The sequence below is a fragment of the Peromyscus maniculatus genome, chromosome X, assembly GCF_049852395.1.
Source record: "Peromyscus maniculatus bairdii isolate BWxNUB_F1_BW_parent chromosome X, HU_Pman_BW_mat_3.1, whole genome shotgun sequence".
In the NCBI taxonomy this organism is placed as follows: domain Eukaryota; kingdom Metazoa; phylum Chordata; class Mammalia; order Rodentia; family Cricetidae; genus Peromyscus; species Peromyscus maniculatus.
In genome coordinates this window covers 25,624,043-25,696,131 of record NC_134875.1, presented here as the reverse complement: position 1 = coordinate 25,696,131, position 72,089 = coordinate 25,624,043, and the positions used below count along the sequence as shown (strand labels likewise).

At 40.0% G+C, this 72,089-nt stretch overlaps 1 protein-coding gene across 5 annotated transcripts; it reads right to left on the bottom strand.

Annotated features, from left to right (window-relative positions):
* Positions 1-31,463: 31,463 nt before the first annotated feature.
* On the bottom strand, positions 31,464-46,960 carry Igsf1 (immunoglobulin superfamily member 1). Of its 5 annotated transcripts, none has more exons than XM_042269087.2 (21): positions 46,915-46,957; positions 46,724-46,785; positions 44,236-44,369; positions 44,090-44,116; positions 43,441-43,722; positions 42,859-43,146; positions 40,726-41,010; positions 40,198-40,491; positions 39,440-39,721; positions 39,013-39,133; positions 37,035-37,105; positions 36,908-36,940; positions 36,222-36,512; positions 35,713-35,991; positions 34,845-35,132; positions 33,803-34,090; positions 33,336-33,623; positions 32,911-33,198; positions 32,503-32,781; positions 32,015-32,138; positions 31,464-31,868 (listed from the first exon to the last, which is right to left on the bottom strand). In XM_042269087.2, exons 3-21 carry the CDS (start codon positions 44,273-44,275, stop codon positions 31,733-31,735), a joined length of 3,984 nt encoding a protein of 1,327 aa, XP_042125021.1. In that variant the 5' UTR covers positions 44,276-44,369; positions 46,724-46,785; positions 46,915-46,957; the 3' UTR covers positions 31,464-31,732. The 5 variants fall into 5 exon arrangements, with proteins under 5 accessions (XP_042125021.1, XP_042125022.1, XP_042125023.1 ...); XM_042269088.2 differs by having other exon boundaries at positions 39,440-39,694; XM_042269089.2 differs by lacking the exon at positions 32,015-32,138 and having other exon boundaries at positions 46,915-46,960.
* Between the last annotated feature and the right edge of the window lie 25,129 nt (positions 46,961-72,089).

Genomic DNA, 72,089 nt, shown 5'->3' with positions numbered 1-72,089 from the left:
TGGAAGATATTATGATGCTCTGCATAATGGCCTGATTCTGATTGATTGTAACTCAGAAGTCACTCAGCTTCCCCTTATAGGTTATCAGACAAGCTACACATCTGTGTAGTGACCATGTGGGCTGTTGTACATGATTGAGGATAAAGCAGATTTAGGAAGGAGTTTGCCAAAAGATAGATGATGATAATAAAGGCTTAGCATGCTGCAGATACTGTGGTGAAAGACCTCTGGATGAAGGAGGTGCATTAATTGTCATTTCAAAGATGAACAAGTTGAAATTCCTTAACTAAATTGAACAAAATCATGTAAAAAATCTAAGAGGAATTCAACTTAATCATAACCTTGTTCTAAAAGCTGTGTTTTTCCTTAACCACTGCACAGTCCTTCTTTTGAATGGAAATAGGTGGATGGATGATGTACCACACTCTAAGCCATGGAGAAACACAAGTTTTACCAATGCCATATCCTATTTAGTGGTGAGATTGGACAAGACGTTCTCCAAGGGTATTGCTATCCCAATCTCACTAGAAGCAAGAATTACTGAGGAGTGGTAGGAGAAAAAAGTTAATGAAATGGTTGTTTGACGTCGTGTTGTAGAAGTTCAAGTGTTGATCCAAGGAAGAATCTAGAATTTCAGTGATTAAAGACAAATTTTTCAGTAACTAAGGAAGTTTTTAGAAAGTATAATTGAAAATATTTTCAGAATTTATACAGAGGGCTTTGGAGATAAACAAACAGTAAAGCTTAACAGAAATGCATTTAATAAAAGTAATCATTCAGTACCATGAGACATTACATAAGGTTTATTGTGAATTGTTTTCCCCATGACTGTCACAGAGAAAACACCCAGTATTGTGATTACCAAGGTAATTTCTATTAAGGGTAATAGGTGTTTGGAGAAAATGATGTTTTGTTGTGCTCCATTCTACAAGGGCCAGAAGGTTCTGTTTTGGCGTATATAGCATTTACAAAGGAGGTACTGATCTAATAATCCCCAAATAACAATCCTGGTAACATCACAAAATGATTCCTATTGTTGGATAGAACAAGTGAGATTTCAGGTATAATGGAGATAAATTCCTATGTGGCCTGAGAGACCAGAAGCCTGGACTCCAATTCTAGTTCTGTCACTAATTAACTGTGTTACCTTGAAACACAGTTTCTCGTGAGCCCAGATTTCCAATTTCTAAAATGTGGGTGCCACAGTAGAGTCCTTATCTGCCCTTCTAGTTCCTGTTTCATTTTTTTGTTCTTTTCTTTATTGTATTTTTCGAGTTTCCACAAATAAGACATGAATCTTTTCTCATTGTGATAATGTTTAAAAAATACCAAAATCACCATAGAAAATATGTATGCTATATATCATTCTAGATGATCACTATATGTCTAGAAATGTAAATATATATATGGTTTTGTGTTTGTTTTATATACTTATTTTAAAATAAACAGTATTAAACTATTTTCTGTAAGTTTATTTTTAATTTTTATGGCACTTATTTTTTTTGCTCTCTCTCTCTCTTTCTCTCTCTCTCTCTCTCTCTCTCTCTCTCTCTCTCTCTCTCTCTCTCTCTCTCTCTCTGTGTGTAAGTCAGATTCTCTCCTTCTACTATGTCAGTTCCAAGGTCAAACACAGGTAATCAGACTTGGTGACAAGCACCAGTAACTGCTGAGCCATCTTGAGTTGATTTGTAATTCAATACCATGTCAGGCATATTTTTCATGTCAGTTACATATAATCTGTCTCATTCTTTTAAACTGTACATACCATCAATTGAGTTGGACATTCTACAGTTTAATATTTCAGTTTTAGACTGTAAAACTCCTCTCTAAACTCCTAGTGCCAATTGCACATCCATTAATGGTTTTACAACTTTATCAACATTTGAGAAGGTAAAGGGCCAAACAATTTTCTCTAGTAACGTTTAAGGCTAAACATTTATAGTAATATAAATATTTATATTTAAACATTATATTTATATTTTGATATTACTATATAAATATTTTATAATTTATAAATGTAATATAATTTATAAGCTATATATTATATTTTTATTACTATATAATTATACTTTCATATTAATATAATGTGTACTCATGTGTCTGTGCACATGAGTGCAGGCATGAGCTGAGGCTAGGAGTGTTGGATGTCCTACAGCTGGGTTTATAGGTGTCTATAAGCCACATTACACGGGCACTGGGAACTGAATTCTGGACCTCTACAAACACAGTGTGTGCTCTTAAACGCTGAGTTTTCTCTGCAGTCCTTGGTTTTGTGTTATTATCAAAGAATTTTATTTATTAAGAATTTGTTTTTATTTATATTTTGAGGTATGATTTTTACCTTTGTTTCTGCCTATCTCTGTCTTTATGCCTCTTTGTGTAATACATATATACACATGTTTTTCTAATTTTCAAATGTCCTAAAGTATGTATTGAAAAGTTAATACTCTCACCACTTATTTCAGATGCATCTTTTTCATATACTAAGCTTCCACTTATTTACATAGCTCTGGTTTAGGGCCTTTTTTTCTGTTTCATTGATTTCTTTGGCTACTCTTATATTGGTACAAAATTGTTGGAATAACTATAGCATTCTGATGTATTTTGATATCTGATAGAATAAATTTGTTTTTTTCTTTTGCCTTGCTTATTTCTGTAGTTTCTATTCTTGCTCAATTTTAGAATCCAATTCAAATTCAACAATCATTACTACCTGTAATTTGATCATAAGTATATTTAAATTAGAGAGTAATTTGATCATTAATGACATTTTTATAACAGTGATGAATTCCATGTATAGGTATTATGTACCTTGCTTAGGATGTCTTAGATAGATATTTGAATATGGCCTATAAGGGTTATTTGAGGTTTAGATGCTTTATGATATTTCTTCTTAAGTATTTTTTTAATATGAATGAGATCCTTTTCCTGTAACATTTTAAAATTGGTTACTTATTTCATCCGTGAAGCAAAACGTTTATATGTTGTTTGGCCCCATGGATTAAAAATAAACAAAATTTTTTAATTGGATCTAGTAGATTTCCATTGGTTTATTCTGAATTTTCAAGGTAAATAATTTTATCTAGTACATCATAATATTTATATGTCTTCCTTATTTATCTTTGTTTATTGAATTGGTTTGGGCTTCCATTACAATGTCAAATACGATATAATACATAAAATATATTTGATATATTTTTAATTTCTAACTTCTATAGATATTCTCTTGTTTCACCATTAAATGTACTGTTTGCTTTATGTTTATGATACATACATATATATGTCATAGATTAAGGATATTTGAGTCCTTCGGTCTTTACTTAAAATATTCATTACTGTAGCTAGAGTTTTTCTCTCCAGGTCCCACCAAGCCCTGGCAGTCCCCTAGCCCACTTATAAAATAAACATACAGACATTTATTTTATTTAAACTGCTCGGCCATTAGCTCAGGCCTACCATTTTCTAGCTCTTACTCATACTCAGCCCATTTCTGTTAATCTAAATGTTGCCATGTGTTCTGTGGCTTTACTGCTATGTGTTCCATGGTTTTACCTGTTGCCTTTACATAATGCTCCCTGGACAGCAGGCTGGCGTCTCCCCCTCTCAGCCTTCCTGTTCTCTCAATTCTCCTCTTTGCTAGTCCTGCCTATACTTCCTGGCTGGCTACTGGCCAATCACTGTTTTTAAAACAGCTTCCTAGTTGTCTCTCTCAAGTTGGTGGTTCCTGGTGTGCACGCTTGACCAGCAGTATGGCAGGAATGAGGCGTCTACAAGTGGCACACTACACTGCGTGGTAGATTTAGTCTTTGCTTGTACAAAAAAAAAAAAAAAGAGGTTTCTGGGCTACACGGTGCTTTGATAGAAACATAGAACCACTATTTATAAGAGTTAATGGCTCCCAGAGCTGGCTATGGCCCAGAGCTGGTGGTAAACATACCACCGCCATGTTGGGAAGCTGAAGTGGGCAGAGCCACCAGCCAAAGCTGCTATTTTAGCCCTAGTAATGCTGCAGTTTAAAACAATAGATCCACAGTAAGACAGATTCAGATGGAACAAGACTTTAAATGGTTTACAATGTGTGTAAAAATGTACGTAGGCTTGGAAGAGAAAAAAAAAAGAAATATATACAGTTATAAAGAAATAGATAGTTTTTAAAAATAAAGTCTTTAAAACAGACAGTAAAGGTAGTATAAAATGAGCCACATAAAGATGGATATTACACAGAGAATCTGGATTGTGTTGTCTTTGGGATTTTTAACTGTAGAAATACATTTGATCATAAAAGCTTTTGAGTTAAATATGTATATTTTAAAGGTACCTTGACTTCAAAATTTGGATGTAAGGATATGTTGCTTTGGAAAGGAGGCTCTGCTTTTGTTTCCACAGAAAGCCAGAGGCTATGAATTTGTTCCAGATTAAGAAACATCAGGTTTGACCCATGGCCCAGATGATCCAACATCCAGAACGGTTTCAAGGCAACTGGTTCAGACAATACACCCTCATGGACTACTCCATAATCCTAAAATTTTCTTTGTGTCCCCATAAGATACAGCGCCCCCCTCCAGCAGGAAGTAGTAAGAGAAGCTATGCCCAAATTCCCAAATATACCAAGCTGGCTTTGGAGATGGAATTGGCTCACTCTTCTCTAAACCCAAACATATTGCTAAAAAATTTCTTTGTCCCATATCAGAAGATCCCTCTGGTGTGGGACAGAGAAAAACCAATATTTTTATTTAAATCAGGTTGATTATAAAAGCAATCTTTTTCTAAAGAAAAAAAGTGGATATGATATAGATATAATAGGATGAAAGGGTAGATTATTGAATCTACTTTTAAAGAGCAACTTGTTTAAAATGTTTTATATTGCTATGGATTTTAGTTTATTGATACAAATTTAAAAAAAATTGTTATACTGTATACATATTTCTATTCTTGTTTGAGGTATTATGTTTATGTAATTCATTTAAATTGTAATGGATAATTAAGAAATACAGATTAATAATTAGTCTTCTATGATAGTCAAACTTATAGTCATGTTTTTTTCTAGGTACACATAGATTTAATTCAGTTAGGTAGGTAATCTTCAAACACTTCAAAGATCTACAGAATATGATATTTAAAATGTTTTAAAAATTTAAACTTTCTGGACAATGAGACATGTCTGCTCCTGGTAGCACTGATTTACTTCAGAGGGGAGGATGGGCATCAAAGACACTCCATATGGAGTTTATCTTCACCTTGACAAAAATAGCCATTTGGGCAAGAAACTGTTCTTGCCTGGACTGCTTGATCAATTGGACATGAAGGACCCATAGGAAGGTGACCACTGAAATTTGCTTGGCAAAATGGTCCTTCAGGTTCCTGTTTCACAGAGGAAACTGCCAGACATTCTACAGGACACAGAGGAAAATGACTGAGAGACTCTAGGCCTGTGGGCTAAAGACAGATGCCCCAAATTTACAAAGGACCAGGCTGCCAGCTATCCCTGTCTACCCTACAAGACTCCCAAAAGTTGCTTGATCCTTCTCTTGTTTTGCACTCAGGTAATAGTATATCCTTCTGGAGTCTTTGATATAGTTAAAGACTAGATAGTTATAATTTCCTCACTTAAGATAAAAGAAAAGTTAGATATAAAACCATAGACTCACAAATATAAGATAGATGGGATGTCTTCTTTAATATTGTAACTGTAATTCTTGCTTGACAATTGTTTTGTTATATGTAATTTTACTATGTTAAAGTTAAAACCTTACTTTTAAAAAAAGGAAAAAGGGGAAGTGCTGCGGATGATTGATTGATAAATAAAACTCTGATTGGCCATTAGCCAGGCAGGAAGTATAGGCAGGACTAGCAGAGAGGAGAACGGAGAGAACAGGAAGGCAGAGAGGGTGAGACGCCAGCCTGCTGTCCAGGGAGCATCATGTAAAGGCAACAGGTAAAGCCACGGAACACGTGGCGACATATAGATTAACAGAAATGGACTGATTATAAGAGTAAGAGCTAGACAATGGTAGGTCTGAGCTAATGGCCAATCAGTGTTTTATTTATCAACCAATCATCCACAACACATTACTAGTAGGGGTACTAATCATGCCAACATTAACTCTCCATGCATATTTTGAAAGATTCAGCTGAGCAGCTAGTTTCAGAGTCTCACTCCAGTCAGTTTTGAATCCTTCAGTGATTGTACTTATACTGACACTGACATGGACTGTTTTTAGGAGGTGACTATTTTAAATTCATTATTATATATATTGAAGTATTAATTTAATCAGAGTTTTAAAGGGTTAAGACTGTAAACATACCCCCTATGTGGAGTAGATAGGGGTGGGGTAGAGGGAGTGAAAGAAGAGGAGGGAGGGGGAACTGTGGTTGGTATATAAAATGAAAACAAAACATAAACATGTCTGTGTTGTATTTAAGGTCCCAGAGGAACCAGGGAAGAAATGGTAATAAAACATCAAATAAACTATAAGATAGGAAAGATTTAGAGTCCAAAATAATAATTTAAAAAAGGAGCACCAAAGAAAGGAAATAGTCAAATTCTTTCTAATTAATTAACTTGGAGTACCAGACTCAGATTGTCAATGAGGGGCAATCAACAAGAAAGAACATAACTTGTGGATTCCTGAGAGCTTCCCTGGCACCCTGCCTCTTTCTCTTCCCACAATGTCTTCATTTATCATGATATTTCTTTCCTTGCTATCCCATTCTGTCCCTGTTCCAGCTCGATCCTCCCGTTTCCTTATCTTCTCATGCCCCATTCTTTGCCCTCCATTATTACCCCCCACTCCCAGTTTGCTCATGTAGATCTCATCTATTTCTCCTTCGCTGGGATATCTATGTGTCTCTCTTAGGCTCCCTCCTTGTTAGCTAGATTCTCTGGAGCTATGGGATGTAGTCTGATTATCTTTTTGACATCTAGTATCCAGTTATGAGTGATTACATACTATGTTTGTCCTTCTGAGTCTGGGTTACCTCACTCAGGATGATATTTTCTAGTTCCATCATTTACCTACAAATTTTGTGATATCATTGTTTTTTACTGCTGAGTAGTACTCCATTGTATATATGTGCCACATTTTCTTTACCAATTATTTAGTTGAGGGGCATCTAGGTTGTTTCCAGGTTCTTGCCATATGAATAATCTGCTATGAACATAGTTGAGCATGTGTCCTTGTGGTAAGATTGAGCATTCCTTGGGTATGTGCCCAAGAGTGATATAGCTGGGTCTTGAGGAAGACTTATTCCCAATTTTCTGAGAAACCACCATACCGATTTCCAGAGTGGCTGTACAAGTTTGCATTCCTACCAACACTGGTGGACTGGTCTACACTGGTGACTGGTCTAGTGAATATCCTGTCATCATAGAGCCTTCATCCAGTTACTTATGGAGGCAGATGCAGAGATTCATGGCTGGGCACCAGGCTGAGCTCTGGGAATCCAATCAATGAGAGAAAGGAGGGATTCTGTGGGCAGGGTACTGTTGAGATTATGATGGGAAAACCTGCAGAGATGACCAGCCACACTAGTGGAAACCCATGTACTGTGGACTAATAGCTATGGAGCCCCCATGGGATTAGATTAGGCCCTCTGGATACAGGAGACAGTTGATTACCTCGCACTGTTTGGGGGGCACCCAGGCAGGGGGATCAGGATCCATCCCTGGTGCACGGATGGGCTTTTTGGAGCTCAGTGCCTAGGGTGTAATGCTTTGTGCAGCCTTGGTGCAGTGGGGAGGGACTTGGACCTGCCTCAGCTGAGTGTGCCAGGCTCTGCTGACTCCCCATGGGAGAATTTGATTTGGAAAATGTAGGGATGGGGGTTGGGTTGGAGGGGGGAAGGCTGGGGGGTGGGAAGAGGGAAGAGGGGGGATCTGTGGTTGGTATGTAAAGTGAATAGAAAATTTCTTAATAAAAATAAATGAAAAAAGGAAGAACATAACTTAAGAAATAATGTGTTTCAACTGTATCTTCAATCTCCTGAATGAAAACAGTAATGCTTTATTAATATTAAAATAAGGTCTGTAGAATGATGTGTGTCATGTTGAGAATATTAAGTTTCATGAAATAATTTTTGGGCATTTATTGATGTGATTATATAATTTTTATCTGTCAGTCCATTAATATCATGAATTGCATTAATAAGTCTCCTAATATAAGCCATGTTTATTTTATGGGAAAATCCTTAGTGGTCATGACTCATGGTGTATTTTTTTTTAATACATTGGTGGATTTGAATTGCTAATATTGTATTTAGCATTCTGCATGTATCTTCATAAGCAATATTGGCCACATAATTTTATTTTTCCCTCTATGTTTGTCTAATTTTTGCCATAAAATCTTGCTAGACTTGCAGTGTTAGTTGAGGATATTTCCCCTATATTTCACAGAGCAGGAGAATGCTTTGTTTCCTGAAGATGAGATAGAATGTGTCCTTCTGAACTTTGGGGCCCTGTGTCTTTTTTAAGGAGTAGATCAATGCCTGGAGAGATCAAGCATTCTTGAGTCAATTTTAACAATTAATGCTGCCTAGAAAAGAACTCATTATTGACTTTGGAATTGTTATTGCCTTAAAATTATTCCTAGCTAAGTTTAACATATATATATATATATATATATATATATATATATATATATATAACTTTTCCATTAATTGTTTATTTGTATTTACATCTGGTTTTCTTCCACAGGCATCCACAAAGGTTTGTCTGTTTGGGTGACCTTTCCACCATAAATTGTTCCCAGTTTTGTGGATTAGTACTTCCTTTTTATTTAATGTTTGTCAAAATGTCTTTGGTTTATGCTTTTAGGTTATATTAAGAGTCTATCTAGTTCTTTCTCTGACATCTTAAGCTTTCTCATTCATTTCCTTAAGTTACATTTCCTTTGAGTGCTATTTTGATTGTGTTCCACAGGTTTTGGTGTACAGTAATTTCAGTTATATTCATCTCTCAATAGTTTTCTGTTTCAATTTTCATGGTTTATTTTCTCTAGAGTCATAAAGAAGCAACTTTTAAATATACATAAAATGTAATTAAAATATCTTACTCTGATCACTAATTTATAATTTAGTTTAATGCATTCAGGGTATATAGAATTAATTATTCTACTATTCTGAATTTATTGAGGTTTTTATGTAACTTTATATACAAAGTCTAATTCTGAGGATGTTCTATATGGATGTTTATTAAATACATTCATGTATTCATATACATATATATTGTAGCAAATGCATTGTATTACCTAGATTACTTTCAGCTTTGTTACTATTTTTACTCCATATTTTGCTTGATTTCTGAGAGAACAATATGGGAGTTTCCCCTTGGTGTTGTCCATTGAGGAGTTCTTGTTTTCTTATCTACATTTACTTCAAATTTGTACATTTATAAATACTTTCATGATTGTTGTGTTTATCTAATGAATTAATAGAGTAAGGAATGTTCCTTGTAGCCTCTTACAATTTTTGTCAGCTTTAACATCCATGATATTAACATTGTTATACATATTTTATTTGGTATTTTCTTTCTGAAATTTTCTTAGTTCAATTTCTTCCATTGTTTCTACTAAACAGGACATAGTTAGAGCTCTCTTACTTGCTCCATCTGAGATTATCTCTTTATCTATAGAGAATGACAATCTGTTATGATCCAGTATGGGTTATTAGTATTTGATTAACTCTGTCATCTTGGCTTACCTTTCCTACTACCATGATTAATTTTTCCTTCTGTGCAAATTATGATAGTGTTTCTCTACTTTATCTTTCTGTTCTGTAGTATTGTTTAGACAAAAATACCGCATTCTAGTGTTTACCTTAGTTTATCAAAAATTCCTAACATTTACTACCCATTATTTCTAGAATTTATGATCTTTTAGTTCCTCATTTTGGAAGAGGATCATAACCACAGTAACATTTTTCTTTCCCTTTTTCTTTTCTCCTAAGCCACATAATTCCCCATTTTGGTCATCCTGAAACTTAACAAATTTCATATTGTTTTTACAATAATAATTATTTTAATTTACTTATAACTTTTACCGGTTTCTGTTACGACTGTAGTTCCTTTTACTCTAAATCAGACCTTTGAATTGATTTTTCATTTTGTTAAAATACAGTCTCCCAGTAATTCATTCAAAGATAAATTGCAATTCATAAGATTACTGTCTTTGCATGTCTGAAAATGTCTTCATTCTGCAACTGCCCTTCCCATAATACTTAAATTTTAGTTTTTCTTACTATAATATTGTTGCTTTCAAATTACTTTTCTCATAAATTTGAGGATAATTACCATTTGCTAATAGTGGCCATTGTTGGTGTGCAGCTTGATATTAGATTGTTTCTTATTTCTATGTAGGTTGCTTGCCTATTGTTTTGGAAATTTTCACAGATTTCATTTTGTGGAATTCCATCATAACATGCCTTAAGTACGAACATCTTTTAAATATATATTTAATTTTTAATTGATACAGAGTCATTGTACATATTCATGTGGTACAATGTTATTCCAGTACATAAATAATATGCATAATGATCACTCAGAGTAATTCTGTTAAATGTCATCTCGTATTATATAGTATTATTTTGTGTTAGGAAAATTAAGTATTTTTTCTTAGAAATTGCTATGTGGTTTTTATTTAAAGAATTGTGTCTTTCTTCAACATTATCCCTTCATTTTCTTTTGTTCATCCTTAACATATTTAATCTATTTTGGGGGCATTAGTTCTAATTCTTGAATTTGAAGTCTCTAATTGACAGTACTGGTTTCTACTAAATGTCTGCTGATTTTTGCTTATTGTTCACTCTGGATTGACAGGTTCTCACTTTGCTTATAAATGTCATTTCTTTTTGTCACAGCCCACACTCATCAAGAGTTTGAGAAAAGGCATGACATGCTGCTGAGTGGAATGTTTAAATAGTTATCTTCTGAGCATCAGTACTTCCTGTTTCTCCTGGGTGTGGCCAACCATTGCACTGTCCCTGTCTTGCTTATCTAGCCCAAGAATTCATAATAATTACTCTAGTATGGGTGGCAGGGGGCGGGCACTTATGCTGCTATTTTCCTAATAGGTTTAGGCAGAAAATTAAGACATAAAACCACTCGACTGCTCAAAATGTTGTGTCATAACAAAAATGATTGCTTCCACTACCCCTTGAGACATACATTCTACTTACTGTCTCTGGCTTGGAGATCAGTTGGAGGCATAACCAGCTTCTTTATCCATCCTTTGCTATGTGTCCTTTAGGTTTTGCCTTTCTCCATTAACTCTCTACTTGTGACTCAAAGGGGACTACTCAAGGTTTATAATATGCAACTACACTTCCTACTTTCATTTTATTGTGAATTTGTTGACTTCAATTATATTTACCTGATGTTTATGGTGATCTATGCTGGGAAAGAAACCAGATATGGAAGCCTAGTCTACCTTTAGTGACATCCTATAGGATAAGGCCAATTATTGTCACACTTCCTCTCTTCCAACTAGTGAAGCACCTGAAACTCAGAAAGCATTTCCAATGAAGATATTCATATAAACAGTGAAACTGTGCACAAAATTTAACAATCTATAACTGAATATTCATGAGAGGTGAATTGGTTGATTCTAACAGAGTAATATGTTTCCTGTAACTCAATAATAGGTTTTTCTGTTGATTCAGTAATCCAGATCAAGCCAAATTGAGAAAGCAAAATCAAAAGAACATGTTTATTTGAGCAAATCAACTCCTGGGTGAGTCCTCCAGCCCCAGTGATCAGGGCTGAAGAAGTTACACACCTGAACTAAAACAGAGAGCTTATATATCCTGTAGGAGAGGTGGTGATAACTTGTTCTCCACAAGCTGGGTTTGGGCCCAAGTATGGTCAAAAGCAGACCACTTTGGGCAGAGCCTTGGGCTGCTGGTAACTTCAGGGGAGGAGCTACTGCAGCTGCCAAGAATGTGGAACTGGGCTTGTTGGCATCTTTCCTTTGTTGGAGATTCTCTGAGAGGGCAGGGTTTGAAGAGAGAGGGGAATGGGGCTTTCTGGATCAAGAAGGAGTGAGCTGGAGGTTCCAGATGAACACGTGAGCTGTAGTCACGTTAGTTCACCTTCAAAGATTTTTTTTTGGCATGAACATATGCATGTCCAATTATTGGACATCTCTGTATGCAGATTATCTTCACAAAGTATTGATTAAAGAAACCTACATTACACTTTCTTAAAATGGCATGATTCCTAACTACACCTTAAGTATGTATACCTTCATCAAGGACAGAGAACATAACAGAAAACCACAACCAATCAAAATGCAGAGTAGTGGAGCTCAATAACAATGGATACATCTACAAAGCATTCCTGCACCTAAGGCTCAAAGAACTTGGCAGAACAGGGTGTGGAACAATTGTAGGTGTCAAGGGACTAGAGAATTTGTTGTGAGGTTGTATTTTCCAGCAATATCAGAATTTACATCCATAAAGCCTTGTAGCTTTAATTTTCCTGCCTTGCCCACAGTCAGGACAAATCTTTTGTCACCCACCAGTCCCACAGCCGCTCAGACCCAACCAAATAAACACAGAGACTTATATTGCTTACAAACTGTATGGCTGTGGCAGGCTTCTTACTAACTGTTCTTATAGCTTAAATTAACCCATTTCTATAAATCTATACCTTGCCACGTGGCTGGTGGCTTACTGGCATCTTCACATGCTGCTGGTCATGGTGGCAGCTGGCAGTGTCTCTGCCTCAGCCTTCTGCTTCCCAGAATTCTCCTCTCTCCTTGTCCCACCTACTTCCTGCCTGGCCACTGGCCAACCAGTGTTTTATTTATTGACCAATCAGAGCAACAGATTTGACATACAGACCATCCCACAGCAAAGCTTCACTGACACAACTGCGTAAACATAAGCTGAACAAGGAGGACACCAATAGGCATGCAAATGTGAACAGGGTAAAGCCCATGAGGCCTCAACTCTACACAAAGAACTACCGGCAACTAAGGAATGCTGAGAGTAGGAAAGGTGGTCTTCCGCAGGAAAGATAACACTAATTGGTTATCAATACTAAGTAGTCAGTCCTGAAAACACACATACAAGTAACAGTATACAGACTAAGCAAGTTGTATTTATACATTTAGGATATATATATTATATATATATATATATATGTATATATATGTATGTATGTATGTATCAACAATTGCTGTAAAAAGAGGAAATGAAGTTGAACAACAGCAAATAGAGATATATGGGAGAGATATGAATAGAGGAAAGGGAAGAAGAAAATGATAAAATTGTAATCTCAAAAAATAAATAATTTGTAAAAAGAAGCCTACTGTTGAAGCTTCTATTTATAAGGAATTTTTAAAGGGCATTTTTAAAATTAAAACTTATAAGAATACATTTTCAGTTCTTTCTACAAATCCAAAACCTTATAGTGGAGAACAGCCAGGGCATGGGTGTGAGAAGGCGAAGAACTTTTTTTTTTTTTTTAGAATCAGATCATATTGAAGGTGGTACTGGACAGGGAATTTGGGTGAGGACAGAGAGACTGCTTTTCAGCATCATAGCAGCTTCATTAAAGAAATAGGAGAAGTGATTTGCATCTGAAAATTTCAGATTCAGTATAAAATTAACATGCACGCCTGATGGGTTCTCATCTAATAAAACTGAGAGTAGATGCTTGGTATCCTGAAGGCAAAACAACTTAATAAAATTAATCTACAGTGCTCTGAGTGCTTAGGTACTGCAAAGCTTCAATGATGCATTTTTCATTAAGTGACTGGATAAATATAATTTTCTGTATTAGAAAGCCTGAGTTCTTCTTTTAATTTATTGAAATTAGAAATAAAGAGCTTAATGACTCATCAAGTGTTAGGGTGACAAAGGAGAGGGTGTTGTTCCATGGTAGTCCCCATCACTGGATGGGAGGCCAATGGTATTACTTGTCCCCATTATACCTTCAGGGCGCACCTGTTCTTCCAAGACATCTTTGCCAATACCATGCTATTCTGTTTAACTCTTCAAACGTGTGTTAAAGTTCCCATTTTTATGGAAAGACTGAGCCAGGAAAAAGAGCACTGAGTTTGACTTTTTGGATTTCTGCCGTAATATACAGCATGATGCTAGCAGGGAATCAGCACTTCAGTGGCAGCACCAACCTTGCTGGGGCTGAGTTTGCTCACGTTAGGGAGGGCGACAGAGGGCCAATGAACAAGTGCCTGCTTCGATTCATGTGAAAAGGACCCTTGGGCAAGGCATCTTATCTTAAAGCCTATGTCTCATCTGCCTTTTTCTTTTTCATGAAGCTCCCAATATTAGTCATTTGTCCTTTGAATAAATGGAAGTCTCCTTTTAATATGCAAATTTTCTTAACAGTTTAAATTATTCATGTCTCATGTTCTTTCAAACTCCTGAGTCAGCAGACCCACATCCAAGTTATGACTTGTCTGAAATATATTCTCAACTCATCTTGGCCATGCTTTTCCAATCTGTCAAATGGGGACTGGAATCTTTTCGTCAGAGATCAGTAGGTTAAAGTAGAAAAACAAATGAGAAAGTGTGTGGCTTGCAAGAGTTGTGTTCTTACCTTCTTTTACTTGGTCTGTATTAGTTAACTGAGGAGGAAGGTGTTAAGATAAAGTTCAGAGCTGACCCCAAAGGATATAGAGGAACAGGACCCAAACAGTAATAGCAAAATACAAAAGGGCAACTGTGACTGAGAAATAGGCCCAGGGTTGGGATTTGTGTGGCCCAAAGGTAATAGCTGAAACTTGCTGTTGTTAGCCAACAGTTTAGAAGTGGCTTTATTGACCCAGCCCTGGTGTTCTACTGAGTGATTTTGGGCAGGCTAATAAATTTGCTTGGCCCCATTTTCCTTCTCTTTCCAATTAAAAGAAGAGCTAGATCTTCATTAGAGTTATTGTTCTGTTTAAATTATTTACAATGCATACAGAGTATATATAATAGATGCTCAGTAAATGTGATTTATGGATATCAATATCTCCTCTTTTTCCTGCTGTTCTTCCTTCTCTTTTTCCTCCTAACTCCTTTTTTTGTTAATAAATGACTTGGAAATTGTAACATGTCTGACCAAATTTTAGATGAATTTGAGGAAAACTGAACACTTTGGGAGTATTACTCACTTCTTGTTTGGGGGTCTTTTTAAGCCTGGCTGTAAACCAACTCCACCACCAAGGAAGGATTCAATATCCTATTCCCTTTTCTGTTCTGTCATTTTTATTTCTTGCTATTTTGTGCCCTGCTCTCAGAGGTTCTATACAGAAGACTCTCACACTAACTCTCAGTAAGCTATGAATGGGTACTAATTCAGCTATGGCACCTTCCATTGAATTTACACCTTTAATAAGTACATTCCCTTAATTTCATAGTCCATTCATTATTTGATTCCCTTCAACTCTGGGGATAGATTAACAATAAACAAGAGGCCCATGTAGAGTTTTATATGCAATTTTTCATACAAACTAGAAAATGAAAAGCAACTTGTGATGGAAGAAGCTCAGCCTGAAGTGACCAGGGCATGTGAAGAATGTTTTGGACCCAAAGAGAAAGATTCTAATAAACCAGGAAAATGACTTTCCTAACCCCCATTGCTCATTGACAGGAAGCCCCAAAGTGTTTCTGCCTAGAAGCTGAACAGGCTCTCAAGTTACCTATTTAAGATTTTTAAAATTTGTGGGTTAGTTTTCCAGCTTAGCAAAAATGGGGACACAGATTTTACAGCATATGTCTTGTATCCCCAAATCACAATCATGCTGAAATTCACCTTGACATTTTCTTTTACCTCTTTCTTTCTCAAAGTACTTGTACCCTGGCAGATGTCAAATTTGAAGTCAACAATGGATGAGAAGGCATGTTGGACACTAGAATAAGCTATTATGCTTCTCAAAGTAAAATCATAATACCAAAATACTCTTTTAAGCTAAAATTCTCAGAAACACAAGAAATTAGCCCTTAATGACTCATGTGAACTTATCTAATCAAAATAGCCTCCTACAAATATGTCCAATAAGCCTAGAGAGTTTAGATTGCTGAGGTTCAGAGAGAGGTGAACAGGATGATGTATTTTGTGATTAAGTATCTTGGTACATTAAAGTGCCATTGTTATAACATGAGTTGGAACTGACCTTCTCCATGCACCTCTCCTGTTGCTCTGCCTCTCGGTGATGCCTCTTTTGTTCCTTGATGATGGCTCCTCCTTGTTTCTATCCTCCTCTCAAAACTTGCTTTTACAGACTTGTTTGTGTGTGCTGTGTGCTGTGCTGTTGCTGGTGTGTGTGTGTGTGTGTGTGTGTGTGTGTGTGTGTGTGTGTGTGCGTGTGGTATGTATTGCTTTGAATCAGACAGCAAAAAATCTGCACTGTGATGTGAGTGAATAAAAAATGTAGCTCAAGAGAATATTTGCATTTTAATAAAGGACATAAAGTCCTAAAGATAGAATTTCAGGCCCTAGTAATTATGGAGTAGGGGGCTTCTTGGCCAGATGGAGATTCATTCTGTTTCGTATTACTGTGCAGGGTAATATTTAATTAGACACTCATCACATCTACACATCTACCTGGTCTTTTTAATCATGTAGCTTGGATAAGAGGTTATAGGTACCAGGCAGTAGCTGATGAGAATGGCTCCCACTGGGTCAGCTGTAGACTTAGCAAAATATGACACATATAGGCTATTAATTACATTTAAGCAGGTTTTATTCACAGAGGAAGTTAAAACAGTCTCTCCCTGGCATTGATTCCACATGTCTTCAGTAAGCACTGTGATGTGCCAGGCACAGTGCTAGATATCAGGTTGCAATAATTCATAAGGTATGGTTCTTTTCTTGATGAAACTCAGAATCTGATAGGAAAGAAAAGAGAATGTTAAAAACCTTAAGGTGGTTAGACAACTGTATAGATATTCAGATGACATATCACGACCCCTTCCTAACCCCTTGCACCCGATTATAATTTACATATTCTAAAAGAAAAAACATGGTGATTATTCACATAATATGAAGGCAAGTTTTCAAACCAAGGATGCCACAAACCCCCTGTAGGATACAGGGAAAGACTGACACGTTTAACTGCATCTATTCATTTCTCTGTGGTGATAGTACATGTGCACATCTAAAGGCAAGTGACAAAGAAAGAGACATGTGATGCTTCCATGATGGCAAGATACTTTAAAGAAATATATATAAAACATTCACAAGTCACTAAGGGGAGAAAAACTACTGAAAATTGGGTAAAGAATTTCAGCATGAAATATTAATGTCCAGTAAACATAAAAATCCTACTCAGACTTGTGCATAATTGTTTAAGAAAAATCAGAGTAGTAACAAAATTTTCCCTTCTCAAATTTAACATGTGAGAAAGTTGTGTGTGTGCTTTTTTTTAAGTAAACTGTTCTTGGGTGCATAGCAACTGAGTAATTCTCGGGTGCAGTTGGTTAGAATACAAATTGAAGCTACACTTTTTGGAGGACAATTTGCCATATTTATCAATTGTAAATATCCATATCCTTCAATCCAGCTGTCTTAGCTTGAAGATTTGATCTTAGAGTCATATTTATGTAAACAAGTAAATATGAAGATATAACACAGATGTTTCTAATAGCAGGAAAAAAAAAACAAGAACAACAGGGAACCTAAACAGCAGAAATGGACAAAAAAGACAGTGAACTAGAAAGGTAAAGAAGTCAGGATGCACCTACCCTAGGTATGTTACATAACAAATTTGAGATATATCTTGATATATTGATATACAGATATAGGAAGACCTTCAAGATACATGGAAACATAAAACAAGATCCAAAACAGCACTGTCTTATCTGTGCAAAGAAAAAAACATAGATATTTTCAAATATGTACAAAACAAACTCTTGAACAATAAACTGTTCACAGTCCCTTTCATGCTTCTTAATCTTGTGCAGTCTGCATATTTTAATCATGTTCCTTTATTATTACTGATCCCATGCAAGTGAAATAGAATACATGACACCTGTATTACACAGAATGGGTATGGTATATGCATCATTACACAAATACAAAACCAGAGAGATAAAGTAGGCTTTACCAACAGGACAAAGGATAGTCGCCTAAGCCAACTGCAAAGCTGTCATGATTAAGGGCATGGAATTTGGACTGATAACTAAGAATTAATTGAAAAGGACTGTTGCAAGTACAGTGCAATACATATAGAACTGCTCTGACTATTGGAGAAATGCTCAGTGGTTAGCGTGTGTGCTGCTTCTAACACTCACATCAGTAACTCTAGTTCCAGGGAATCCCATACCATCTTCTAAATTCCATGGGCTCCTACACACACAGGATACACACAAATTCACACAGGCATACATTAATAAAGAGAAACAAATCCTTTTTTTTAAAAAAAGAAATGCTCTAAGACCGATGCATGCAAGTGTTAGGTGGCTGAGGCAGGAGAATTTCTGTGATTTCAAGACCAACCTGAGCTACATAGTGCATTCCTGATAAACCCGAGCAACAGAAAGAGACCTTGCCACAAAATGAAAACAACAAAAGAAAAGAACTTCTTTGAGCTGGGAAGTGGTGGGGATGTTCCGATGGGCAGTGGAAATTACAAGCTGAAGATGGAAACCAGAAGTGCAGAGCATGAAGTGCTTTGCTTGTGATGCTAACTACATTAGACTAAAATCTCAGAGAATAGTTTTCTTGAAAATGATGAACTAAAAGATTCACACTGTGGTGTAAATGAATCAAAACAGGTATTTGCATTTTAATAAAAGACAGAATGTTCCAAAGGTCCAATTTCAAGCATTAGTAATTAGGGAGTAGGAATTTCCCTCATGTCTTTCAATTCACACATTTATGAGAAGATGACACACCTGGTTGTCTGGGTACCAGACTGTTCTACTCAGTAGGGAACCTGCCACCCTACTGGAGGTGACTGAGGATTCTATTTTCCAGAAGACCCCTGGTCCAAAACTGGTAATAAAAGGCCGTGGAGAGCAGGTGGCTCCCATGGTAACCAATCTGTTGTGTGCAGAATCCTGCAGGTATTTGTTGCTGAGGGACTGGGAGGCAAACAGGTGTCCCATCCAGCTAGGTCTGCTCCTTTTCCTCCATTGTCACCACACAGTGCAAGGGGAAAGTGTGTAGATGTTGAATCAGATCAACTGTGTGTTCATACTGGCTTTCCCACTTGCTAGCTCTGTGCCCGAGGGCAAGTTACTTAATCTTACTAAGCTGCATGGCCCTTATAGGGTTCTGAGGAAAATGCATATTAAGTGCTTAGCACAGAGCGCAATGCATAGAGAGCCATTAATAAATATAAGTTTTTATAATCATGATTATCCCCTCTTCTTATAAACCCACTAATGTTTTGTAAGCCTTAGGTATATTAATGGAATTTTCCTTACTCATTCTTATCCATGAGTCCTCTGATAAATTTGGGCCTCTTCTTAGGAGAGCCTGTCAATTATTCCTATTATTATTGTTGCTATATAGCATTATTATTGTTTTTATTTCTTCCCTGACAGACATCTGCGGAAGAATGTTCTCATTGTCATTAATTATTATGGTGGCCTGAAGCCATGCATGTTATCCCCACTACCACCACTCCTCATCTTGTCTCTAATTGATTATCTCCAGGCCCTACCACTAGGGGGAGGAACAGAGTTAACACACCTTTTCTCATGGCAGGAACCACCCTGCTTACAGCATGTTTAAGTTTGTGGCCAAGAAAATATAAGTGCAAGGATTTCCAATGTCTTCTCCCATCCTGCACTTCCTTTTATGCTCAGCAAATCCCAAGGGTCTCCTACAGATTCGGAGCTCTGTTTCTTCTGCTCCTGTCTTCTTTGGTGGTGTGACTGAAGTAAATTAAACTGCTGGTGGCAAATAAGTCAGCTCAATTTTTCCCAGAATACATAGTAGTACCCAGGTGTGAAGAGAGGGTGAAAGGCCTCCATAAATGTGTGTGGAGACAACAAACTACAGATTCAGCAATCCGAAGACAGTATGAACATGAGAAAGCCAAATAGTCCTGTTTTCCCCTCACACTGTGTTAAGCCCACTGCATTTTACTGCCCTATGAACCAGGTACTCCTGGTTCCCGTAGTTTGTCCTCTTCCCGTAGATGAGGATACTGAGCTGAGAAAAACGGAGGGATTTGTGCAAGGTCACAGGCTTAGGTGACTTTTAGGCCAGGGACTTTAATCTCTACCCCAGGCTATAGTCTAATGATAAATTAAAGGCAAACCCTTGAAGTTGAGCAAGCCCGGGGGGGAGAGACAGCTCAAGGTTACTTCTATTCATGCTTCACTGATTATCTCAGGTTGAGATATTTATAATTTTTTCCCTTACATTTCCGTTTTAAATCTGTTGTAACTTGGTAGCATCCAACTTCATCTGTTGTTTTCTCTGTGGTCTTTAATAAAGAAGTCTGTAGAAAAGGTAATTAATACTACCATTTATTGATTACATACTGTGTGCTAGGCACTGGATGTCCATAGATGTTTATCCTAAAAACAAGAGGCGGGATCTGAAATGGGTGCTATCATTATTCATTCTAATTTTACATAAAGAAAAGATTTCCTTTGGGAGAATTTTAACAAGATGTTCAAACACATACAACTGAAAAGTGGCAAAGTGAATGATTCATACCTGGAGCTCCTCCCCACACCCCAAAACTGACTTTTTCCATACCCAGCTTCTCAAAAGGGTGTGTTGCTTGATTTTCATCAGACATGAGGATCTACGCCTTTGCGGGAGGGTGAGTGGACAGCTTCACAGCGAACTTCGGGAATCCAAGGGCCCATAGAAGAAAGGAGGGAGCCAAGCAGCTGATAGACTAAGAACTATTTTTAGCCCTGTAGCAGAGATACTAAGTGATTCAAGAAGTTTGGAAGTTTTGTGCTGTTTATTTTTGAGAGTTTTATACTTCATGGACATATAAAACATGGAAATTATAATACTGATGTTGAGTGATGATACATGTATATCTAATGTTAACTACATCTATCTCCTCAAATAATTTGTCCTTTCTTTATGGTGAAAAATATCTTCTCCTCTCTTCTCGTCTTTTGTTTGTTTTGGTTTTTAGCTCTACCATACTTAACTGATAACTGGCTCCTGTAGTCACCCTTGTGTGCAAGGTCTTTTCCCCTTTCTGCAACAAAGGGCTGTTTTTGAGGTCTGAAGCGGGTGAAGAGTGGAGCATATGCTGAGTTGGGTGAAGAGTAGGGGGCCAAGGTGGGTTTTGAATGAGGGAGAAGGTAAAAATTGTCTCATTTTGCTTCTGTCGTCAGAAATTCTCCAGAAGGGGATGAATGACTGACAAATTTTCTGACCGAGCCTTCACTGAAAAGTACGGAGGAACCACTAATTCTCCCTTCCAGGGCTTTCAGTTTTAAATCCTCTTATGTGTGACCAGTGAGGAAAGTTAACTCTCTCCTGTGGTAGCTTGGTTGGTAATATAATAACGATGACCCTACCAGAAGACTTCAATGTGGCCCTTTTCCATGCTGTCCCAAAGGACTGTCAGGTCTGGCGCCAGCCAGAATTGCTACCCAGAAAGGAATCTTGCCTAGAACTTTTTTGAGACCTGCCACCATCCAGTCTGCTCTTTGTTCCTCTTTGAGCTTCGCCTTCCTTGGCTGCTCTCCCTCTGGTATGCCCCTGACTGGGGTGCCAGCCAAACTGTTGCCCTTCACACACTCCGCCTGCACACCGATATGCTTCATCCCTTTGCTTGGCTACCAGGCAGAAGGTTTCTGTCAGGATTGCTCAACTGAGAAATTTTGAGTTCCATACAATCCAGTGCTTGCTCTCTGTGACAAGGATCTTCTCTCCTCTTGCAGATCTTTAAGCTTTGTGACAGGGGACCTTCATGGGCGAATCTACTTTTGAATGATTTGCTTGGGGTCTTAGATTTTATGTTCTGCACCTCACATTCTTTCACTTGCTGTGACTAGCCCAGCCCCTGTCCTTTTCCTACTACCAAGAAATGAAATGTATTTTATTCTATGTTTATGTTCATACTGATAAAAAGACAAATATGATACTGAGGTTTGTAGATGCCTAAACCAAACTAAAACCTAGTCATTTCTATGGAATTTTCTAACTTGTTCTATAAAAGATTGTGTTATATAAAATGATCCACAGGAAAAATATTAGTTGATTTCTTCCCTGTCCTTCCTCCCACACATGCTACTCTTCCACCCTTTCAATTATTGCAGCTCACAGAACTAGGAAAGCCATTAACCCTAAAAATCATCAACATTGAAAAGCACGTCCAATTTGTTTGGTTAACAACAGTTTGCCTGAAAGCATGGCCACACATGGTCTGCCACATGCAAGGACATGCACCTCAGCAATTGAAAGAACAAGGAATTTTGTTCTGTTTTGGTTTTTGTTTAATTTATTGTTTGACAATTTCACACATTTATATAATGAACTTTAGTTCTCAACAAGTCACTTCCTATTTTCATGTCTTCTTTTTGTGTGTGTGGCCCACTGAGTCTAACTAGAGTTTCTTGCCCAAGCTTGTTTTTGTTTATTTATTTTTGTTTTTGAGACAGGGTCTCATGTATCCTAAACTGGACTCAAACACACTATGTAGGAAAGGATAACTTTGAACTTCTGATCCTTCTGCCTCCCCATTCTGAGTGCTAGGAATACAAGTGTGTACCACTGTAGCATGAATTGTTAGGAAGTCTTATTAATAAAATCAAACCTGGAGCCAGGTATTGGGGTGAATGCTGGAAGATCAGAGAAGCAGAACAAGCCACAGCTTCCTTACCTCACCAGTTCCTCAGCTGATCCTGTTTCCTCAGACTGGAAGCTTCTGTGTCCTCATCCAAATGGATCTCAGCTGAACTGTTGCTCAAAAGCCTAAAAGCTTAACCACCTAGTTCCTGGTTTTCACTTCTTATATACCTTTCTGCTTTCTGCCATCACTTCCTGGGATTAAAGGCATGAGTCACCATGCCTGGCTGTTTCCAGTGTGGCTTTGAATTCACAGAGATCTGGATGGATCTCTGCCTCCAGAAGGCTAGGATTAAAGGTGTGAGTGCCACCATTTTCTGGCCTCTATGTCTGTCTAGTGGCTGTTCTGTTCTCTGACCCCAGATAAATTTATTAGGGTGCACGATATATTGGGGAACACAATATCACTATCACTGCTGTGGATATCGCTCTATATAAATAAAACACTGATGGCCAGTGACCAGACAGAAAGTATAGGTGGGACAAGGAGAGAGGAGAATTGAGGAAACAGGAAGAAGGAGGGGGAGACACTGCAGCCACTGCCAGAACAAGCAACATGTAAAGACGCCGGTAAGCCACAAGCGATGTGGCAAGGTATAGGTTTATAGAAATGGGTTAATTTAAGATATAAGAACAGATAGCAAGAAGTCTGCCATGGCCCTACAGTTTATAAGTAATACAAGTGTCTGAGTGATTATTTTATATGTGGATTGTGGGACTGTGGGTCTTGGTGGAACCTGGAGAGAAGCTCTCCAGCAACACATCACCATGCCCAGCACATGGGAAATGTTCCCCACACCTTGTCTGAAGAGAAATCAGTAGTCAAAGACAAAACTCAACTAGTTTTACATAAGTGTTCTCAAACTTAGCTGTGTATGGAGATAAAGGGAGGAACTGTAAGATGACAAGACCTGACATTCTGATATAGTTCATTTCAGGGTAGTCTTTCATGGGAAATTTTTAAAGTTCTTGAAAGGAATCATGTGTGTAAGCCAGGTTGTCTAATAGATAATGGAGAATGTTGTTCCACAAATCATGGTCTGTGCAGCAACAGCATAGACATCACCTATAGTGTCCATCTAGTACTGTTGGGGTTTTTGTTTTGTTTTGCTGTTGTTTGTCTATCTGGTAAGCTCTTTGAGGACTTGGTAGTTAGGAGAAAGACACCATCAGCCCAAATAAAGCTATGCTTTTCTCCACAAAGGAAGAAAAATCTTCAAATGCTCACCTGGTCAGTTTGACATAGATCTCCAGCAAACTTCTAGACTGGATCATTAAGAAGATGATTTCTAAGCCCTTGGAAGGACATTCACTCATTGCCAGGGAGCAGCACGGGTCCATTAAGAATGAGTTGTACCAGACTAGACTCATTTCCTGTTGGATGAGCTTCCAAGAGAAAACCACAAAAACATTTACCTGGACTTCCAAGGTTTCTGCAAATACTTCTACAATGCCTTTTCAGACATGTTGGAAAAATCAGATGTAGTTGATTATATTGATAGTTGAGTGGTTAACTTGTTGAATGGTCATATGCAGAATGGGTGGAATTAGTGAACCACAGTAAACCAGGAAGATACATGGCTAAAGGTTCAGTGTTGATCAAGGTTAGGTGTAAGTATAGGCACAAATCTATTGGAAAAGACCTTAACAAAGAGGCACTACTCTTATTTTAATGTGGTTGGAGAAAACACAAAGTTGTGTACTTCAGCCTTGAAATTAACTGTACAATCTCAGAGTGAATGGAAGACTCCTACAAAAGGCCTAGTGTTTCCAGCTAACTTGAAATTTTATTTAATCCCACTTTGTATGAGTATAGTATGATCACTAAACATGTGGTTGGAATCATGGGGTCACATTAGTAGAATGATAAAGTACATTGTATCAGAGTTGACAATTTAATTTTAAAAACTAATAAAAAGAAAAATAAATTCTAAAATTGATGAAAGCATATCTAGGTATTGTTCTTCCCTTGTTACTGTACTTGAGGAAGATTGGCTTAGAAAATCAATGACTGAAGAAAGAATTTCATGTTCCACGTGTTCTATGAGGCAATGAGTATGGAATCTGGAGCTGTTACAAGGATTTTCTCACCTTTATAGATGCTTGATAACTCAAGGGGCAACCACACCTATAGGTAATAAGCCTTCCCACTCCTGCTGCAGAAGGGTTCAAGCTGAGTTGTCTCAAATGCTCTTTAGATATTCTGTAGGCCATCTGTGTGACCTCTTGAGTCTCCAAGTCTAAGACTCCTTCTCTATATGTGGCAGTTTGAACTGGAAATGCCCCACTCTGGCTTCTGTGTTACTTCCCAGCTTTGTGGTGATGGAGCCCCAAAGAGATGGGACCTGGCTGGTGGAATGTAGGGTGTAAGATGTTGCCTTTTGAAAGTTATAGTTGTTTTGACTCTAGCCTGTGTTCTCTACATCCTGATTTGCCCACTATGTGAGGATCAGCCCTTCATAGTATTGATATGGCATTTTAAAACGTAATTTCTTTTTTCTTTTTGTTGATTTTCCTTCTTCTAACTTCTCTTCCATTCCCCTGTCCATTGCAAGTGTGGGGCCACTGTTAACACCTTTTAGCTAGTTATGACAAATTTCCTAACAGCTGACAGCCTTTACAGGACTTATCTCAAGTTCAAAATGAATTCTGACTCCTATTGAACATTCTGTTAAATCAGCAGTTCTCAACCCCTCTGGGGTGGACCGACCCTTTCACAGGGGCCACATATCAGATATCCTGCATATCAGATATTTACATTACAATTCCTAGCAGGAGTAAAATTAGAGTTATAAAGTAGCAATAAAAATAATTTGTGGTTGGAGAAGGGTCACCACAACATGAGGAACTGTATCAAAGGGTTTGCAGCATTAGGAAGGTTGGGAACCACTGTACTAGATGATTATTTCACATAGATTCTTCTTCGACTTTTTCTTAGGAAACAAAGATGGCCTTCTGAAGAAATAAGAGTTATTTTCCCCATACAGGCTTAAAATAAGTGTATAGATGACTTAACTCTACATGAGTCACATGCAGTGTCTCAGTCACCCACAACAATACGGGGAGCCAGGCTGGCACACCCTGGAGGCTAAGGAGAAGGATTCTGAGTCCAGAGCCAGCCTGAACTAACGTCATGAAACTGGAAAGGGGACCATGGGTGAGAGAATAGAGGTGTTGAGGGTGGGAGGAGGGCCACAGAACACATGTGACATGAAAATGGAAGAAGGCTATTGGGGGTTGAAGGGAACAATGTGGGAGGAAGGGATGGAAGAGAAGCGGGGAGAAAGAGATCAACAACAAGAAACTCCATTTGAGAACACCGTGCTAAAGTCCTCATACTTTGTATAGCAATTTAAATTGTTGTAATTTTTAAAAGGCAACATGAACTTTACAACAAAAGTAACCTGTGATAGACCAATAAACCAGCTGAGTGGCTTCCGTTTCCCACAAATCCTGACCACAATCAGTTGAAAACACAACTTGAGCTAGAATTCCAGAGAGTTAATTTTGCTACAGGATATGATAGCTCCGGCTAAAGGCCCACTGCTGAGGGCAGGGAGGGCCATCAGGGAACATGTTTCTTCCCCAGCCCTACTACCACCAATCACGGCTTTGCCTTCTCTGGGCTTTTCAGAAAATGGGTTTCATCACACCATGTTGTCTCTCCATAGCTGCAGCATCGTTTTATTCCCCTAGAAAGGAGAATTGGAAGAATTTCGTTTGCACCAGAGCAGAGAGGCATGGAGTCCTGGGAGGGAAGTATAAAGATCAAGAGTACGCTTGGTAACCTATGGAAGGATTCCTCTGTAAAGCTTAGAAGCCAGCCTCTGTTAAGAAGGGAAAGGAGAGGAAGGGAGTGTGCATTCTCACAGGACGGCTGCAGGTTTTGCATTGGCAGTGGACTGTGAATTGGGCTGAGGCCCTTCCTTCCCTTGAGAGTGCAAGGTCAGGATCTCACAGAAACCTGAGACAGCATAGCTCAATGATTACAAGCATGAAGTGTGGAGCCAGACTGCGTGGGTCCAAATTCTGTCCCTAATACTTGCTAGCTTAGTGGCCTACTAGCTTGCCTAACTCCAGTGTGCGTCTGTTTCCTTTTTTGTCAGAAATGTGAATAGTGATAGGACCTACTGCTAACATTTGTGGTAGGGATCAAAATGCTCAATAAATGTAAAGCACTAAAGGAGAGCCTTTCATGCTAAGTGAATGTGAGTGCTGTTTAAAAAATTGAATGAAATAAAACACTGGGAAGGGGGTCAAACTAGTAAATCCTGGACCTTCATTCTGTTCTGGGTACCATGCTATCTGAAGTTTAGTATGGGGGAATCTGCTTTGGGAAGCAGCTTGTATTACTTTGCCTTTCTTATGACTGTAACAAAATACCTGACAAGAGGGCACTTAAGGAAGGATTGGTTTCCAATGGCTCCCGGTTTGAGGCTACAGTCCAACATGGTAGGGAAGACATGGTGATACTCATGGCAGTGGTGACATTTGTCCGAGATTCTAAAAGCCCCAGTAAACCAAGAGATGGAGAGGAGGAATGTTGTTGCATGGTCTTCTTTCTCCTTTTATTCTTTTTATTTGGTCTGGGACTCACAGATCATGAGATAGTATCACCCACACTAGGGGTGAGTTTTCCCTCTTCCTTTAAAGCTCGATGGGAACACCTTCCCAGACCCAGAGGTCTTCCTCCCAGGTAATTCCAAGTCCAGTGAAAGATGAAATGCAATTCCATTTCCAGCTCCATCTTTGGTTATGAGCTGATTGGCTGAAATACGTAACTTAGTGGTTCTGCTTCCGGGTTACATGTGACCAGGGATAGTAACAAGGAGCTTCATGCTAGGTAGCTGCTAGGGGTAGATGAGTTCACGTATAAAGATATCTAGAAAGGATTCACTAAATGATAATATATGATTTTTATAAGCTAGGGCTTACAAATCAAGATATAACAGGAGTAAATATCAGCTCTTAAGATTTTAGGTAAAAACTCAATTGCCAACCATGTCATGTGCATAAGGAAGGGACAAGAAATAATTGAGCTGTCAAAAGCTTGTGTGGAAAAAGAAAACCTGTGAGGATTGTTGACCACGTAATTTGTATGATGCAACAGTGTGAACTGCCTATCTGAAATTAATGCAATTTTAGGCGGTGGTAATGGTGAGCAGAGATCTCAGATAGTAATCATTTCAGCATTTGTTCCCCAGCCCTTGCACTCCTTGGGCTTCTGCAGACACAACAGACCATGTCCTGTTGACAGTGTTTCTGGATGGACCATGAAAAACATTGACAAACTGTCCAAAAGTGTTGTCCTGGTTTGGGAGGCACTGGAAAAGTCTTTCTTGAGGATGTAATGAAAATGAACCAGGGATAGAAGCAGTGAGGCAGCGCATGAAATGTTTCTCTCTTCTAATAGAAATGTTTGCAGAACACACCCCACACTCGATCTATCAGCAGCTCCCATTGTATCTTTCCACAAAAGAAATCAATAATCTGGCTGTTTCTCACTGCCCCTTCTGCTACCATCCAAGCCTAATACAGCCCCTCTTTCCTGGATCACTACAGTAGCCTCCTCTGAGATCTCTCTGTTCCCACCCTGGTGCCCTCCACAGAGAAGGCTAGATAGTCCTATTTAAATCTAACTCCAGTGGCTTCCTGTTTCATTCAGAGTGGAAGTCAAAGTCCTTATAGAGACGTCCAAGGTCTTTCTTGGCTGTGTTCCCATTGCCTCTCGGTCTTGTATCTGCTTCTACATGCCTCCTTATTCTCTCACCTACAATTAGAAAAAAATGAGGCAGTTCTCCCATTTCAGAGCTTTTACACACATGTTTACCTCTGAGTAGAACATAGAGACTTGTACTAATTGTGCTATTGTGTCCTTTAAACCATAACTTAAATATTAATTCTCAGATCTTCCCAGCCATCTTTTAAAATTGTAGCGACTTTCCCACAGAATAAACCTGAGGCTTTGTTCATTGCTTGACTTTTCACTGCAGCCCTTATTACCATGTAATATTCCATATAACTTATTACCAATAATACTTATTTGCCTCCCACACCAGATAGGCAGGGATTATCTGTTTCACTCAAAACTGTATCCAGTGCCCTTGGCAATGTGTGACATATAGAAAATAGCCAATATGCATTTGTAGAACACACAGATATTTCAAATGTTTTAAAGTGCTGCTCTGATTGAGTCTGGCAGCACTGAGGTAGACATAAACTCTGTCGTATCTGGAACCTACATAATTGAGAACTAATAGCACAAACATATTTCTAAATGGAAGTTGATTGAACTCTGATACCACTGCTAATGGAGACTGACTAGATTCGAACTCCCACTTTCTAGATTTTGGAGGACTGTTGTGGATTTAGTCTGGGTTACAACTTGAGTTAGAATTAGGAACAATAAGTATGAAAGGGATACATACAGGCGATAGAGGATCTATAGACCAATTGGAAATTCTCAAGCTGTTTCATGTTTACCTGGAGATGTGCAAGAATAGACAGTCTACACATCAGTATGGCTATAAAGAAGAGAACCTGTTTTGGACCATCTTCATATATTTGGGATGCTGGAGCCAAAGATGTATAATCTCAGTGATCAGCAGGTATTTGCATTTATTTTCTCATACTTGGGAGAGGCATTTGGATTTTCTTTTTGAAGAGACAAATTCTCCTGTAAAGGTTCGTTCCCTAATTGAGATTCCACTTCCCAGAAATTACCTGATGCTGGGTGATGATTAGAGGCCAGCCAGGGGTAAAGGGACTGATTCCCATGGCAACCAGGTTGAAAAAACAGACCATGAGGAGAATTGTCAGAAACAAGCTACATTGGCATTATAAATAGATATTTAATTCATTGAGATAGTTTGTGACGACTCCTGCATTATAAATAGATACTTAATTCATTGACATAGCTTTGACAGGGAGTAGCAAAGTTAAATTCCAGAGCGACTCTTTGTCTTTAAGTATTTCATAGTTAACTGACAACTATTTTCTCCCTTCTAATTCTTGCAGAACTGGGTTCTCTCAGTGAAAGAACAGTGTGTGTGAGTGTTTTAAGAAAGCCAACTGAGAGGCCAGTGTCACAATATTTCTCACGGTTTGTTTCTCAGGGCAAGGTTTCTGGGGCTTTTTCCTGATTGCACATGAGTACCTCTCTTTGAACCTTGGTGACACAAGAGACCCCAGGTTCAATGTGGATATTTCACAAGAGTCTCTGGCATGTTTTTTTTTTGTTTGTTTGTTTGTTTGTTTTTTAGGTCCTGTATTTCTAATTTGGAGGCTTCTCTAAATTTCAGTCTGTGTCTCTCTGAGGTTTTCCTCTTTCTCTCCCCCTCAACTCTCCCCCCAATCTCCCTCCTCTCTCAACAGCTAGAACAATCAAATGATTCCTTGATAACTTGTGCAGCTCTGTCACTGACCTTGACAACATACACTTTGAAACATCTAAAGATCAGAAAACATAACCAGGCCCCATCAAAGGGTTTTTTTTATCCTAAAACCAAGGACTAAGGACAGGCCTCCTTCCAGTTTCAAAAGGCACAGCTTGACTGAGGGTTAACTATGTAGAGTTTGAGGGCAGAGAGTAATGTTCAGCACAAAGCAACAATTAGGTTTGGCTGGATTCAAATGTAAAAGCACTTTTCAAATGTAAATGCGATTTTTAGAAACACTATAAGAAATTAGTGTAAGCAACTAATAGAATCTCATCAAATGGAAATCAGAGTGGGACTGCATACTTCTACATTCCACAGAGCTTAATACAAATTAGTCTATAATACTCAGCATGTTTTATTCTTAAGGATTAAGGGGAAAGGGATGCATTCTTTTTCATTAACTTCTAGGATAAATAAGCTTCCTAATGTAAGGATATAGGAGTTACTTTCTAAACTTTATTGTACCCAGGGTTAAATAACTAACTGTGTGCTCAACCCTTGTGTATTGCTCTATTGAACAGTGTTTGCTTAGAATTACACAGTACTGGGGGGCAAGGAACTTTAGGGTCAAATGTGAGGGGGTCGTGACCTCCTCTAGGACTCACAAATCAATTCTTCTGAGGTTTTAAACAAGGTTCAAGGAATTAGGTAACCCTCCCTCCCCAATCAAACACACTAATGTGTACTAAATTCCCATCCATAAAGCAAAGTGTGTGTTGATGCAGGAAAAAAAATCATAGGTTAAAAGTAAGAGCCAGTTCTAATTTGAGTCCTGGGAGTAGACACTAAGAGGTCCCCTGCATGCTAACTGCTTCCTCACTTCCAGAAATTCCACCACTAGAGACCCACACCTTTGGAAAAATGAACTTTCTTTATAGGGGTGAAATATCAGGTTTTATTAATTATTCACAATTACTGTTGAATTAGTTAATACTCTATGGTTGTTATTAAGTGTCACAAGACATTCTTTGCCAGTTTCAAAGTTCTATAGAGGGCTGGACGTGCTGTTTGAAAGCCTATGAATCTAAAAACAACATAGTGGGAAAAAATTAGTGTAACTTCAGTGTTTGTTCTTCTCATGTTTGACTTGAACAGAATATTGTCATGCAGGGACAGGATGGAGGGGCAACAGAACACCGTGTTCAGTGCACACATCTAAAACTAAGTTGCAAAGCTCAATTTGGGAGCTCTCCCGCCCTCCTCCACCACCAAACCCTTGAACTCCTTTCTCACGTCCTCTTATCATTTCTGCTGAGTTGTAAGTGGGAAACAGACCAAAAGAAGACCACTACCATGGTTTTTGCAGTTAAATAGTGAATACTCTCTTTATTCAGAAGAATATGTTTTAATAGAATTTCATGCACCAGTAAATCAGTATGGTGAGGAGTTACAGGGGTAAGGGAAACAGCTTGACCTAGTAGAGCTTGCCACTCCAAGAATCCTCTTGACCCAACTCCGGTGGCTAGACTCAAAAAGCAGTAAATGCTGCTGAATTCCAGGGTAAGCAAGTTGGATTTCCAGGTCTCTGAAGGCAAAAGATAGGAGAGGAAAGCTCTTGTAAAGGAGAGGATAATTATATTGGGACTGTCAGTTCCGCTGAGATTCTCTGAGAGGCAGATGAAGGAGAATTGGTGGTGGTTTCTGGTTCTCCTTCTTGGTTACACTCTTCAAGGACTATGGTCTGGTCTCTTCCATCTGTCTCAGAGCCCCTGTACAATGAAAAAAGATAGAAAACTAATGGGGGCTGGTCCTGAAAGCATATTGTAGGGTGAAGCTCAGATGCCAGAAAAGTAATTGGATCATGGACTTTCCAGCAGCACTCCATTTCTGGAATTGAGCTGAGCTGAGTATTTACCTAGTCCGAAGGCGAGGCCACTTCTTCCACTCTACGGCTAGCACTATCCCCAAGGCTACCACCACCACCACAATCAGGGTACTTCGGACAATGTTACCTACAGTGCACTCTTGAGCAACAGGCCCTGTGGTATATAAATAAATGGAATCAGAACTTAGCATAGCAATGTTCCTTTTAATATTATGTTGTCCTCTCTTACCTCCTCAGAGTCACTATGCAAGCCATGTACTGAGCTGTCGAAGGAATTCAGTCGAGGTGCACATGCGGAGACACTCAGACCTCCTTTCTGGCAGGGAGGCCTTAGATGGATCTATTCCGTATCTCTGAGTGCACCTGAACCCCTACATTCGGTTCATCTTTACAAAAGGTGTGATGCACTTGAGGGTTCCAACTTCCTGTCTCCTAACTTGACCTATCTCTGTGTGGGCTGTCCTGAAAATCTCAGGAACACCATGACAGGAACTTTCCTGGAGGGATTATCCACTCACCTGCTGCTCCAACTAGCTCCAGGGCATCACTGGGCTCTGACCAGATGTCAGGGTAGGCCTGCAGACGGTAGCTGCAGCTGTAGTTTCCAATGCCTTTTCCTTCCACATTGTTGATGACAAAGTCTCCATCCTCTGAGAACTGCTGGGGTGCTTCTTCTCCATCATGTTCCAGCACAAATTCAACTCCTGGTAGGGGTCCTCGGCACTGAAGGGTGATGTCCTTCCCTAGTTTGAAGACAGTGCTGGGCCAGGCTGACAGAGAAGGTTTAGGGGGCTTGTCTGCAACCAAAACAAGAGCACAGAGTTAAACGAAGTGGCCCTGAACCCAGCCATCTCTTGTATTATTCTTAGCCCTTAAAAGGCCTCAAACTACAAAATCTAAATGTTTCCTGGGTTTCAGAACCTTACCAGTCACCCAGATCTCTAGGGGGTTGCTGTGATTCGAAGCCACAAGGGGAGCAGAATCCAGATAATAAACACAGCTGTAGACACCAGAATCCTGATCCCTCACCACTGGCATCCAGAAGTCAGCTCTGTACCCACTTGGCCTCTGTTGCTCTAAAGGCTGTTGAGTCCCCTCCTTCAAAAGGACAAATGTTGAATCCGGCAGATCCCCTTGACATTGAAGAGTCACGTTTTCTCCAGGGGCTACCATGGGACCAGGTTGAACTAACAGGCTGGGCTTAGGAAGTAAACCTGCAAGAAATGAACTGCTCATCAGAGAGAAGCCATTTTGGAGTCTGTTCCTCCCTCACCTCCCCTAGTCTCTCATGAGCCAGTCAATCCGATCCTTTCGACACTACAATGCCCACTTAACAGTCTCATCCCCTTACCCGTGACTATGAGTTCCAGAGTGTTGCTAGGCTGTATCTTGATAGGGCTGATCCAGTCAGGGTGGTAACAGCAGCTATAACGACCTATGCTGGCATCAGATATATTGGTAATAGGGAATGCTCCTTCATTGCTGGTAGACCCCCAAAGCTGCATTGAAGTGGCTTCTCCTTCTTTGTGCAAAATGTACCCAACTCCATGAACTGGTCCTTGGCACCAGAGAGTAACATTCTGTCCCATAGTGACCACAGAACTAGGCTCAGCAGACAACCATGGTCTGGGGAATGTGTCTAGAAAGAGAATAATGATGAATACAGTGTAAGTATGCAACCTTGTTACTCCCACACCACGATAATTGATTTTCCTTGAATCCCCTCCATAGCTTGGCCTGCCCTCCTAGAAGAGATCAACCCCCTTAGTCCATACTCCAACTGATCCTATCCCAAGCCCTTGTTTTGTCTGTCCTTACCAGTCACCCAGATCATAAGGGGCACACTACGGTATGAGCCTCTGTTCGACATGGTTGTCTCATAGTAGATACAGCTGTAGTTTCCAGAGTCCTCTGCTCCAACAGTGTGGAGGAGGAAGTCAACTGAGGTCCCCGAAGCACTCTGGAACTGTAAGGGAGCATGAGTACCCTCCTGTAAGAGGGCAAACCTCATGCCCGGAAAAGTTCCCTGGCAGCGTAGTGTCACATTCTTCCCAGGAAGCACCACTGGACCTGGCTGTGCCAGGAGAGTGGGTTTCGGGTAGTATTCTAAAAGGGAAAAGATTATAATATAAGAAAAGACTGCTCCCCACATTTTGCAAGTAGCCTTTATAATGTTGTTATGGGAGATGATATATGTTTATTGTGGAAAATTAGAAAATGTAATAAAAAACTAATGAAGAAAACATAATTTTACCAGCTCAAATATAACTATTTTCCCACTTGCGTTTTAACACATGACTATGTCCTTGGAGCTGAGACTATTTATGTAATTGAGACCCACTGTACTCAGAGTTGGAGAATCTGATATGTTTATATTAAAAAACACTTTCCTATGACGTTAAACACCCTTTGAAACAATCGTTTGTAATGGCTGTCTAACATGCACCTGACATTTCAAGGTTTTCTCCGATTCTCTGAGGGCCATCCACCCCACCAATCCCTGACAGCTCAGTTCAGGCAAAAGCAGACCTTGAACTCAAAGCTCAAGGCCAAGCCTCAAAGAACTATTTTAGAAAGCAGGCAACTTGAGCTTGGTTCTTGAATTGGCCACCCCTATCTACCTCACTACTTTTTTTTCAGAGGTGAATTTCTGGCCTCCCCCTGACTCCTTTGTCTTCTCTTCTCGTGATAATAACATAAGCAGCTGTCCTCCTTAGACAGTTCATCATGTGCTGAGCACTACCCCAAGAATGTTGCTGTGTCCTTTACAGAACACATGTCTTCCCCTCCCGCTGGCAGCCCCTCCAATCACTCTTCTAGGGTCAATACTATCTCCACCAAGAGTTCCCCTCTCCCTAACCTGTCACAATTAGCTCCACAGGGTCGCTGGGCTCAGACCAGATGGAAAAGTCATAATAACGACAGCTATAGTTTCCCCCATCACCAACGGCCACTGAAATGACCAGAAAGTGAGCTGCACTAGACCCTGGAGTTCCCCAGGCGGGGTCACTCGATGCAATTTCATTGTCATCCTTGTAAAGAATGAAGCTCATGTGCTCATGGGAGGTGGAGCAAGTGAAAGTCACTCGGGCACCAGGAGTGACCACAGGACTGGCCCACGTCTTGAAGAAAGGCTTCGGGTACACTTCTAGAAGAGAAAAACAAAACAGTACAAAACCAAATCAAGAAAACAGGAAACAAATACAGGAAATGTTGGTTTGGGGAAGCTGTTCTCTATATGCATTTTCATAAATAGTTGCATTAATGTTTTTGTTTGGTTTTACAGGTATCCCTCATCCAGTCTCTCCTTGCCTCTAGATGAATCCAAATCACTGTCACTGGAACAGGCAAGGGAGGCTGTTGAAGGGGTAAACTTGCCTTAGAACTCTGTTAGTTAGTTCTCTGAGCCTGAGTTTGCCCATGTGGATAAGAGAAGGAAATAGTACCCACTTCACCTCTCTTCAGGATTTCCTCTATAGTTAAATGAGGTAATCAATGGGAAAATAATCAGAAAAATTAAATCACCCTCCACAAACCCAAGCTATTAATAACAATTATGTCTATTAATATCGTGCAGCCAGAGGCCCTGGCACTCCCAGCGCCACGCCTGCCTGGCTCTAAGATTGGACACAGGCTCCTAGTACCAGCAGCAAAATTTGTGGGGGTGATAGGAGTGTCCAACAGGCACTTTCTGCCCCTCCTCCCTCACATACTCCTTTCAGCTCTACCTTTTATGACAAGCTCCAGGGGCTCACTGGGCTCAGACCACTTGAAGGGCTGCATTTCGGTGTGTGTGCGGCAGCTGTAATTGCCCTCCTCTTTATCTCCCATTCTTTGAATTGTAAAGAAGGCTTCTCTACCAACGGCACCGAGTTGCTGGACAGGTTCCTGCTCTCCCTTCTTATACAGAGCAAAGCCCAAACCCTCTAGCCATCCTTTGCATCGGATCTGCAGTTCCTGGCCCCGGATTGGGAGGGAAGCCGAAATGACAGGTTTGGGAAGGATGTCTAGAAAACCAAAATGGAACGAAAAGGGAGTCAGAAGTTTGCAAGTGCCCAAGATGGGACGCTCAGAGTTACTTTACAAACAAACGAAATGCATTCTGAGGAGCCCTGAGTTTTCAAATCCGTCTCTTCTCACTCTTTTCCTCACCCCTCCCCCATCCTTTCCTCCTAGCCTCACAGAGGTCCCAGGGACACTGGGGATCACTCCGGGAGGATCCTCTGTCTTCGCTTACCTGTTCCTACTAGTTCAAGTGCTTCACTAGGCTCCGACACAGCCATCTCCTCCCATGAATGGCAATGGTAACTCCCGGTGTGGCTGTGGGTCAGGGCGCCAAGGGGGAAGGCAGCCCGGACCTGCTCCGAGGCTGGGCGAGTTGCAATCCACCCGGTCCCGTCCTTCAGTAACACAAACTCCTTAGTTGAGCTAGAAGGGCTTCTGCACCAGAGGGTTAAGTTCTTCCACGGGGCCAGAGGGAAGTTCGTCTCTGCCCAGAGTTCAGGCTTAGGAGTTGGCATGATTATTTCTAGAAACAGCAGAGTTAATGAAGCCTTCCTCCTGGCATTCTCCTTCCCCGCTTTCCTTTCTATTGAAGCCCCTACCCAGCTCCTCACCCCACCCCCCTGCGCCCCTTTCAGCCAAAATCTTTTCTTTGCTATCTTGCGTCTTTCTTCAGGTGCTGGGGAAAGGGGAAGCTGATGTCTCAGCTGAGCCTCACAAAAATGCAGGAGCCTGAAGGAATTTTTTACAGGCAGAAGGATAGAGTTGGAGGCTTAATTTTGCCAGTAGCTTTAACAAGTGCCCCTTCCTGGCTGTCCTTCCCTCCCAACCAGTCACTCCCTGGGCACTGACACTGACACTCTGTAGTTATTTCGGATCTCCAGAGAGGAATGTCCCAGTCTGGAGCAGGAAAAAACTCACCAATCTCTTCTGCCAGTGTCCCACTGCACAGTCCTGCAAAAGAAACCGTTGTCAGCCTCTGGCCCCTCTTCACCAAGACCACCCTCAAGCCTGCTGCCAGACTCCTGGCCCAACACTTTGTACTCACCACAGCAAAGAACGGCCATGAGTATGAAGAGCATGGCGACCCCTTGAGCTGTTCCCAACAACCAGGCTTCTCTAGCGAGACCAGAAAAGAGATGAGAGGAGTTGCTGGGATTAGGGGGAGGGCGGAGAAAAGGGGGCGGCAATTTATGTCATTGGCTTATTCACTACCCAATAGGGACTGGGTATGGCCAGGATAATGGGATCTGATCTTTTCTGACACCGATGACTTTTCTTTTTGAGGCACTAACCACCTACAAAGCCCTTGCACTTTCAGGACCTGCATGCTCCTCATCGTTGCCCCTCCCACAGTATATATTTTTTATCAGTTTCCCATGGCCCCTGATTAGGTTGCAAATGAGATGTCCGATGGAGAAATGCTTTTGTATCTCCAGTTCTCAGAACCCCTGGAGCTCAGCAGCTCTGGGTGGTTGGGTGTGGGGGTGGAAAGAGCAACCTTGAGTGTTTCTCAGTCATCAAGTTTAAGTTTGGAAGCAGTTGTTCCTATGGCAGGACTGGTCTTCAGACTGACCTGCCTCACCTGCCTTTGTTATGGAAGGGTTGCCTAGGCAGCCTTGATGAATTACCAGAAGACTGCCTGTCAGTGCCCAGCTAAGCCTGTCAGAGAGTGGTATCTCTCTCCCACTCCCTAGATTGTGACCACAAATGTGGAGCACTGTTGTTGGGCTCTGCTTGCTGTACAATTAGGAGGTATAAAGCCAAAGTTCAATTGGCAGGTTTTTTTTTAGGAAACAGTGGCCAATCTCAGCCTTTTCCTCGTCAGAAAAACAACTTTTCAAGCTGCTCTCTATGAAATCTGGATTCCGATATTTTTCTTTGCTGCAATGGTCTTGGAGTAGGGTGAGACATATGAAGTTATATCTTTTTTAATCCTACTAGGAGGTTAGCCTAAAGCATATGGAATTTAGGGTAGAATCTATAGAACAGTAAAATTTGATCTCACTGAAACTGTTTGAAAACTCCAAGGGTGGTTTTTTTTTTTGTCTTTTTGTTGTTGTTGTTGTTTTGTTTTCCAGAAACCATAGGTGGCTCTCCACTTGTTGTCCTGGCACTCTATCCCTCAGATCTCAGTGGAAACACAGACACACATAGTCATAGTGATCATCCGTTGTGTATTAAATTTCCAAGACACACAAAGGTGGCAGAAAGGGACACCCAGGAGCAGAGGGTGGAGGGAAGTGGGCACAACATTTAGGTGGGAAGGCCTGCTTGGATAAGATCTGTCATTTCTCTTTACATTGCCAACTGGAATAGCCTTAGAAAACCATAGGGATTAAGGAGAAAAATCAATGGTCCAAAGGACACTGGAGAATCAAATAGCAGGAGGATTTTTTGAGCAATTTTCAGGCTAGAGGAAAGAGTCAGATTCTCAGGATCTATATCTTGTCTTACCAAATACCTATTCATGTTAAAACTATATTCTAAGGATGCTCTGCACAGATAATAGGAGTCTAGAGTAACAGAAAAACTGGTTTCTAAGGAACCTTGAATGGGCCAAAATATTTGCTCTAGCCCTTGAAAGAATGTGTGGAATGAGGGTAAATTGGAAAAGATGAGATGGGAATTAGATAATCTGGAAGACAGAAGAGCATAGATCCTTACAAGAGAGCATGTTCACACCATATCTATTGGAAAGACATCTATAATGTCTTGTGGACAGAGTTGTTTAAGGAGAGATTTGGGGCATTGTAGGAGGTATAGAGGTTAGGGAACATGGTTCTGGTTATTTCTGTAGCCTCTGAAAACTATACTTGACTCCACTTTCCAGCTTGGGAAAAGACCCCTCTGCAAGGTGAAAGAGAAACAAATGGAATGCCTTAACCAGTAAAGCCTTGAGGCTGGAGAGAAACCTAAGAGTGCATCCCTGTGGCTTACTGCCACTGGGGAGTAGCCCATTCTGGAGACTAGGTGAGCACACAATCAGCTCCTTGGGAAACAACAGGGAGAGAGAAGACAGTTACCTGAATCTCAGTCTCCGACATTTCCACCGTATCCACAGCACTAGGAGCAGCAAGGAAACAATCTGGATAGATAAGGACATCCTGAAAGCTTCATTTGGAATGGAATTCCAGGTGAGGAAGCCTGTGACCAGAGAAGACCAGAAGCGAAAGTCTTGCTGGGGATAAGGTCAGACAGATAAATTCATGGTGGGGGAGAGGAGCTGGTTACTTGGAAAGCTTGGGATAGATGTGCTTTTTCTTTTCATGGAGTCTTCAGAATATCTTGCTCACTGCTTTGAATTATTGTAGAATACCAAAGGAAGTATGCCTAGACACATGGGTCCTGACTTCCAAGCCCGCACCCCCCCCCCCGTCCTGTATATTTCTGGGTACTACTTTAGGATCCCAGGATATGGAAGGATATTCCTACGAGAAGTTATCCTCTCACCTGCTGGCCCCACCAACTGCAGAGGCTCACTGTGCTGTGACCAGGTGTTAGTGTGTGTCTCAATATAATAGCTGCAACTGTAGGTCCCTGTGCCTTGTCCTTCAATGTCAGTGATGATGAAGTCTCCTCCATCTACTGAGAATTTTTGGAATGTTGTTCTTTCTTCCCATTCCAAAGAAAATTCAAGTACTGGATGAGATACTCGGCACTGAAAGGTGATGGTCTTTCCTACTTTGAACACGGAACTGGGCCAAGCTGAAAGGGAGGGTTTGGGGGGCTTATCTGAAACCAATCCAGAGACCACAGTTAGAGTGACATTGAGCTAAGCACCCTCTCCCCTGCCAAATGTTTTTGAGCTCCCCATTTGGGATTCTCTTTCTTTTCACTTACATTTGATAATTGACTTCAAGCCTGTGTGTTTAGAGTTCTTCCCCCCTCTCCTTGGTTCTCTAAACACTACTGGCTCCTACTTTCAATCAGGAAGACCTCATACCTGTAAGATCTCCCTGGCTTGAAGGAAAATAATTTTTTTCATGAGTCACAGTGAGTCTGGATCGTGTGGAGAGGTAAGGCTTAAGGTGAGTCCTGAGAGAAGGTTCCTGAAGGATGTAGAAAGTCCTACACCACCCTCCTAGTGTTTTCTTTTTAGCTCATAGCTTTAAGAAAGTGCAAGAGCCACTAGGATCCCCTTAGAGCATAGCAACAATGATAAAAGCAAACAGGCGACAATAACATTAAAGGCAGTTGGGATCACTTGCCTACAACCATCAGCTCCACAGTGTTGTATGTTTCCATCTTAATGGACGTCTTCCAGGTAAGAAAATACTGACAGCTATAAATGCCAGCATCTTTGTACGTCACATTCTTGAGGAAGAATGATTTGTTGCCGGTGTTGCTGGTGGCATCCAGAAACTGAAGGGGTCTCTCTTCTCCCTTCTTATAGAGTGCGAGCCCCACTCCATCCATCAGTCCTTGACATCTCAGGCTTACGTTTTGACCCATTTGAACCACAGGACTGGGCTGAACAAGTAGCCAGGTCTTGGGGAAAGTGTCTAGGACGAGACCCAAAACACAAATAGCCAATGGTAGAACTTTCCCCTCCTTCCAATGCTTAGGGCTATTTTCCTTCTCTGTCTTCCCACTTGCACTTTGCAAATCCCCCACTAAGCTCACCAAAGTCTGCTCCTTCCACCCACTGTTAACCATGGCCAAGTGACTAGGTGCAAGGAGGGAGAGGGAATCAGATGAGGGTTTATGACCTGTTCCATCGCACACCCCTGTCTTACCAGTCACCCAGACTTTCAGGATATCACTAAACAGTGAGCCTCTGTATGACCCATCATAGTAAAGACAGAGATAGTGCCCTGTATCCTGGATCTTCAGAGCCCGGAAGTAGAAATATGCCTCATTTTTTATTGGCTTCTTGTGGTAAAAAGATTTCTTCAAGTCTTCCAACCTCATTAAAGCAAACGTCATTCCATATATTGGCCCTTGGCACCTGAGACTCAGGCTTTCTCCGGGTGCCAGGATGGGCCCAGGATGGGCTGTCAGAGTTGGTTTGGGGTAGAGACCTAGAAGGGAAGAGACCCTTAAGTTACAGTTTGGCCAATTCTTCCCTAGTCTATTTTTAGTCTCCTAGTTTCTTCAGACAAAAGTGGTAAGTGGAATGTAGCCTTCCCTCCTATTTCCTTAGATTTATGCCTCCTTGCATATGTAGTCAAGGATAAGTTCACTTATAGTCTTTCCCTCTCATCTGACTGTATTAGCTCTACTGTGAGCTCAGCCAGGTATAGGTGCTTGCCTCATGGGACTGTCTACACTCATAATGCTCTGTATCTTTGGGTCTCTGAAATGACAAATATAGTTCTTCCCACAGCCAGAAAATCCACACCTATAAAAATGACTTTGATTCCATCTTGTTGAGTAAAACTTTCACTGAAATATTAATAAGAACATCTGAACACATTAATCTCACCTTAAAATCCTACTTCCAACCTCAAAACATGAGGCTGGAGGAGGCCAATAAGGAGGGAGATTTGGGGCAATAACGCAGTAAGCCAATGAGATCTGGTAATGGGGCTTACCCTCATTTCCATGGGTTGTTTTACTAAGGTGTTGTACTAATAAACTTGAGCTCTACACGACTCCATCTTATCCCCCACTCAAATCTCAGGCACACCAATTCATCAACTATGGTAAGATCAGCCCCATCATATACTCATGGAAGCTTTTTGGATGAGTCGTGAATCATGCCAGTCTAAGGGTACTGAGTGTAAAGAATATTAAATCCCTGCCAGCATAACACTAACAAACAAGTGGGAAATACTGGTGAACACTAATTGCAAAAATATGTGTTAGTGGGATCTACATTGGAAGGGTATGTGTACAACAAGTATCCATATACACCAGTTAAACAGTCCTTTGTACTTTGATCCTAAAGAAAAAGCTATATTAATAAAATTATTATCTACCATTTATTGAGAACTTATATGCCAGGCACTGTACATGTTATGTAGGTAAATCCTCACAACAACCCTGTGAGGTAGGCATTACTCTTATACCGATTTTGCAGATCATGAAACTGAAGCACAGAGTGGCATTATACAATAGATTGGACAGATACTGTTATCCTGGGTTAGAATGGAGAAAACAGAAGCACAGAGAAGTGACATGACGTGCTCAACATCACACAGGGAAGCAGTGTCATGGGTGGAACTAGGAATCCGGGTACTTTCTGTAGCATCACAATTTCCCTGGATCTATGTTGCTTGCTGTGGAAATTACATAAATGTAGACAATTCCATCTGGAATCATCCAGGACATGGGATAGAGGAGTTGAAGCTGGAGTGTGTGACTAGTATTTGGACCTTTGGAGGAGTTTCCTTCTGTGTTTGGAGCTTGGTGCTGCCTTTACTGGCTCTATTGATATGGGACAAAGTAATCTTTCAAGCCATTTCTAAAATATAAACTATCACTTTCTTTGTCATTTGTTTATTTTTCATCAGTGAGAATAATGATTCATTCTACTTTACACCCTTAAATATAATCATCACAAATACACTTCAATTTTTAAGGAATCAATTTTAAGACTGCACTGGCAATGCCTGGCACATATTAGGTGCTCAATAAATATTGGATGAATGAGTGAATGAACAGTAATCTACAAGTAAAGAACAATAAACCTGTGATAAGATGAAGCTACTGAATAGATGGCTAGGCTCACAAACAGGCCAAAGGTTTATCTGCTTTAAAGCATGTGTGATTCTAATTTGGAGCTCAGGAACATGTGAAATGGCTGCCTCACCAATCTTGCAGGGCCTAGAAACTGGCTGAGGCAAGTAATATCATAAATTTTGCTCAACCAGCCATGATCCCTGGGATAACAATTGTCAGATGCCAGCAGCCATAGCCACACCCACCTGCCACCACCAGCTTCAGGGGATTGCTGGGCTCTGACCACAGAGTGGGGAGCATCTGGATATGAGTGCGGCAGATGTAAACCCCTTCATTCTCAGGTGCCAAGTTGTCAATGGAGAATATGGCCATTGTCCCAGTTGGGACTTGGTAATCTACGGGCTCTGTGTATCCCTCTTTAAACAGCATAAATACCAAATCCTGAAGCCATCCATGACAGAGGATGTTAACATTGCATCCAGGAAGAGGGGGGGTCTCTGCCTGGATCCAGAAGATGGGTTTAGGAAGTTGGCCTGTAAAGAAAGAATGAAGTGATTTGAGTTAGAACAAGGAGAGTGCTGCTTTGACTTGAGGACAGGAGCCTTCGGCTTTAGATGAGCCTTCCCAGAGCCACTCTTCTTTGCCCCAGCCTTCCAGAGCTGCATCCTCTACATGCATTGTCTGATACAAAGTAGGCACTCAGGTGCCACATATGGAGCACATACATGCATGCATTGGAAGTAATTCAGCAAATCTTTCTCTGAGGTGGTGATTTTGAGTCCCAAGAGTGGGAAAGGATACTGAAGTATCTAGCTTTGTCCTCTCACCTGGTGCTTCTAACTCTAGAATTCTACTGGGTTTCGACCAGCCTTTCTCCTTCCAGTAGCAGCACCGATAAAGACCTGCATTGGACTCAGTAAGGGCACCTATAAAGAATGAAACTTGGAAGGTCTTGTAAGGAGGACGGATCCAGGTCATCTGAGTGTTATCCTTCAGCAGCAGGAACTTGCTGGATACCCGAGAGGGGCTTCTGCACCAAAGTGTGATGTTCTCCCAAGGGGCCTGGGGGTAGTTGGATTCTATCCAAAGCTCTGGTTGAGACTCCTCTGCTGTTATTCCCCAAAATCACAAAGATACCAGCAGTCAGTCCACTCCCTCCCGCAAAGTGCCTCACAGCATGCCTGAAAATTGTCTCTAACCCGCCCATATGCTGACTTTTGCCTTGCTGTGGGGGGTGGGAGTGTCTGCTCATATAAGGGTTTGGGACAGAGATGCTAGGGCATTTGTTCAAGGAATCCAAATGAACAGGGGCATGAGCTGCCTTCAAATGAAAGAAAAAGCAATGCTTCACAGTTCTTGGGAAAGCAAGTCATGATGGAAGAAGCTCTGATTTCCAAGCAGACCAATCTTGCTTGGGTATCTCAAGGCCATGCAGACAGGCTAGTTCCTTATAATCTCAGGCAGGAAGGCACTTACCCATTGAGGTCATACCCAGACTGAGCCCTGGAAAGAGAAAATGGTAAAGGAGAGACTCAGCAATCTCTTCCACATCCCCCAGGAGCCTGCTCACAAGAACTTCTCTTAACAGGGTCACTTGCTTCTCAGTCCTTCCTTGTACTTACAAATGCAACCAAGCAAGAGAGTGAAGGTCCGAAGCATCATGGCCCCTGCTCTGGCCTGTCCAGGGCTGTGGGGTCTCTGGTGCAGGATGTGTACTCCAAGTCTTGAAGGTTTGCTTCTTAAAAGATAGTAGAATCTAAAAGAAGAAATTTTCTTGCTCAGGGACTAGTTCTGCTCTTTCAAGTTGAGGTGAGATCACTGCATTACTCTTGACAAGCTTACATTCCACTGGTTCACAGGAACCTAGCTTGTTAATAAGGCCACTTGTTGCTTTCCTTGCCTTGACCCTTTTCTGCACTTGCCCATCTCTCCTTTCAAGATCTTTTCCTGGGATCCAAGACATTATTTTTGTTGAAATGTTTATTTGTCCCTGAGATTCCAAAGGCACAGAAAATGACCTTAATCAAGCCAGAAGAACCCCTACTGAGTGGAGAAAATGGAACATACTAAGACTCATCTTTTAATATCCTTTAATCAGATATCTGCACACAAGCAAGCACACACACACACACACACACACACACACACACACACACACACACACACACACACACCAGAGTCATCCAACGACTTAGTAAAGAAGGAATTACTGCTGCCCCCATTTTGTTGCTGAGGCAAATGGAGTTTAGGAAGGATACATAATTTGCTGAAAGTCAAAATATTAAATAAAATTTAAAGTGCATGTTTAACTCCAAGGCTGACACTAAAATATCCAGAGGCAGCACCTTCTCTCACCCCATCTTCATCTTCCATCATCCTCCCATTTCCTTAGAAGGACTGTTCCTTCTAAGGAGTGCTTCTGAGGCACTCTTGTAGCTTAACCCCAACACTTAATACCCTATTTTGAGCAGGTGTTGGTTAATCCAGCTGCCCAGATAGTAAATAAAAGTGTAAACTATCCCTCTTTAGAACTTGTCCTTAGCGTCTAAGCAGCTTTTTCACTACCTCTGAAGAAAATGGGATTGTTTGAATTTTAAGGAACGTAACAAAGATACTTGAGTTTCGAGAGGTCTTCTCATTTTCCCAGAAGTCATTACCAATCATACATATTCCATATACATGAAGTGGATCTTCTCCCCTCTCTCTGCAAAGTGACCTTTTGCTAAGGGAAGGTGTATCCCCACAGCACAAACTCCGGCGAATTCTCCTTCATGAAATATCTACTCATAGTGTGAAACCTTGCCTGACCTGAGCTGTTTGACCTTAGCTCAGTTGGAATGAGGGATTGGTAGCTTCCACAAGAGAGAAAGAAAATGACTTTGTTTCTCTAAACTTCCCGTAGACTGACAGCCTCTGATGTGGTCTAGCGGTAAGAGAGAACAAAATGGAGGAGTGGAAAGATAGATTTTCAAAACACCTTGGCAGTAGACAACAAGTTGACGCGGACAGATTCAAGAAGAGGCGGGCCCTGTTTTTCATTTATTTGTATTGAAGGATGCTTAATTTAATTTCTGAACTTTTCTTATGTTAGTGGGGAAATAACATGTGCTAGCCTTGTTGTTTGGATTACAGAAAACCTGTGTACAGTGCCAGGCATACTGTGTACATTTCATGTAAACAGGTGTATTTTGTCCCGTTTTTCAGAGGGGTATACGTTTGGCATAGCACCCTAATGTGACTCTTTCCATCTCAATTTCTAGAACCCCTTGTCCCCAATTTTCTCAGCGCCAGACCAAAGCTTGGACACCACCCTGTTGCACTGTTACCCCTTGGAGCACTGGGCCAGGATCTAGTAGGGGAAGCTAGGTTCTTTGTGCTAGGAGAGTTCAACCTGGGATTGCACCCAGGAAATGCCATCTGAGGATTCAGCCTTACCACACAGACATCAGGGCCTTGTCTATTGGCAACTGGAGTGAGTCAGAAAAGCTGAATTTCTCAGCATGGCTGACCACTCCTCAATCATTTGGGGATTTTTTTTTTAAGGTATCATATCACTTCAGCCAAGATGATGAATCTTTATGCCCAGGGAACTTGGGAACAACCCTGAGGTTCAAAATTGACCACGCCCATCTTGCCCTTTCACCTCACCCCCAACTTAGGCAGTTGAGGCCGTTTTTTTAAGGGTCCCCTTGTACTCTACCCCTGGCACTTTCCTCACCATTAGGCAGCGTCGCAGTGTTTTCGAGGGTGATATATCCGAAATATCTAATGGCTAGCCCCCTTCATAGCTTTAAGGGCTCCAGAAATCAAAGGGGTTGGGCTCCGCAGGGTGCCGGGTACAAACAAGCTTTGCTTAGGGTTTGGAGGGAAGATTGAGAAAGGAAAGAAGAGATATCTACATTTCCCAGAGATTCTCATCGAGGCGGGGCTGCGATCGGGGGAGAGAAGGAGAAAGACAGAGAGGAAGGGGGTGGGGGGAAAGACTGGGGAGCAGTTTGATTTACGGCAATTAATCACAGCAGGGGGACTCTTTCGGGGTTTTGTTTAGGATTTTGTGGCCAGTAATTAATCTTCAGCCTCTGGACTATGCGCTCATTTGCAGGTACTTACGGTAGTTGAAGGCCCGCTCCGAGGTTGGAGATTCTCCAGAGAGCTCCTCCAGATGCAGCAAACTGCCGGGCATGGGAAGAGCTGTCTAAGGACTGCCTCTCCGGCCCTGAGCCCCGCCTCCCTCTCTCTCCCACCCGCCTGCTATCCCGCCCTAGCCTCCTCCCCCTCCCTCGCTTGGCTCCCAAACCCACCTACAGCCACTCTGCCTAGCACCTGCAGTCCTCTGACGACCAGGATTGGAACGCCCCTCCCAGCTCCCCGCCTCTCTCCCTACTCCCTGCAGAGGTTGCCTGTGCCAGAGTCAGGCCCCTGCCCCCCGCCTGTCGCTCAGAGCTTCATTTGGTCACTGTATCCTGGAGGGGAGAGGGCCAGCTCCCAAGACAGCTGAAGCTGTAGATCCACCTCACCAGCTCTCCAGTGCTTTTAAAGGGATCTCGGGTCTTCATCTGCTCCTTAACTGTCCTCACGCATTCATAAATGTCTACACAATAGTTGAAACGCCTATTGTGTGCACTTTTGACCCAGGCCCTGGGCATTTCTAACCTTCACAGCAATCAGTAATATCTTCTGATGAGGAAACTGGCGCTTTCGGAGGGTTAGTAACTTGGACAATCTTCAAAGTCCAGTTTGGGATAAAAGCCCAGGCTTTAAAGACATGTCCTTTCAGATTTCAGTTCAGGGTCTACATTTACTAGCTGTGTGAGTGACCCCAAGCAAGTGAGTTAAATTCTACGAGGCCCACTTCCCCTGTGTTTTAAATGAAATAAAAGAGCCCTGCTTTATAGGGCTTTAATGGGTAACTCAAGTAAATCTTTAAGTACTCACAGGCCTGGTACACAATACGTTCTCAACATGTGCTATCCGTGGCCATTGCCACTTCTACCTACCATTGTTAATCTGTAAATTCCTCCTTATCTGCCTTCGAGTAGTATGGTTTTGAGGATACAGAGCAGTGTTTTGAAAAATTTGTTGATTATAAAAGATTTTTCAAATTTTATTTTGTGTGTGAATGTGTGAGGGGCAGTGAAGGAGAGCTACCAAGCCATGGCACTTGTCACAGAACATGACTTCAGGGCTCTATTCATAACTTGCGAATTGTTGAGTCGGGGTCTCTCTTACTGTGTCTATCATTGCACAGCTTATTCCAGTCCAGCCAGTGTTCAAGTTTCTGGATAATTCTCCTGTCTCCACCTCCCAGCTCCCTGTGGGAACACTGGGATTACAAACTTCTGCCATCCATATAGTTTTTGACGTGGATTCTGAGGACTGAAGTCAAGTCATTAGATTCAAGCAGAAAAAACTTTTACCCACTGAGCCATCCATGTGGCTTCACGAGGGAATTAAAAAAATGATAATGTATGAGTGAGACACTAACTCTAGCTGTTGTAATGAGATTAAAGTATGGCAACTAATGAGCTCAGTGAACAATTGATAAGAAATAGCCAAAGTTTCCCTTCACGTGCATTTTACCTTCATAAGATATCTCGAATAATCTAATGGAAATCAGTTCATTTCAAAAAGCAACTATGGGAAAACCAGACACTGCTTTTAATGAAGCCATTTGAATAGCATCGCTTCATGAAACAGAGGATGACAGATGTAGGTTCCTGGCATTCTTAGATCCTACGTGGCATTTCAAATTGCAGATTGTTGTGGAATGATTAGCCATACAAATATAAATACGGATTTTGAGAACAATCATTTAACTTCTCTGAACATCATTTTTCTTACTTGAAAAGTGGAGATAATAATTGAACCCACTACCATACAAATTTTTGTGTAGGATTAAATAAAATCATTACCTAAGTACAGGGACATAGCAAGCAGCCTTTAATTGAGCATGTGCTTGTTAAGTAGCTCTTTGTGGCAGGCATTATTCTGGGCTCTGAAGATCCAGAGAGATGTTCCTCTTACAGAGCCTGTAATGGAACCATAACTCATGGTAGAGAATGAGTAGTAAGCGACAGAGGAGTGTTGAGAATCTGAGTGCATTGCAACTGAGAAGAGCAGCAAGTTGGATATGCTCGCCGTGCTCTGAGAAGTGCAAGTAGGTTGCTGGTACTTTGTGCCTCAACTAGGGCACTTGTTTCAGGGAAGACAAAGAGCAAGGGTTTTGAACACTTGAAGAGACAAACCTGGACAAACATGGTGTTGTTTGGAGCATGAGAATAACCATTACTATCTGTGAGACTGGAAACACCATATCAATAGTTTTTGGAGACAATTATCCTTGGCTGGGTTGGAACTCACTGTGTAGACTATTTTGGCTTAGAATTCTCAGTGATCTGAGCCCTTCTGTCTCCCAAGTGCTGAAATTAAAAGCCTGGGCCAACCACATCCAGTCCTACCATATAAATTTTTCAAATACCAAGATAGTACCAGGCACTGAGTATATCAGTTTCACCTCATTTAATTCCCACAGCTACCCAAGGAAGTAACTATCATTAAGAAGCCCATTTTATAGATTAAGAAACTGAAAACAGATATTAAGCAAACTGTCTAAAGTTCAGTAACAGAGCTAGAATTCAAATCAAGGCAAACTGTACACAGAGTTCCATATTCTCAACCATTACCTTATGTCACTTCCACATCAAACAACTAGAATGACAAAAACACACAGGTGGGAAAGTGCAGTGTGCCTTATAAAATTACCAGTCAAATGCACTGTTAGTAATGTGAGAAGAAGGTAATGTGCTCTTCCCCAGTTCTCTGCAAGTCCCTGGGCAGAAGCTTGTACTCTCGGACCAGCATCCTGAATCTAGAGTCCAGAATCAACCCATCTGGTTGTGGAATCTTGAGAAGGTCCTGGAGCTGCATGCATGCAAATAGCACTCACTCTAGCCTTTTGCTCTGGGACACTATGGAGTCTTGAAAATGCTTATTATTCAGGCTTCATAGAAGCCCCTCATTCAGACCATGGCTGGCAATTGAGATGCCAGAAACTCTGTCTCTAGGCTACCTCATAGGTTTTGAACCCTGCAGCCTGCAGAAAGAGAAGCATTCTCTGGCCAACCTCCCTGAAGAAACCTCAAGTGGCCCAGCAGGAGAAGCCAACAGGGTCTGAGGGTTGGGAGATGAAGTTATCTTAACATTGACTCTGCTGGGCCTTTTCTATTAGGAATCTAATCTATGGCTTTGTGGTAGTGAATCTCTCCTCCTCCTCCTCCTCCTCCTCCTCCTCCTCCTCCTCCTCCTCCTCCTCCTCCTCCTCCTCTCCTGGTTTATTACTCTGGAATTATCAGGGTTTATTTTGAGAATGACTTACCTGGTGGCTAATGCCTACGCACCATCTTGTTCTCTGCACTTAGATCTGGTAGTCTGGATGGGAGCTCCTACCCAGTTATCTTCTCAGGAGTAGTGAAACTAGAAAGTATTTTTGACTCATACTCCTTCTCATTTCCAGACCTTAGGCACTGGCACTAGAAGAGAGGTCTATCTACAAAAACTTCAGAGTCCTTTCTCAGGAGTTCCTAGGGATTCCAAGGTACCTGGAAACACCAGACTGTATTGAGCTCATCTTAAGTATGTTAAAGTAGGGAGTATAATGTGCAGAGGCAGATTTAATAGACACTGTTTCTGAACTACAGAGGCTGAGGGGTTAAAACAAAGAAAACAGGCTATTTCACACAGTGGTGTTGAGGGGTGGACAAGAAGCTCTAGATGAGCTTTAAGGAGCAAAAAGTAATAATAAAGGGTCATAGGATGGCTTTGCAGGGATTCTGCATAATCAAGTTTTGGATAAAGTGATGATGTCTTTTTGTTGCTGTTTCTTCTTGAACAAATTGCTCTTTTATGTACTGTCCCAAATAGGAGGGACTCATAGGGCAAAATACCTCTTCACAGGGATACACTTAAGCTTGCCAACACACAAACAAGTGTGCCCATCTCATCTCAACCCCTCACTCAGTGGCCTGGTATGATAGCTTTAAATGTGTCACAGTCAGAGGATTTTAAACATGGAAGATGGAAGTGCTGCTTACCAGAGGAGAGACCCCATCTTATCCCACCCCACTCTACCCCACCCAACCCCACTACACCGCAAACCACCCCACCCCATCTCACCCTGAGAACTTTTCTTAAATATTTACTCAAAAAAAATCAGCTTCTTCCAGGTTTATGGTTTAGGACAGTGAATTCCACTTTCACACAAGAACTTTTCCATCACTCCCCCCAAAACACACACACACACACACACACACACACACACACACACACACACACACACGTAGTTTTTACACATTTCCAGGAGAGTTAAAAGCATTGTGCTTCCCTCTCCCTGTTCCACTTCATTGTGGTGGCAAGCCACCTGAAGAATGTATAAGACCAATGGGATTTCCCTCATATTCAAAGGTTGAAAATACATTTTAGCCACCACCCTCCTGATTCCTCAGACAATCAGAGCTGCCATCATTTTCTGCAGTGGAGAAGAAGTGCAGTGTAGATGAGGCCATCAGGGGGCAATTTCAGAACAGCAAGGGCACCTAACCAGAAAGGGTAGTCTCCAGCAGTAAGGCCAGATGAGGGGCTAGGCTTTGCAGTTGAGGAGAGTGAGTTGCAGAGGGGTGTTGGGGTAAACTAACAGAGCCCAGGTTTCAACATATCATTTCTCAAATATTTTCATTATTAAGGGTAAAGTTTAGGGCACAGAGTCAACAGAGGATGTAGCAGGAATCTTAGAAGGTCTTATTAATAAAATCAAACCTGAGGCCATTCATTGGGGTGAATGCTGGAAGATCAGAGAAGCCGAACAAGACACAGCTACCTCACCTTGCCAATTCCTCAGCTGATCCTGTTTCCTCAGACTGGAAGCCTCTCAGTCCTAATCCAAATGGATCTCAGCTGAACTGCTGCTAGAAAGCCTGAAAGCTTAACCAGCCAAATGCTTCTAGTTTCTGGTCTTCACGCCTTATATATCTTTCTGCCTTCCGCCATCACTCCCTGGGATTAAAGGCTTACTTCTTGGGATTAAAGGCGTGTGCCACCATGCCAGGCTGTTTCCGATGTGGCCTTGAACTCACAGAGATCCAGAGGGATTTCTGCCTCTGGAATGCTAGGATTAAAGGCATGTGCTACCACTGCCTATCCTCTATGTTTAATATTGAGGCTGTCCTGTTCTCTGACCCCAGATAAGTTTATTAGTGTGCACAATATTTTGGGGAACACAATACCACCACAAAAGGAAGCTGTAACTAAGGGTGTTTCCAGGACTGTGCAAGAAACCTTATAGAATAAATAAAATACAAGCAATGACCCCAAACTGAAACTTGTCTAATCGAAGATCTCATTGCAAACCATGTGGCATTAGAAAGAAGCTTGCATGATCAGACCACTGGGTAGTGCATACCAGGCTCCAAGTAAGTATGATTGCCTGGGTGAAGTTAGCTGAAAGTTTAATAGTAAATAAAAAGACAATAAATAAAAGAGCAATTTGTTCAAAGTTTGCACAGAACAAATAACACTTGGTTGTGCTTCAATATCACTGGCCACAAGGTTCTGCTTGATCCATTTACCATTTCCCACAACATAACCTCCTGGCATCATCCAATGCCTTTTTGTATATTTGAGGAACAGTATGCATCTGCATCTGAGTACATCAGGATTGGGAGAGCATTGATACAAACACAGACATAAAATACAGGAGTGTTTTAAGGCTGGGATAGAAGTGTTTTCATAGCTGCCTTTTTCTGGATTGAATGAAGTTAATGGTTCAGAAGACAAAGAGCCCCCCCACCCCTCTGTGGGCAGGCAGACAGAAAGGGTTCTAGAAGATGTTTATGTCTGAACCAGGCAGGATTCTTCCTAATGCTGTTGCCAGGGAAGCAGTTTTTTTGCTCCAGAGTCAGCCTTGCCTTCAGTGTGTCAAAATGATTGGTATTTTCATGAGGGTGGCTAGGGAATGAGAAGGGGATGCCACTTAGGAATGTGCGGCTGGGCTTTTCTATTTCCTTCTAATCAGTTGTCCAGAGGAAAGTGGAGAAGCCACTAATTAGGTTCTTTTATCCCATTTATTGTATGATTAACCAATTATATAATTGAAGCTAAATAGAGATGTCTAAATTGCAAGAGCAATGCAAATGAACAATTTAAAAACATCATGGCAACATAACCCACTGTTTATATTTTGATTCTGAAAATGCCATTTTATAGGCAATATTTCAATGTCCAGTTTTTTCCCCAGAAAAAAATCATCAATTTTCCTCTTTCTTCTTCTTAGTCTTCCTCCTTCCCTCTCCCCCTCTTCTTCCCTCTGAGGTCTTACTATATTGTCCAGCCTGATCTTGAACACAAGATCTTCCACCTTGGTATCCCAAGTGCTATTATTATATGTATCTGTCACTGTTCCAGGCTCAAATGTGAGCAAAATTTCTAAAATATTCATGTTACCTTAAAAGAACATAAAAAAAGACTTTCTGCAAAATAAATCTGTGAATTTTATATAGTAGATGGCATTTAAATTGACAATAAAATTATTCATTTATCTAATCTATAACATTTTACTGTCTCATGTCACCCACCCTGAATTATCTTACTATATCTTTCTGTAGTCACTCATCCATCCTTTTCTATCCCTTCATATGTTCTTTTCATTTGTTCTGTTCCTATGCAGTATATTACATATACATATATACACATCTACACACACGTGTGTACATTGATATAGGTACATACACAAAACAATAACCACTCTCTGTAATTGAGTGAAATGTAAAACTTGTAAATATAAATATTGTATATTTTTACATTATTTCTCCAAATCACCATAAGTAAAATGTTATTAATCATAATAACAATATTTAAAATTATATTAAAACGTCCTTTTATAGGCAAATTTAGTTACTTAGCTCCTGGTGCATCTTCTCCTTAGACATGAACTACTTGCAGAAAATCCAGTGGTTTGAGAATTTTTACTGAAAAAAAATGCCTTCAAGTAACATTGACTGTCTCAGACACTTCTTGCACCTTTAAATTGGACAGTTGGCTAGGTTAGATTGCTCTCTTGGGGTTTCATACCTAAAAAGTTCAGCTGGAGAATTTTCTCCAACTCAGTATCTCTCCCACCATTCCTCCAGTACAGTCAGCTGTGGACCCTACTGTTTTCTTGTTGAAAATCCTTTATTTCTGAACAAGCTGCTGAGGATTTCCTTTCCTTTTAAGTTTAAGATTTGGACAGTTACGTGCCTTAGACTTGGTTTGAGATGTTTAAGTTAAGATTGTGTTTAATTTGGGAAAGTTTTAAGAATAATTCTCTTTTTAAACTGTTCTTCAATTTTGTCCTCATCTGTAAAATTTGCCTCTTTTGTCCTATTTTGGGGCAGTTTTCCTCTCTCAGAGTAACTCATTCATTCATTCCTCAGAGTCTTGTGGTAATCTTTGACGGGCTTTCCTGTTTGCCTTTGAAAATGCCCACTGGCATTTCATACTGTTAGGGTGATGTGTAAGTTCCTAAAAGCTGAATCTTCATCTGAATTCTGTCTGTTGCTTCTCTGGGGAAACCATGGTTCTAGGACCCTCTGAGGTCTAGTATTCCTTGTTGGGATCACAATGCTCACTCCTATACTTGTTTACAACATCCCCTTTTGAACTTAGATCATTTGAATTTTCCTTTTTGCCTATTGTAGCTTAGGCTTCTATGGCTTGGAGTTTAGCAACTTGCTTCTGCACATAGCTGTGCCTTTGGTCTTCATACTAGAAGTTCAAGAGCTCAGGGCTTTCTATAGAAATGCAAGACCCAATTTAACCTGCAACCCTAGGGTATCTTGTAGAAAATCAAGATTTAATCAACTTCTATGTTCCTTCAAATAACATCAGGGGCAGTCAGAACTCCACAACCCTATATGGAGGATTAAAAAAAATAGATAGGTACAAAAGTAAAATAATTACTACACACAAAAAAAATATAAGTACACTAAATAGCTGAATGAACAAATACAGTAAGAAAAATATTATAGTCATGGAATAATAAATAAAATAAAAATAAATAGACATGGAAACAATAAACTCAGCCTTATATATTCATAATACTCAGCTTTTGCCTGATCGAAATATACAGAATAATTCAGTGAAGCAACTAGGAGCATTGGAATTATAGAGAGTGAGCAGAGCTCACCCAAATGTCCCAGCATTTGTTGAAAGGGATTTTGACTTTGTGTCAGAGGGTTTGAATTTCAGCCCTGGCAGAACTGCTTACTAACTGTGCAATCGTGTGACATTTGGCAAGCAACAGAAAGTTATTTGAGTCTCCATCTCCTCATCAGTGAAATGAGTATTCAATAACTATGAGCTAAGTCTGAATATAGAACGCTGTTTGCTACAACTCAATCATGCTCTATCTATCTCTTTACAGTAAGTAGTGTCTCACATTTCTTTTGGTGAAGGGTGGAGGCAGGACAATGATAGAGACAGTAGAATCGAAAGAGACCTCAATGGACAGCTACACAAGCACAAATCTCACAGCATGATCTTTTTGAAAAAAAAAAAAACCTATTTAGTTTAATCATGGCCATGTATTGTAGAAAGATAGGGAAATAAAGGCAGTGTTCAAAATTATGAATCAGGACTGGGAATGTGGCTCAGTGGAACAATTGTAGTCAGCAGGTATGAGGCCCTGATGTAATTATCCAGGACAACAGAAGAAAAGTCACAAAGCTTATGCTCCAGTGAGAGATTTGTCCACATTCACTTCTAAGGATAATAGAATACAAAGCATGGAAAGCTTTGACAGAGTTTCAGACAAGACACAATGGAAGCATAAAGGAGAAAGCATTTATTTCTGATTGACAGCACTGAAGACAAGATTTCATTCAAATCCCCCAGACTCAAGTATCCCTAACACTGGGCATGAAAAAGGCATCTACAAGTTCCATGCTCCAAAACATCTTCCTTACCCACTTGATGTCTCCTGGACATTCTACCATATAATTTGCATCTTTAGAAAGTATGGTGGCATGTGGTATATGAAGAGAGTGCCTGGAAATGAGACTGAGGATATGGGATAAAGCCAGCTATTAAGGAATATGTGTAGCATATAGCTTTTTTTTTTAAGTAAATTTTTATACTTCTGCCAAATTGAACAGCCAGATCATAATCTAGATCCATGAGCATGGTTTCTAACCAGGCAGAAAATGTCCTTCTCCAGCTTCTAATACTGGTCCTGACGTTAATTATGCTATCCTGGTCACAGATCCTTAGGGACAGGGCTTAGAGGCCACTTTCTAAGCTGACAGTCCACCTGTCCCTCTAATTCAAGCTTCTCATAGTTCAGGTTTCTGTTTCAAAGGAAAACAAAAACTGGAGATGTAGCAGTTTACACTTTGGCTTTCACATAATTAAACAGTCATGTATGAAAATTTTGGTCCTTTGTAGAGCTCTGGTAATTCGAAAGTCAGCGTCTTATATTCCAATGTATCTAAGCAGATAACTTTTAATGGGGCTTGTAGGAGTATATTTTAGAGGGGAAATATAGTGTGTAGGGAGAGGAAAAACAAAATTAGTTCTTGTAAATGCAAATGCAAAAGGTGATTTCATCAGATTCTCATATGAATTCTCAGAAATACTCAGAATTGTTATGGAAAATTGGTCTAAGCACCTGATGGGATTTGCCTAATAAAAATTAGAACAGGTGCTGGGTACCTCTACATTCAAAACAATTAAAAATAGTCCTCAGTGCTTACAGTATTTTGGTGCTTGGAGATCTTAAGTAAACAGAACTAATTCTCCTGTGCATTTCTAAAATAATATTTATTGTACAGATACTTTGCTTTCTTGTTTTGGGGATACATCAGTAAAAAAATGGAAAACTCTCACTTATTAGTCAATGCATATTTTTCATATCAGTATAGATATATCATCTAATGTCTTAATGTAAGAAGGTACTCAGTTATATTACTAAAATTAGAACTAACTTTTGCTGTAAACCATGGCAATTTGATGTGTTTCTATGATTTAATAATGAACAAGATTGGCTTGGGTATGCATGACTCTGAATAGACTTTTGGGTGGCTCTATCATCATTCCTTTTCTTGAATCCCTTTATTACAAGTCCAGTAGACAAGACAAAGAAATGTGTAGGGGGGAAATACATGGAATTCCAACTACATACTTTAAAAGTAGTAGAAGAAAAGTTTTACTCAATGCATTAAAATGCTTTTTGATTAGCTATGTGACCTTTATGTACAGAATTTTTTCTTGTAATTTTAAGATAAAATCCCACAAAACTCATGGCTACACAATCAAGTGGAGAAATTTCAGTGCCAAGGAAATCTACAACATGCTTTTCATTGGGCACTATGATGTTAAAAATACATATTAACTAATGGAAATAGTGCTGGACACTAATTAAAGTACCTAAATGACTTGTCATTATTAATAACCCTGGATTTCAACAAGGAGCACTTGCTGTGGAAGTTCTGTAACTATCCTGGGTGCAGTATGACAGTATTTTAAAAATATGTGCACCATGAAAGTATCCCACTTGAAATAGCTGTAAGATGGCGCCAAAAAGTTACCAAGTGGAACTTAGCACAGGCTCCAAATGAAGTGGACATTTATTCTTATGACTTGTAATTAAACTAACAGAGTTTAAATTTTATTGCTTTGAAAAAAAGACATTCTTAATAATATATGCTTTCTTGGATTTAAAATGCTTGGCTGCTGCTCTTTCATTTAATCAAACTTTATTAAACCACCACAAATAAGGAACTCTCAAATGTTTAATGGAATATAATCAAGAAAGAATATAAGGAAGGGAACACAAATAGATATAAATCCCACCCATGAACATATTGGCAAATAAAAGATTAATAAATGGCACTGCTCTCCTGGAAATGAGTAAAGTCACTTAAACACATAAAAATACAAAATACGCTATACTAATATTTGATAAGAAAAATAAAATAAACTGGTCATGGGAATTTAGTAAAAGGCAATAAAAGTCTTTCCAGCTGAGGGGATCACTGAAAGTCTTATATTACTTATGAACTGATTTCTGAAGTATATTTATTATGGCAGCTGTCAACAGTATATGCTTAGTTCTTCAAGGAAAAGAGAGGGACATTCATTTATGCATCTTCTGCTCCTAAGATACAAATAGTGCTAGGATCAATTATTTACTAAACACTCACCATTTGCCAGGCCCTTAATGTTAAGCATTTTACATACATTTTCAGTTACCTTCACAGTGATTATGTGTGGTGCTGCATTGACAGGAGCTCTTTGAAAACTGTAATGATTTGAATTAAAATGGTTCACAGGCCCATATGTTTGAATACTTGGTCCCCAGTTGGTGGAATTGTTTGGAACTGTGGCCTTCTTGGGGGAGGTATGCCACTGAGGATGGACTTGAGGTTTCAAAAGCCCATTCATACTTAGCTCTCTCTCTCTGCCTCATGATTGCACCTCAAGATGAGGTCTTAGCTATTGCTCTAGCCAGCATCAGGCCTGCCCGTCTGCTGCCATGCTCGCTGCCATGATAATCATGGAAGCTAATCTTCTGGAACTGAAAACACCAATAAACAGTTTTCTTCTAAAAGTTACCTTGGTCATGGTGTCTCATCACAGCAGTAGAAAAGTAACGAGGCAAAAAGACTTTTTGATTACTGTCAGCACCCCATTTTGTTCTTTTTTCCCCTACAGAGGAGAAAAGGGAGGTTCAGAGTAGTTAAGCAAATTGCCCAAGATCACACTAGGTAGCCAAAAGGTGAGCTGCAGTCTACAGTGGACCACCTGATTCCCAAACCTGTGTTGTGTTTCAGTATCTGTTATTTCAAGTGAGTGAATGAACACATATGAAATGACAAAGAGATGCTAAAGCCAGATACCACTAAATCTGAAATGTTAGGGGGTAAAAAGAACAAGATAGAGTAAGAGAGAGGAGCAAGGTGGACAAAACTCACTGTAATTTAAGTCAAAGCTAAGAAATATATTTTTCTTTTGTAAAAATTCAACTATTATGTGCTGAGTTTTAAGAATCATTTTATGACCCAGGTGAGAAATGTCACAATATCTTTAAAAGATGGTATTATTCCATAACATTGTCCTAGAAATTAACTTCAAATAAAAACTACAGAATGGTTATGTTGTGTTGTTTATTTTTCATGGGATGGATGATTATTATTGATGTTCTTTTTCCCTCTCACATTCCTGTACTCTGGCAAAAAAGTTTCTAATTTAGCAAAGCACTGTTAAAAAGATGGGTCATATTTTAAACATATGGACATTCTCAAGAATAAAGAAAAATTATTTGAGGTAGGTCATATTTTAGGGAAGATTTTAAAAATCAGAATTCTTTGTTGTTATGAAATACACATGATATTTTCAGTCTTTGGGGGTAATATAGATATTATATTTTCAATTTAATTTTAAATGGCTCAGAAATATATTATTATAAAATGTTACTCACTCCTAGGTGAGATGTTGGCAATTGATGGCTGCTGTAGAAGAGAAAGTCAGTTTTCTTCTTCAGACATGGCCCCTGCTAGCCACCCCCCAACCATGTTCCAGTGGAAGCTCTTACACCCATGCACATATTGCACCACTAAAGCAGATTCAGTGGACTCAAAAAGAAATACACAAGGTTTGGAGAGAAAAGTGGTGATGTGATATGAAGACAGTTGGAGGGGAGGGAGTAAGGTTTGGGTTCCTCATGTATGAAACCCTCAAACTATGAAAAAGAATATATGTTATCTCTCACGTACACACACACACACACACACACACACACACACACACACACACACACACACACAGAGAGAGAGAGAGAGAGAGAGAGAGAGAGAGAGAGAGAGAGAGACACAAGGGAATAGAGACAGCACTTAGATGTTAAGATAAAGCTATTTTGGATATTTTATAGTAATCTTACAACATTTTCTTTATAAATTTATTTAAAATTAAAACACTAAACTAGTAAACAAAACAAAACTAGCTAATTAATGAGTATGCATGTATGTGTGGATATATGTCAATATATTATAGCATAGCTCAACAGTTCAGTCACTGCAGTAAAAATTTCTACTCTTCATACACATTTATTTCTATTGATATTTTCATCTTTCATGTGGTTGCCAGTTGTATCAAAAGAAATAATTTCCAGTTTTCACAAGTGACAGTGTTAACCTAAAGTCATGTCAAGGGCTAGTTTCTTTCTAGGTTCATAATACCATCTTGCAATGGTCAAGTCATAATGTAATTTGTCCATTTTTTCTGAGCTAACTAGCTGGTTAGTTAAACTGACCTGGATGTTTGGGTAAACATACTGTTGTTACAGGGATTTTGGAGAATTAGGTGGAGAGAATAGTTGGACTATTGGGGAACAATTAATTCAAATGGTGAGCTTTTTATGAAAAGAAAAATTGCCATGGGAACCAGAAGAATTGGAAGATAGTTATGAAGGTTTTCTAAAATTGCTTTTAGTTCTACTGTTCAATTTCCATTAGGTCAGATCTGATGATAGCTATTATTTTTATTATAATTCCTCATCTATGTATGCTACCATTGTTTTTTTTTTATCCTTTTGTTCATTTGCCTTTCCCACAATGCTGTTAAGTAGAACCTGAGTTCATGGAGCCAATGATCTACCTATCTTTCTTTCTTTTTTTTTTTTCTTATCCAACTTATTACACAGCATCTAACTGCAGAAAAACAATCTGTTCTGAGGAAATGGTGGTTTTGGACTGGATGTTAATAAGCCATATGGAATACATCCTTGATAATGTATAATGGAATTAATAGTTTAAGATATGTTTGAACGATGTTGTTAAATAGTATCCTTAGTAGTTATAAAGGACTAGAAACAAATGAAAAGAACTAGAAATAAACTAGTTATGTATCCTACCTTGGGAAAGTTTGGTGGGAATTTGTATGCACTCAGAGTTTGGGGAGAGAAACAAAAGCTAACAATATACACATTTTTTTTTTCTTAAAATGAGAAGAGCATTCTGTGATTTTATAAATACATCATGTTGTAACTTCATGTCATCAGTTAACAATCATTCAAATGGAAAACAACAACAGAGATATTTTTTTCAAAAACTTATATTCATCACAAGGTAATAAAGTTAAATTGGGTTCATTTAATATAATTTTAATTTTGGCTCAAAATAATTTGTACCTTTTCCAAGGTTAAAATCACAGAAAGTACACATAAACACTTGAAAATGTGAAAATGTTCTAAAGTACATTAGTACATTTCATTTACATAACATATATCATGTTTGTTTGGGACTGTCTAAGCATTAAGCTAGATATGTATATGCAAAATGAAAGATGTTTGGTTTGTGATGTGGTTCTTGTTTAGAAAGAAAGAAAGAAAGAAAGAAAGAAAGAAAGAAAGAAAGAAAGAAAGAAAGAAAGGAAGGAAGGAAGGAAGGAAGGAAGGAAGGAAGGAAGGAAGGAAGGAAGGAAGGAAGGAAGAAAGAAAGAAAAGGACAATTACTAGTTTTAAATACTTTACATTGGATTGGATTGTTTTCTATTGCATACAAATTTGAAATTGATATTGTTAGAAAATGCTATATGTATATTTCTAATTGTATTTATACCATTCATTTAACAATGTAATGCAATTTTCTGATCCTTGAATGTTATTATTACCAACTATTAGGATATAAAGAAATGAAAGTTAGTAGTTAGACATTACAATAGAACTTGTAGTCATATTAGATATGTTTTAAAAATTGAACAGATATATTTTAGATAGACAGGTCATCTTCAAACCCTTCAGAGATCTACAGAATATGGCATTTAAAATGTTTTAATAACTTAGAATTTTTTCTTTTTTGAGACATGTCAGCTCCTGGCAGTACCAATCTACTTCAGAGAAAATATGGGCATTGAAGAAACTGCATATGGAGTTAACTTTCATTGTGGCAAAAGCTAGCCACTGGACAACAAAGTATCCTTGAATTAACAGGACAAAATGGACAGACAGAACACGAAACAAAGGACTACTGATTCTTGCCAAAACAAGTGTGGATATGGCTTTATCAAAAGGCATCTTCTGAGGCCAGGACAATATGGCACCATCCCTGAAGTGGCCTGGGCAATCTGGAAAAGGTACAGTGCCCTTTTCTTCAAAGACAGCTGAGCAGGCAGTGGGCAGATGGCTTCTGATGTGCAATGGAACAGCAGCTGAAACAGTTATTCTTGAAGAGTAACAAAGCTCATGCCTCTCAATAGTAGACTAGCATTTAATAGAGGGATGTGGAGAAAAAGGGGATGCTGAGATGAAGCCATATATACACAGCCAAGAAGAATGGACAGCTAAATTAAAAAACCATCAACAATGTCCAGAATTAAAAATCCTGAATCATGACATGACACTAGTGGAATTCAGGTGTTTCTGGTACATGGACTGCTCTCACCCAATGTGAGGTTGAACTGTTGACCTTGTGTACATCCTACTTCACAAATGAGTCTGTCAGATACGCTAAGCTATAGGCTGAAGATGATGCCCCAACACTGCGGAGAAACCTCAGGTGACTGTCCAGGCAGCTGGCTGTTTCTGTCAACTCAGAAATTTTTTGGAAGTTGCTTGCATGCACTTCCTGTTTTTATTTTTGTTAGCTAATATTTCCTTCTTGTTTCTCTGAGGGAGTTGAAGATTAGTTAGTTATAGTTGAAGGTTAGTTAGTTATAGTTGAAGATTAATTAGGACAGAAAGTGAATTAGGTACATTATGGACTTACCAAAATAGGATAGATAATGGAATTATTTTCTCTGATTTGTCAAATACAAATGGACTAGACATTGCTTAGGTATTTATTACTTGTATATAGTGTATATAGTTATTGTATTTTTGTACATAGTTTTTCTTTTGTTAGTTATAACCTTTTTGCTTTTTTTCTTTTTATTAAAATAGAAAAGGGGAAATATGGTGGTATTTTATTTGTACTGAAATGTGATTTTAATTGTATGTTAATAAATAAAGTTGCCTGGGGGTCAGAGCTATTAGAGCCATAGCAAGAGCGTGGTGGTGGTGGTGGTGGTGGTGGTGGTGGTGGTGGTGGTGGTGATGATGGCGCATTCCTTTAATCCCAGCACTTGGTAGACAGAGCTAGGTAGTTCTCTCTGTGTTCAGGGATACAGCCAGCATTGGAGACATACGCCTTTAAGAACTGGAGGGCTGTACTTACAGGCAATGACGAGGCAGTCATGTGTTTGGGTTTACAACCAATGAGAAGGCATAACAGAAAGACTATATTAAAGACAAAGACACAGGAAGTAGTTCTCTTTCGGAGAGGTAGGACCACTGCAGGAGGAAGGGTAGGGTTTTAGCTCTGAGATCTGACCTCTTGGCTTTCTCTTTTACATTGGTTCTGTGTTTCATATTTAATAAGACAGTTGGTTACATCTACATTGAGGGATTTTTGTTTTTGTTTTTGTTTTTGCAGCATTACACCATTTTAAGAGGCCGAGGACATTTAAGCATATCCTATTGTCTTCCAATGACAAGGGAAAACAGAAAGCTAAACAAATAATTTAAATTTATAATTCATCAACAGGTTGGATTTGAGAACATTTACATTTTAAAGACTGGTTATGAAAATAGAAATGCCCTTGAATTCTTAATTATCTGCACCTTCATTCTAAGAAAAAAATTCACATAATTTCCAGTATGAAAACAAAACAAACTGGGACATTTAGTTGACAAAAAAATTATGATAATTTTAATAACATCAGAAATAAGCCTAATAATGCATCAAAAATTGTTTTCAATGTTCATAAATATGGAACATGGATGTGAAAATCCTGTATTTGGGTCAGAAACACCAGAAGTCCAAGAAGAGGATGAGATGTGGCTAAACAGCAATGTGAATAAAAAAGATTTAGTGCTTTTCAGGGACTGGAAGCACCATATTATTCAGTTGTGTGTTGTGGCTGCACAGAAAACTAAATCCATCTCCATCTGCATCAGTAAAAAGATAGAGTCAGAAACAAGGGAGTGATAGCAGAACTCATCTCTGTGCTTGGCACACTTGTACTTGAAGCACTCCATGAAATAGCATCCTGTGATGGTGACCATCTTGGTAGCAGCCACAAGCTACCATGCATTTAGAAGGAAAAGAGCAGGTTGCTGATGCATCTGAAAACCATGCTGAGAAACCTGGGCTGGCTTAGCCTGGAAATATAAATACTCAAGGAGGAAAGGAAAACAAAAATTGTCTCTGAATTCAACTTTGCCATCATATCTGCCACCGCCCCTCCCTCCAACACACATACAATCTCCTCTTCCTGTTGTGACTCCTACCTCTTTCTTCTCTAAAGTAATTTACCAAAACAGTGATGTTCTAGTTGGGCTCTTTGATGTTGCCATTATTTCCTTGCATACCCTGAACGCCATGATTACCCCCAAACCCCTTTCATTTCACTCTTGTTCTTGCACCTCCTCCCATGTGGCCAGCAAGACTGAACCACAGAAAGCGCCTATTCCGCCCCCCATCCCTGCTGACCGCACTTCACATTGCCTTTCAGGAACGGCTTCGTGCCCCTGGGAAAGGAAACGGAATATGAATTAAGCAGCACAGACCCTTAAGCTGAAGCCTTGTGAAAAAATGGAGTAGGTACAAAAGAAGCAATTCTAATAAAGCTATGAAATGAACTTCCTTCGTCCCCCTAATGCTTGCTGGCTTTAGACACAGGAATTTGCACACAGCTCCTCATGGGTGGGCTGAAACTGCACCTGTAACACTAATCTAGGATGCTTAAATATCAGGTTCCTACTTAACAAGGAAAAGAAAAGGGGGGTTTGTTAATACAAAAGTTTGAACACATAGCACCAGCATCTGAATGATTAAACCTATTCCAGGGTCCTGAAATACTAATGACTCCAATTTGTCCAAACATAGGAGTTGTAATGGGGGCAGGAAGGATTGGCAGCGGTATGCAGCCTGGGAATCAACAACTGCGCACTTTAAAGCAAACCCTAAAAGCTCTATCCAGCTGAAATTCTCAGAATCACTATAGGAAATTAGGTGTAATTGACCGTTGTGAGCTCATGGAATAGAAAGGTAGCTGAATGCTTAGTATCCCCTCTGTTAAAACAAGCAAATCGAATACGTTGTCGGGATGTAAAAAGCTTAAGGTAACAGTTCATGCAAATTGGGCACATCTTTGATTTAAACATTTTGTAAATGTCACTTTTTGTGCTAGAACACAGCAAATGAAAGGAAAGAGGAATGCGGAGAGAAAATAGAAAGGATGAGGTGAAAGAAAAAGAAAGACAGGGAGAAGAATAAAGGAAATAAAAAAACAGGAGCAAAAGGAACACAGAAATATATCAAAATTAATTTAAGCAGGAAAATAGAGAACATAGGAAGGGCAGAGAGTCGATGCTAATAACTGAATGACTTCAACGAATTTGCACTTAGAAAAATCTTCAGAACAGTGAAAATTTAAATGTTTTTTATTTCAACTTGTGACTGCTAATAACATTAGCAGTGCTGATGAACCAGACTTTACGGAGCGGGAAGGGAGAGGGAGTCTTGATATGTTCTTAGTCCAGTAGTCTCTCCCAGGACCCATTGACCTCTTGCCAGGTACCTTTACTCTGGGTTGAGGGGCCAAGCAAGCACACACCACCACTGCTACTTAAATGTTCACAGTAACTTTATTCATAATAGATCCAAACTGGAAATAACCCAAATGCCAGTCAGCTGGTGAATGGACAACTTGTATTGCATCCAAACTACAGAACACTTTTCAGCACAAAAAAAGTAAAAGGGAAATGGGGGTAGGCAGGGGGCGGGTGACTACATTTGATCCCAAAGGACCTCAGAAATATTATGTGAAGTGTGAATGTAGAGGGGGAACTCTTTGGAAAGAGGACAGGGACTGAAAGGAGGTGAAATAAGAGGGTTCATGTAGGGAGAAGAAAGAATATCACTTATTTTCATTTATATGTGTAATCTATGTTTAACTATATATGCATACATATGACATGAAAACAGAACTGTTCTTTATGACTAGAAATACAGAACAGTAGTGGGACATGAGAAGATAATATAGGGTGAACATGAGCAAAATACACTAATGTACATGTCTTAAAATGCTGTGGTGAAACTCATTTTTTTGTAAAATAAAATTTAGTGTCAATATTTTCTGTGAGGCACATAAAGATTTCTCCAGCATTGTTAATTGTATCATCAGGCCAATTTTGTAAGGTGCATTTGGCTTACCTCTTCGTTATAAAGAAAGTGAATGTAACATAGGAAGAAAATAAACAGAATCACATCATGTTAAAACAAAACAACAAAAACCCATTGTGCTGGCTGAGTGAAGCTGGATACTAAATACTATATCTTGCCCAATTGACTTATGTGATGTTCTCATAGGTGAATTATACATGTGGAGGACAGGTTGGTGAGAGCTAGGGATTGGGGTTGGGAATACAGTATATCAGCACAGGGTAACTAGGGAACTTTTGAAAGTAAGTATAATGTTCTTTATCTTCACTGTGAAGACAACTCCATGTCTCATAGATGCACCCTTACAGAACTGCATGCTTACAATTGGTAAAAAAAAAAAAATTGTTTTCTCTTTTGTTTGTTTTTTAGAGACAGGGTTTTCTGTGTTCCCTGGCTGTCTGGAACTCATTCTGTAGACCAGAATAGTCTTGAACTCACAGAGATCCACCTGCCTCTGCCTCCTGAGTGCTAGGATTAAAGGTGTTTGCCACCATGCCTGGCTGGCAAATTCTAAATTATACCTCAATTGTGTTGACAAAAAACAACAACCAAAAAAAAAAATTGTCCAAACTCAACCTCCTAACAGCAACACTGCCCTTGCTCCTTTCTCTTTGTACTCCGAGAGGAGCACTATGTGAAAATAAGGTGTCTGGGGTCCGAAGTGCAGACTTACAAAGGTGTGCATGTTTGCAGAATTCCTAATTGCCTTGTTTGTCACATTAAAATTAATCACACTGGCATTCAAGAGCCTTTATACTCAGCCCAGTTCTGCATCTCCAACTTTAACTTCCACCATTCTTAGAAACACCCTGTACATTACAATCAGGCGGCTCCACTCACCTCATTCAGCATGCCCTTCTTTTCTACCCACTCCTCCAGCATGCATATAACCATTTTTTTTTCTATTTGCTTATGCTGACACTAATTTCCTTTCATTTTATAGCACTCCTTACCTTTAGTCATCTAACAAGTATTCATTGTATGCCAACTATGTGCCAAGTGAAGCACTGATCACTGAACACACACAAACAAGTTTGTCAAAATTTTCTGTCTTCATACATCAAACGGACAGTTAGGTAGGCGATTAATATGAGAGAAAGTGCTTTAGAAAAGGCCATACATGGGTGAAATTACAAGCTATTGGTGTAACATAGGAAATGAATCAGGCTTCAACTTGGAGAATGGATTGCTGGTAATAATAGTTTCTCCGAAGAAATAACATGAAGGTGGAAAAACTTGTAAGGTATGTTATAACTCTTCAGAAAATAATATATCTCATGCAGAGAAGGCTCTGCAGGTGAACAAAACTATAGGAAGGAAATGCAAGATTTAAAATGATTTAAGAATGTCAGACGCATAAAGCATAACGGAAACACACGATGGATGATATGGGCTGGAAAGGCTTATGCCAGATAACCAAGTACTTTCGGCACTATATCAAGGAACATGAAATTCATTTTAGGGCAAGAAAGTACCAATGAATAGAAGATTGGAATAGAAGAATGTCACCTCTCATTTTGAAGGAAATTCTTTCCATGGAAGGAATAAGGTATTATCAAGGATGATTTCCAAGTTTCTGCTTGAGGAACCTAAGGCATAATTCATTGAAACAGAAACATAACCGAGGGCCTTGCTGCTGCTGGGGCCATACTGATCTGGGTGGCCTGTGCTGCCACCAGGGCCATGGTGAGGTCTGGAGCCGAGCTGCTGCCAAGGGCCATATCTGGATCGATAGTCTTGCTGCAGCTGGTGTCTGTGATGATGTCCATGACCCATGTTACTACAGGGGGGCATAGAAGCCATGCCATGCGTATTGAAACCTGAGGGTCATGCTGAGCCAGCCTGCTCTTCATTGGCCCTGGGATTGCTGGCCCTCTCCCTTGCTGGACACTGCAGCAGGAGAGCTGGCCCTCCCATCATGGGAGAGCTCCCACACACACTTGGGAGAGATGACCCCACCCTCACCACAGGAGTGAGAGAGCAAACCCCAGCAGCATGGGCCTAGGAGAGCAGGCTCTGCCCTTCACTAGAGGAGTGCAGTCCCAGAGACCAGGACTGACCAGCTCAGCTGCCACCTAGACCCACATCCTGGGACTTGGGTTGGCCCACCCTAACATCTACCCCATGTATGACATGTTCGAGTTCATGAAGGGACTAGTCCTGAGGAAAGATAACTGCAGGATCTCTATGACTCAGGGAAACAGCAGGATGTCTGAGAAGAGTTTCGGTGAATGTCCATGATGATGGTGTGCGAGAGGCCTTTAATCATACCAATGACTTCATTGCAATGAACACTTTTTGGGTGTGATTGACTGGACAGAGAGGTGTCCCATGTGACACACCACAGCTTCCAATGCTACTAGGATGAATGAAGAGGTATTGGAAAGATGGTGGATCAAGGTGGGTTTTTTTGTTATTGTTTGTTTTGTTTTAAATTAATTTTTAGGGGGTTGTTTATGGGAATGCTGCATGGATGAGGGGTGGATATGGAGCAACTGGGAGGTGAGTGGAATTGGGGTACATGATGTGAGATTCCCCCCAAAATCAATGAAGAATTGTGGTTTTTTTAAAGAAAGAAATAGACACAAGAAAGAGAATTTGATGAATAAAGGTTTAGTATTAGACATAACAGCTTAGACTTTGGGCACTTGATTGCACTTGTCCAACCAATTTCCCTTATGTGAAATCCTAGATAGAGCCTCGTCAAGTTCTCCAAACTTTAGTTTTCTTATTGACTCCCTAAGGGGAATGGAAATCTTTGAGGGTACAATTCTTTCTTTTTTTAAGACTCCCTAAATTCACCCTCTATTCCCTCCTCAATGCCTCAAAGGATTGAACATTCAATTCTGTAGATAGCTGCTCAGCCATAGTTATTACTACTCTATTCACAATAGGTAAGAAATGGAAACAACCCAAATGTCTTTTAACTGATGGGTGGATAATGAAAATGTGATACACATACATAATGGAGTACTACTCAGCTGTGTAGTGGGTAGCTATTCCAGCTTGGATCTGGAAGTTCCAACCCCCATTGAGACTCTGGCAACTGTCACGCCTACGAGGCGGGGCCAAGGGAGGCGTCTGGAGACCCAAGACCTGGATGGGCAAGCACTCTCTCTGCTCAGTCAACCTCCACCGTCCAGGATCCAGAAACAGACTCTGCTCAGTCAACCTCCACCGTCCAGGGTCCAGGAACAGAGAGAGTGCTTGCCCATCCAGGTCTTGGGTCTCCAGACGATTCCCTTGGCCCCGCCTCGTAGGCGTGACAGTTGCCAGAGTCTCAATGGGGGTTGGAACTTCCAGATCCAAGCTGGAATAGCTACCCACTACACAGCTGTAAAGAAAAATTAAATCATGAAACTTGCAAGAAAACAGATAGAACTAGAAAAATCTATTCAGTGAGGTAACTCAGACCTAGAAAGACAAACACCACATATTTGATTTTAAGAATTTCATACATGAGTATTGTATTTACATAATTTATACCCTGTCCTCTACCCTCTCCATTTCCTCCAAGTCTTCTGCTCCATCTCTTCCTCTTAAATTCATGACCTTTTCATCTTTGTGTGTGTGTGTGTGTACATGCATATATGTATATATAAATACAATCTGCTGAGTCCATATACTGTTGCTTATTTGTGTGTTTAGGGATGATCACTTGGGATTGGATCACCTGTTGGGAGCTCATCCTTGTAGAACACTCATTTCCCATTTCTCAGCATCCATTAATTGCCTGTAGCTCTTCAACTAGGACCAAGCTTTGTGAGATTTCACCCCATCCACGTTAGAATGTCATCTTATGTCATTGTACAGATCTTATTTAGGTGAGCATATTTCTAAAATTTTATTGGTAGTCAAAATGCACAGAACTGACTATGAGGTGCTCAAACACTGTTGATACATCTATAGTGCAATTCCTGCAACTCTGACATCTAAGGCTCACAGAACGTTGCAGCGGAGGGGCTAGAAAGATTGGAAGAACCAGAGGACCAGAAGGTCTTCTGTGAGATAGTGTATTTTATATATGGCAGGGAAGCTGAGGGGATTCCATTTTGAGACTTTTTAGCAATTTCGAGGCGTTATCTAGTGCAAAGCATAGGCTAGACTATGGATTATACTCACTTTTGAAGCTGAGAAGTGATAATGAATAGTTCGAATACAAAGAATATACAAAACATAGAAGGGTTAAGTCATGCCTCATTTTACCCAATTAGAAGAAAACTTCACATGAAACTCAATAGTTACATTTAATATCTATGTGACAATTGTTGATACTTCACTTGTGGATGAGATAAAAATCAAACCTTTGAAAATTCTTCAAGCTGGAAGTTGTAATATTTTCTAGTCTGGTCTCCAACCAAAACCAAAATACTTTCTCCAATATCCCTCCAGGTTATTTATCATATGTTCATGTGCTCTTAATGACAGGATCTGATTACAACTTAACTCAAACAATCCCATCTTCAGACAGCTCTGACCTAAAGTTCTCCTTTATAATTAACCTGATTATACTTCCAAAAATGAAATGCTTTGTGTATTCATGATTCAGATCAGAGATTATAGGACTTTTAATTTTTTTATTGTCTAGGTCAACACTCAACAGCTTCTTCACCCATTCAGTATTTGGCATAATTTTGCTTTCTCTACCCATCCTGAATATTTATAAACTTCATATATTTGGTATCCACAAATTGAGAAAAGTGTTCCAGGTGTGATCTAGAAAGAACAAAGAAAAACAAGATTATCACTTCCTTCATTTTGATATTCTATTCATGTAAATACAAGTTAGTGTAAATAAATTTTTCTCAATTACTAATTTTGGATTTGTATTGAAGAGTGAATACTGACTTCAAGCTCTGTAGTGTATCTATAAACTATGACCTGTTGGAACCAAATAAAAATTTCAAAGGCAGCTCAAGTTCTGTCTCTTCCCAATTGTGTGATAAAATTTTAAAGGAAAAATTAATACAGTGTTTCAGTCTCTAAGAGAGTCAACTTATGCCGGGGGGTGGTGGCGCACGCCTTTAATCCCAGCACTCAGGAGGCAGAGCCAGGCGGATCTCTGTGAGTTTGAGGCCAGCCTGGTCTACAGAGTGAGATCCAGGACAGGCACCAAAACTACACAGAGAAACCCTGTCTTGAAAAAATCAAAACAAAAAACAAAACAAAAAACAACAACAACAGCAAAAAGAAAATCAACTTGTATTTTTCTGTCTGGTATATAAAATTTGAACATTTAACATTGATTCTCTTGCCATATTTACATTGAAATTTGCTTTGGACTAAAAGACTGTGTCCCTCTAAAGTTCATATGGTTGAATCTGTAACCCTCCCTGCAACTGTATTTGAAGATAGGGACTTCTTGGCAGCAATTAAGGTTGAAAGATATGGACAGGCCATGATCTACTAGGGTTAGTGTCTTTATAAGAAGAGATACAAGAGATCCCATTTCCTGACCACCAGGGAAGGACAGACACACAGAAGATAGCTTCTGTAAACTAGGGAAAGAGCTCCACCACATGTGCTAGCATCCCGATCTTGACCTGGCCAGCCTGAGAGCTGTGGTAGTGGGGTCTTAGAGCAGCTTAAGCAAACTAACACAGAACCGCAGCTTAACAGTTCTTGACAGATTATCAGAATTTAACAGAATGATGCCCTTTTGAATAAAAATTGAACACCAGATGAAATAAGGGGAAAAAAAGGAAATGATTTTATGATGAGGAGGATCAAACTCAGGGCCTCAAACAGTGATTCAGGAAACAGAAAATTTCCGTATTCATGGTTCACCTGGAATTTTAGCGTCATCAATAATAGACGGTTCTGTCTTTGTTTATATGGAAGCCCATCTGGAATCAAAATTCCAATTCAAGTCCTTCCTGACTACCAGCCTTTACATCTGTGGAATCATTTTCCACTGGAAGTATAATTCAATGTTGGTATAATTTCTGTGAAGGTTTAAACATTTTCACTTCACTCTCTTGTTTTCTAACAAATCCACCTTAACTCTTACCACCTTACGGCTTTTCATTCCTCCTCCATGTATTCACTCAAGGTTTCCTCTTTGTGTTTCATGTTTGCAAACTCAATATTCTTGGGGTTGTGTGGTGCTCACTTGGCATTTAACTTGCTTGCTGTTCTCTGAGTGCTCTTCGACCTGTAGTTTGAGCTATATGTCACTAATTGTAAAA

Excerpts from the sequence above, each read along its gene's own strand:
- Igsf1 (XM_042269087.2), bottom strand. The coding sequence starts at position 44,275 with ATGATGCTTCGGACCTTCACTCTCTTGCTTGGTTGCATTT. Across the intron at positions 35,133-35,712 it reads CCTGGAGCTTGTCATAAAAG|AAGTGTACCCGAAGCCTTTC; the intron begins GTAGAGCTGAAA and ends TTTCTCTTCTAG. Across the intron at positions 32,782-32,910 it reads CCTAGAGATCTGGGTGACTG|ACAAGCCCCCTAAACCTTCT; the intron begins GTAAGGTTCTGA and ends TTTTGGTTGCAG.